At 39.5% G+C, this 57,234-nt stretch overlaps 1 long non-coding RNA gene across 1 annotated transcript; it reads left to right on the top strand.

Moving 5' to 3' along the window:
• Positions 1-40,058: 40,058 nt before the first annotated feature.
• Positions 40,059-46,031, top strand: LOC143857838 (uncharacterized). The gene is made up of 2 exons (XR_013238770.1): positions 40,059-40,142; positions 45,678-46,031. It is a non-coding gene; the product is annotated as an uncharacterized LOC143857838 (long non-coding RNA).
• Positions 46,032-57,234: the final 11,203 nt, after the last annotated feature.

The raw sequence follows: 57,234 nt of genomic DNA, 5'->3' as shown, positions 1-57,234 counted from the left end.
ATACAGAGCAGAACAGAGTTCAGAAGGATGGTACTCAGACCATTCAAAGTATTGGCAGCTGACAAAGAGAGAAGAAAATTATCAGATTCAGTCTGTTATATATAAAAAGATTTGTAACTTCAAAAATTCAGGAAATGAAACCCCTTTTACCATTTTCCCTGTGTTTGCGTACTAGGGGCATCTTTTATAACCTGTTCAGGTCATAAAAGATATCAAGTGAACTCTGATAATTGAGATAGTTATTTTCAATAAATGAAGATAAGAAGAGCTTCAGTAGAGCTTTAGTCAAATTCCTCTGAGAGTCTTTCTTATCGTCTTATTGAAAACCTATCTCATAATCCCCAGTGGAGTTTCTATCCACAAAATATAAATAAACCAAGCATTCAAATTAAATCATCTGCATCTGTGCATAAACCCTCTAGCCTCCGAGCTAAAAATCAAGCTTTTATGCATAAATTCCTTACCTCTGAGCATAATTCCCTGCCTCCGAGCATAAAACCCTGCCTCCGAGCATAAAATCCTGCCTCTGAGCATAAAAACTCTGCCTCCGAGCATAAACCCATTGCCTTCGAGCATAAAACCTTGCCTCCGAGCATAATTCCCTGCCTCCGAGCATAAATTCCTTGCCTCCGAGCATAAAACCTTGCCTCCGAGCATAAATCCTTGCCTCTGAGCATAAATCCTTGCCTCCGAGCATAAAACCCTGCCTCCGAGCATAAATCATTGCCTCCGAGCATAAAACCCTGCCTCTGAACATAAATTCCTTGCCTCCGAGCATAAAACCCTGCCTCCGAGCATAAAATCCTTGCCTCCGAGCATAAATCATTGCCTCTGAGCATAAAACCTTGCTTCCAAGCATAAATCCTCGCCTCTGAGCATAAAACCATGATTTTGAGCATAGAAACAAGCCTCTGTGCAAAAACTCAGGCCTCCGAGCTAAAATTCCCTAGCATCTAAGCTAAAACCTTTCAACCTCCGTGCATAAACCATTTGCCTCTGAGCATAAAACCATCTGCCTCTGAGCAGAAAACCAACATTCCTAACAAACCAACCCTCTTATAATCCAACCTTCACCAAGTCATTTTCTCCATCCCGTTCTCTAAATCAATTTTGGGGCTAGTCAAAATGTGACGTCTGTTCAGCTTTGACATTCGCGCGATAAGCACGCTCTGCCAAAGAGGGGCATCTGTAGACACCCCATTTTGACTAAGCCCTAAACCTTCTCGGCTCGTGCCAAATCCATCCGAATCTCAGCATTATGGTCCCAAACTTCACCCTAGGCTGGATGAGGGTCTCTTCTAACCCCCTGCAAAATTTCATCGAGATCGGAGCTCGTTTGCCTAGTAAATGGACCGAAATAGTGTGTGTAGTGCAAATGAGGGGGTGGCCCACTAGGTTTTTTATTTTACCCCAAAATCCGTGTATTTGAAGGAAAATTCCAGTCATCCAAAGACCCTAAGTGCCCATGAATACATTTTTAGAAGCCTTAAAGCCCTAGAAATGTCCCGGCAAAATTCCAGAAAAATCCGACAAAAAAATTCACAAAAGACAAGCTGAGTTTGTGTAGTTATCAAAACAAGGGGGTGATTTAGCCAGTCAGATTCGCGCATTTGTGCGCTTATCAAATAGGGTGCGGATATCGGTTCGCAAAAATGCCTATAAATAGCACCTTAACCCTCATTTATTAAAAAAAAAAATCGCTAAGATCCGACAGAGAAAACCTTTTCTCAAAAATCCAAACCCTCTTTTTCTCAGCCTACTTTCGTCTTCTCCGGTCGATCATCGGTCGGACTCTGGCCAAGCTCCAACCGATCAACTCCTCTTCTTCTTCTTTTTCTTCTATGATCTCCATTCTCCGGCAGATCTGAGCTCCAGCCAATTTATTTTTCTCCGATCTTCTTCTCCTATTGTCTTCGGCTAAAACTCCGGCAATATTCTGTTCATACTCCGGCAAGTTTCGATTGATGTATTTTTTGTTATCTTCTCTGCAAAACTGTTATTTCCCCTTTTGTTTCTTCATTTCAAACCCTAAAACTAAGATCTAGATTTTTTCCTATTTTCTAAAGAGAGAAGGTTTGAGAAATTTAAAGAGAGAGAGATCCAAAACCGTAACCTTAACTTCTTCCCTCTTTCTTCTCCGATCATTTTTTCCAATGGATGCTCCAGCTGGATTTTCTTCTCTGATCTTGATATTTTCTTAAGTAGAAACCTTAACTCATTTTGAAGCCTTAAATTTGTCATTTTTCTGCTTTAGAACTCTAGATCTACCATCTCAAATCCTAGATCTATTATCTCTTGCCTCTAAACCCTAGATCCAAACCGCATAACTGTTTCGAGCTCTAGATCAGATCTTGAATCCTTCAGATTCAACTCATTTGTTGAAGAAAGCTTAGCATCAGCAAAGAAAATCTTCTCAGCTCTCAGAAGTCTATTATTTCAATAGAGCTTTACAGCAAATCGCAGTATGGCAGAGATCAAGCATTTTATTGTGGAAACTCTCATTTCTTTGCAATATCAATGAAAATGGAAAGCTAAAAAGAGGAAGGCGAATTTTATTTCAGGTTAGTAGATTTTTGTTATAATTGTTGTAATATAGATAGCTCCATGATTGTTCTTGATGTGCTTTTGAAGTTTAGATATGTGGATATGTTTTTGAAGTTCAGATATGTAGAAACTCTTTAAGTCTTGTTCACTTTCTTGAGAGAAATGACATAGTTGTTTTAGAAACTGTTATTTTGTTTAAAATTTAGAAGAAATCTCATTAAAATATCCTTCATGATTGCTGATCCATGAACTCATGTTCACTTATGTGTTTTAGCTTTAACTCTAATCAATGAAATAATTTTTAACAGAAAAGAATTTGTTTGTTTTATGAATTTTGAGTTGTAATAAGATGTAAATAATACATGTGTAAAAAAAAAAGATGAAAAGCAGATATATAAGGATTGGATTGAAGGAAAATAGCTATTGAGATTTTGTTAACTGATTTTTAAAATTCTGAGGCATGTGTTGCTGAATCTTTATGCCTTGTGAGTTTCAGCCCTTCAAGTGATCATATTTAAATACCTGTTTTAATAATGAAATTCATTGTTTCAATGATGTTCAGTATCTTGCCCTGGAGCGTTTTTTTTTTGTTGATTTCTTTTAAATTACCTATTAAAGGATTTGAAGTTGTTTATTGATTTATTCTTGGCTCATATTGTTGCTCATATTGTTGGAAGAATTCTATTTGTTAAAATAATGCAAATCTTATCCTGAAAAGAATAAAAAACAGTGTATGAACATGTCACTTGGATTCGGCTTTAGCCTTGTGTTCTTTAGGGGTCTGCACACATCATATGATAGCAGCCATTATCCCATACAAATCAGATCATAAGACCTATTCTCCCATAACAGGCTTAGATAGATGAGTTCTTCTCAAATCTTTGAATTGTCTGCGTATGGTATAAGTATGGAGGTTCAAGTTCTTCTTTGTTGATGCTTCAGGTCATATATGCTTCAGTGAAGTGAGAAAGTTTGATTTAGAATTTTATTCTTTTGAGCTTGTGACACATTACGTCAATGATTTTTACCCAAGCATGATTTGCATTCATTTGTTATGAACATGATCAGATTGGATAATGTTCTCTTTACTTGTATTCCCTATGATGTAGTTAGTTGATTGAATTATTCATATAGTATGGAAACTAGTAAAGGTTTTTTTTTTTTTTTAGCAGTGAATTAGCCCCTATTTTCTACAGCCCCTGTTTCAGCCCCTATTTTCTACAGTCACTGCTGTCCCATAAGTTCATATATTTTATAGTTGTAATTTTAAATTTGGTCAAAAGCCCATTATTAGAGGACTTACATAGTCTGAATAGCGCTCCCCTTTTCATTTTTAGGCTTATCCAGCCTTTAGTAAGTCTTAGAATTTTCCCTCTCACACCTTAATAGTGGTAGCCATTTCCATTTTGATATTAACATCCTTATTTCACCCTGACAATAGCAAATATCATATTTTTAGATTTAGTTATACTTCGCTGCTTACATATATTAAATAAATGCCTCTTTTAATTTATACTTTGTATAGATTAGAAATATCATTGGAAAAATTTGTATAAAATATTGAGAATTTATTACTTTTCTTTTTATCTTAAGTTTTGAGTTAGATTATGAAGATAAATGAATTGTTCAGGTGAGATTATCTCAAAGCTTATTATACTCATTTCTTTTTATTTAAATAAATTTTTTAATAGGAAGAAGGAGATCAGATGACTACTCTATTCGATATTATCGACATGAGTACTGTCTGATTTCAAGGCGGGATATAGAAATATTATCATGTGTATTTGATATCAGATGATTACTTTAGCATCATCTGATTTCATCCCCATATTGGGGTGGTGTTTGTGGTTGGGCATAGAAGTGTTTGATATTGTTTTCTTTTACTTTATTAGTCTATCCAGCGGCTGGTCTGGACTAATTAATGTTGTTTATCATTTTATGATTGCTATAGATTGTGTATTTTTTTATTATTTTTTTTTTGAAAATTCTTCTTTGCTTAGCACTTGATTTATTTTTATAAGAATAGAATGGAATTTGCGATTATCTGGTAACATTTTCTTCTCTCTTTGATAGACTAACACAGTCTTATAGATTTCTGTTAAATTTCTTTAGATACTAGAATCCCCTCTCATTGCAAGGGCGATGAAGGCGATAGCCCAAGCCCATCTTAAAAGGGAGAATTACTAAGTCTCAGTAATACCCTCTCCCTTCTCTTTCTTTCTATAGAGACTTCTTAGCCCTTTTCTTGTAGGGCGATGAAAGTGATAGCCCAAGCCCATCTCTAGGAGGACTTGCACAGTCCAAATAGCATTCCATTTTCTCAAAAGACTTGCCTAGTCTTTTAGATCCAAATCTTTGGAGACAGGCATTGTCTCATTAATGAATCAACCTGAGTCAACTCCTAGGAGACTACCTCTAGTCTCACAGGTCTTAAACTCTCTTCTAGTCGAAGACCAACTTGGTCTGTCAGTTATCTCATTTTATTATCATTGTTTAGGCAATGATAAGGTTACTTGGAGCCCATCCTTGTGCTTAGGAGACTTGCCCAGTCTTGCTAGCATTTTTCTCTATCCTACCTCTGTGTCTAAGAGACTTACCCAGTCTCATTCTCTTGCTAAACCTCCTATTTGTGTGTCGTTTAGTTTTGGGAGAACACCTTACTCGGCTTGGCAACATACCCCTACCCTTATGGGTATTGGGTTGCACATTTGTTGCACCCTAGGGCTAGGTAGCTGTCCGGCCCGGCTGAGTGTTTTACCTTTACCAAATATGCACAAGGTCTCTTTTTCCTTATTACTTGTGAGCTTTATCTTAGTTTGATAGTCTACTAGCATAGGAATCCGTCCTTAGTCTAGAGAGTCAGTCCTCTTGTTCAGAAATCAAATTCTATCATCATAGGGGTTAGGATTTTATCCAACCTTTCATCAGATCATGTTCTTCTTTCCGCTCTTGCAAGGTATAGGATGCTGTCCAACCCTTGCAGAGTCGTGTTTCTGTTTTTTTCCCCCGCAAAGCATAGGATGCTGTCCAACCTTTGCGGGATATCGGGAGCCTGTCCTCCCCTTATGATGATAGGGATTTGTCCTCTTGTGTCAAAAACTCAAAAACATTCAAAGATTTCAAAAACACTTGAAAATTCAAAAAAACATCTAAAAACCAAAAATCCTCAAAAATCTGAGTCTTTTTAAGAGTAGTTAGGAAATCATTTCCGAACTACGTTGGCTTGATCCCTTTACACAGGGTACGTAGTGCAGCTTGGGATCCATATCCCAAGTCCAGTCAAACCTTTAAAAATAAACATCTCAAACCTTCCAAAAATACAAAAATTCTTCAAAACATTTTCAAAAAGATCTTCCTCTAGAGTTAGGAGTCTGTCCTAGCTGTTTGAGTGCTTTAGAGTTAGGAGTCTGTCCTGATTTGTATTGATATGGTGTGTCCCGTCGTGTGAGTGTCCCCAGAGTTAGGAGGCCTCAAGTTGATTTGTTAGACACTTAGTCGAACCGATGGCTAGACTAGGAAGCATATAGTCAGCCCAGGGTTTTCTTTAGGATGCACAGCCTAGTTACGCATAGGATATAGGGCCCACCTGTATTAGCTTAAGGATAATCAACTTGCATTAGTTAGGGCATATAGAGAGTCCTGAAAATTACAATTCACCTGAACTTAAGCAATCGTACAAAAAAGCTTTAAAAAATCAGTCGAGTCTAGTGGATCGAGTATAGGATAGTGGTTCTAGATGGTTAGGCATAGTAGTTTAGAATAAGGCATCGAACTACGTTGACTCCGATTCTTCCCGAGGCCGGGATACGTAGAGCAGCTGGGATGGACGGCCATCTTGGTCCGAGTCAGGTCGCATTAGAGTTAGGACTCATTTTGTCCAGTCATGTATAGAATTGAATTGTGTTGTGTGTTTTACTGTGTTTTCTTCCTTTCATGTACAGATCCTATACCTTTAGCTGTAGCATGCATTTGTTTGCACACCAGAACTCAGACACCAATTAGGTATGACACTCATAACCTAGTTATTCTTAGGCGACACTTCTTTCATTTCTTTTTTATGTTTGCTTATTTTTCATCTCCGAGACATGCATGATCAGATAGACGTCTTCTCGGAGATATTTGTTCCTATTTCATATGACTTTCGCCCAAAACTCTTCAAAATCAATAATAAATGGCATTAGAGACCAGGTGTTTGCACTTGGGCGGATGAGGTGCTCCTTAGACCTTCCGAATTCGTAACCAGGCACGAACCTTCTTTTATATCTATGGTTATCCGTTGCAACAGAGCATAGTATGGGATCCTTGGCCCACTTCCTTGGATGGCGACTCTTCTTTGTTTAAGGCACGCCTCGAATCTGGGCTAGTCCCCGAATCGAGAGGTATCTCACCTTTGTATCACCACTCATGCTGTGAGAGGCACTTCTTTTGAGAGTTCCTTGGTAGAGCTCTCCATTCACGTGGATGATCCTGAAACTGTTCGTGTGGGGGCCCGTCCCCCGCCCCTCTCTTGGATCGGGGTCCACAGCGATCCACATCGCCCACTGATGACTAGAATAGGATGCGCTAATCCTCCCTTTGTTTTCCTTAGGAAACACAGCCTAGTTACACGTAGGTTGTAGGAACCACCAGCATTAGCTTAGGGCGAACCTGCATTTAGTTAGGGCATATAGAGTGTCCTAAAATCCACAATTCATTGGAATTTAAATAATCGCACAAGAAGCTTTAATAATTAGTCCGGTCTTTTAGATCAAGTCTAGGATAGAGGTCTAGGTGTCTTAGGCATCATAGCTTAGAATAGGCACGAAGAACTACGTTGCTCTGATTCTCGTGGAAGCAGGGATACGTAGGCTTCTTTGGATGAACATCAAACCATCCAAGGACTCGGGCTAAATCGTTTAGAGTCTTAGGATTTGTTGTGTTGTCATTGTTATGTATTTTGTTGTGTTTTCTTACTTTCATGTGCAGATTTTATACCTTTAGCTGTAGTATGCATGTGCTTGTCCACCAGAACTTAGACATCAGTTAGGAATGTCACTCATAACCTAGCTGTGATTAGGTGACACTTCTTTCATTTGTGTTGTGTTTGCTTATTATTTCATCCCCGACTCATACATGATTAGTTAGACGTCCACTCGGGGATATTTGTTCCCATTTTACATGGTTTTCGCCCAAAACTCTTCAAGGTTAATGATAAATGGCATAAGAGACCAAGTGCTTTCACTCGGATGAATTGGGGGTGCTCTTCGGACCTTCTCCATTCGTAATCAGGCACGAACCCATATATATTTCTGGTTATCCATGGTATACAGAGCATATTTATTTTTGGGGTTCCATGGCCTATCCATGGATGGTGACTCTGAGTTTATTTTAGGTATGTCTTGGTTTCGAGCCTTGGCTCCGGATCAAGACGTATCTCTTTCTTTTTATATCGCCACTCGTACTGTGCTATGAGGGTGGCATCCGTTTCGAGAGTTCCTTGGCAGAGCTCTCTTTCATTGTGGAGATCTTTGAGGATGTAGGAACTCGTTTCCTCATCATCCTTAGATCGGGGTCCACAGTACCCTGATGTGGACTTTCTTGTATCCACATCACCAACCAAATCTGCATCTGTAAAACTTTCTAATACAGGTTTACCTTCACCAAAACATAACTGAGTGTTGGACGTACCTCTAAGATACCTGAGTATCCATTTGACTGCTACCCAATGTTCCTTACCAGGATTTGAGAGGAACCTGCTAACAACTCCAACAGCATGACAGGTCTTGTGCATACAATGGCGTACATTAAACTGCCAACTGCCGATGCATAAGGCACTTTATCCATTTCTTATTTTTCCATCTCACTTGAAGGACACTATTTCATACTGAGCTTAAAGTGGCTTGCAAGTGGAGAACAAACTTGTTTAGCTTTGCTCATGTTGAACCTTTAGAGAACTGTTTCAACATACCGTTCTTGAGATAGCTAGATTTTGTGGTTTTGTCTGTCTCGGGAGATCCTCATCCCAAGAATCTTCTTCGCCGGTCCTAAGTCCTTAATGCAAAGGACTTGCTCAACTCTTCCTTCAGCTTGCTAATTTTGGTGGTATCATGACCACTAATTAGCATGTCATCAACGTAAATCAAGAGGATAATGAAATCACCGTTTGGAAATTTCTTGACAAACGCACAGTGATTTGCAGTGGTTTTGTTGTAGTTGTGCTTCTCCATGAATCAGTCAAACTTCTTCTACCACTGTCTCGGTGCCTGCTGTAGACACCCCATTTTGATCGTGCCCTAAACCTTCCTTATTTGTTCAAACCCCCTTTAAATGAGTGAATTAGGGTCCCAGACTACACCCCAAGGTAGGTTAGGGTCCCACCAATATCCCTGCAAAATTTCGTCCAAATCCGAGCTCGTTTGCCTAGCGAACAAGCTGAGATAGCGCCCGTAGTGTAAACCAGAAAGGGGGTGAATGTATCCTGAAAGAGGGGCGATTTTATCCTGGAAGGCTCGCAACCTGGGGCAGAAAGGACACGATTCGGGTGTGCGCTCATCAACTTTTCGCGCAAATCCGCGCGCCTCATCCACTTGGAGTGTCAATATCAATTTCCAAAATGCCTATAAATACCCATTTAACCCTCATTTGTAAAAACAAAAGAGGTTTTCTAAGCTAATTCTAGAGAGATAAACTCTGAGAATTTAAGAGAGAGAAAGTAGATCTGATCATTTTCTCCGATCAAATTCCAGCGGGATTAAGAGCTTCGGTGGGCCAAATTCTCTTGTTGTTCTTGTTTTTCTCCTTTTAAATTCATCTTCTACACTAATTGTGAGCCAAAGGTTCGTTGTTAACAGAGATCTGAATTTTTCTTCATCTGAAACCTTTCTTTCTCTTCTCTGATCAATTGCCGGCAAGATTCTAGCTGGATTTTTGCCATTTTTGCCGTTGATTAGCTTCTCTCTATCTCATTTTCTTCTTGTTCTTCTTTTGTACTCTATTTCTTTAACCTCAAACCCTAGATTTTCTAACGCAAGTTTGAAACCCTAACCTTTGGTTCTTCAGTTTTCTGATCTGATTTTGTTTTCTCCGGTGAATCCTACCGGATTTCGGCCAACAACTCCGGCCAATACCTCAAATGCAAGCTATCCTCAACCTCAAATCATCAAGATCTAGTTTAAAATTTGATCACCTCTGGTTTAGCTTTGATACTTCAAATCAGGATTGGAGGAATTATGAGAAGATCTTCAGAAGCAATAAGAGGATCAGAGCTTTAGCAATATTCCTTTAATAGAGAGAGCATCCAGAATTTTAGCTTCATTTCTGCTGGTTATACAGAAATTAGCATTTGCTCAAGATCTCAGATCTCGTTTTGATCTCTCTGGAGATATTTTGGTAAAAAAAAAAAAACTGAATTACTAGCTGTGCAATAATCTAAGGTATGAAACTGTTCTTCATGATCAGTTAACCATTATATTGTTTCTCTTATTGTATTACCTGTTTTATATACTCTAATTTGCTTTTATGCGACTGGTAGTTAGAATTATTGATGTGTTGAAGAAGTGTTAATATTGATCTTAATATTTGCTATCCAGTTTTTTTGTGCGGTGTGGATTTGTGACCGATTTTTATATAGCATATACACTACTTGCTATGTCATCTAAAATTCCTCCAACACAACTATTATATCAATCTCATTCCTATTAAGCAAAGGTTCTGTTTGTTACTAGCTCACTTATCAATGGACCTTTGGCAGACCAAGAGTTCATTGCCTTCAAATGCGCGCTTCAAATTGGTGGTGTTGATTAGAAATAAATTGTAAATTAGATTTGGTGCATTAGTTGAGATGGAAGACATTTTAATTAGAGTGGGAAACATATATATATATATATATATATATATATATATATATATATATTCTTTTGGACTAGTAAAGCTACCCAAGAAGCACATAGTGTATCTCTTCCTTCGATCCATATGCATCTCTCTAAGAGCAGTGTGTTCTTCTTGGTTCAATCCAATAGTCATTGTTAGAAATATCATTGGTTATGACAAGGTGGTGTCTACATTTCCATAACAACTACAGTTGTGGTAAAGTGTTGATCACATGTTTGTAGTGGTCCCTTCTATTTCAATGTATTGTCTGCACATCCGAAGTAATTTCTTTCCATTGAATGTTCTTCGTGGATTGCATGTGAATGCACTTCAAGAATAATCTTTTGTCTATCATGTATAAGAGCATTTGAAATACAAATAAAATAACTTAGCATCAGCAAGGTGTATTGATCGAATAAGTTTTGGCTTCGCCTCGGATACAACCATTTGATAATGGCAGCCCTCTTTTCATTTTGATCTTGGCAGCCCTTATGGCCTTGTAATGGCAGCCCTTATGGCCTTGTATTGGCAGCCAACTCCTCCAATTTAGGTAAGCCTTTTACCCCCTGTTCTATATTTCAACCTGAATTTTATGTTAATGGTGTGGTGTGATGGTTGTGCTTTATTGTTTGTGATTTAAAAATAAAGATCAAGTAATGATTTGAGGAAAGCAATTGCATTATTGCTAAAAATTTGATCGTTATACATGTCAGTTGATGTTACTCTGAGTTTATTTTCGAGAAAACTTGAATGAAATTTGTGTAGAGTATTGAAGTTAGAAAAGTCTGTATGTTTTAACAAGTATTATGGAAATACAGATTCTAATTGTTTGGAATGGAAAAATAGAGAACATTAATGAGAACACGAGAATGCATGCATTGTTTCATATTTTTTATGCTATAATGCCATGAGTAGATAACCAGATGATTGAACTGTAACTGAAATGCTATTATGATGGCATTAGTCGGAGTCTAGTAGCACTCCCCTCTTTCGTTAGAAGGCTTCTCTAGTATTTTAGACATAAACCTTGAATCATAAAATCCCTTCGTCATTTGTAAGGGCGATGAAGGCGCTAGCCCAAGCCCATCATTAGGGGATTTGCTCAATCCAAATAACTCTCCCCTCTTTTTGTTATAAGACTAACCTAGTCTTTTAGACAAGAACCTTGAATATTAGAAGCCCATTCATTGCAAGGGCGATGAAAGAGTCATCTAGAGCCCTCTTTTAAGAGACAAGCTATGTCTAGGTAGAAAATCAAACCTTTTGGACATAAGCTCTGTCTCATTAGTGAGTCGCATATTAGGAGACTGCCCAAGTCTCACTAGCACCTTCTTCTCTCCTCTTCTTCAAGAAGACATGCTTTGTCTAAATAGCACCCTCTCATATAGTTACCAGTTTAGAAAGTCTTGTCCTTAGCTAGAGAGTCAGTCATTCTTTCAGGAGTCCTATCATCATAGGGGTTAGGATTCTGTCCAACCTCTCGTCATGTCATGTGATTTTTTATCCACTCTTGCAAGGTATAGGATGCTGTCCAACCCTTGTAGAGTCGTGATTCTGTTCAATTCCCCCGCAGAGCATAACATGTTGTCCAACCTCTGCGGGATATCAGGAGTCTGTCCTACCCTTATGATGATAGGATTCTGTCCTCTTGTGTCAAAAACTCAAAACACTTGAAAAACCAAAAAATCATCCAAAAATCTCAAAAATCTCGAGTCATTAGGAGTAGTTAGGAAATTCTGTTCCGAACTACGTTGGCTTCATCCCTTTCCACAGGTTACGTAGTACAGCTTGTGATCCATATCCCAAGTCCAGCGAAACCTTTAAAAATAAACTTGTCAAACCTTCCAAAAATTTAAAACTTCTTCAAAACCTTTTCAAAAAGATCTTCCCCTAGAGTTAGGAGTCTGTCCTAGCTGTTTGGGGGTCTTTTAGAGTTAGGAGTCTGTCTTGTTTGTATTGATATGGTGTGTCCTGTCGTGTGAGTGTCCCTAGAGTTAGGAGGCTTCAAGTTGATCGGTTAGACATTTAGTCGAACTGATGGCCAAACTATGAAGCATATAGTCAGCCCATGGTTTTCATTAGGTTGCACAGCCTAGATACACATAGGATATAGGGCCCACCTGCATTAGCTTAAGGCTAATCAACTTGCATTAGTTAAGGGCTGGTGCCCCTGGTTAGGATATATATGTATATGTGTATTTATTGATTATTAGATTAGGGCCTTCTTATTTAGTGGAGATTCCCTATCTAATCCAATCAATTATATCAATTCATCTTTCCGATATAAATCTGGTCTATAGCTCTTACTCGTCATCATTATGGCTATAGTCTATCCTTTGACTCCTTTTACTATACATTTGACTCGTATCTTGTATCATTGATCTATATCCTATACATTGATATTTAGATTAGGGCCTACCTCTTAATTAGGTTCTCCTTCGTAATATAATCAATTCTTTCTATTTATCTATTCTGTGGATTATCATTAGATTATTGGTTCTTTATCCATAATCTATTCCTTGATCTATTGGTCTTAAAATTGATCCGTGTTTTTCATTGTTAGATTAGGGTTTACCTCTTAGTTAGGTTTTCCTTCCTAATCTAATCAATTATCCCCATCTATTCATTCTTTTAGATTATGATAAGATCGGTGGCTTCTAATCACCATTCTTATGGTCACAATCTATCCTTCGATCTTTTGGTTGCAAATTCAACCCATCTCTAAATGTCGTCATTCATGGTCAGTCCCTCACATCCCTCTGATGACCATATTCTGTTTTTCACTCATGAGCCTATCTTGCCACCATCATTTGAGTGCAAGTATCCTTGTTGGGAGTCCTGTACTACCGAGTTTATCCATATACCCTTATGATGACTTGTGGGGTCCCTTTGTGTGGCCGTCATGCTGCTGAATTTTACCCAACACATTTTCAGTGTGATTGCTATCGTTTAGGGTTATTGATAAATCATATGTTTATCTTACCATAACCCTTCTTACAATTGTTATGCTGCTAGTTCTTACCCAAAGGAGAGATGTGTTTGTAGTATCTCTTGTTTCAACTTGTGTATAACATTTTCATGAGATTGCCTCATACTAAAATTGGTGTTTGTCATTTCTATGACAGGAGTCTTAGCCATTCGCTTGCAGTTCACACCAAAAGAGCCTTATTTTTTAACCTATTGGATCTTGTTAACCTTTGAGGATAAGTCACCACTTTACTTCATTTGTTTCCCCTCAACCTAGATGGTCGAGCTAACTTCGAACAATAAGCTATCCGTGGCTGAAATGTGGGAAATAATACATTCTTGGAATAAAGAAATAACTCCTAGGAAAGACGACGCTAAGGAGAAACCTATAACTTCTGAGGACTCTGTAGCCCAAAATCATCCTCCTGTGACCCTTGATCCTATCAAGGCCATGATAACACATATTGGTGATTCTGAAGAAGAACTTACTGAAGAGAAGTGTTTTACACCTCCTACTGTCGTAGGAAAGGAGAAAGAATTTGCTGACGAGGTTGAGAAGCTGTCTCCTATGATCCCTATTCCTGTCTCGGTCCCGGTATCACATATTGATAATTCCAAGGGCAAGCAACATGTCGAAGAGAAGTGTCTCCCATCTCTCATTTCAGTAGGAAAGGTGAAGGAGCGTGTTAAAGAAATTGAAGAATTGACCATTGATCACCAAAGCGTGAAGAATCCAAGGAACGATAGCAAATCAATTGCTGATTCTAAGAAGATCAACATTATTGAGTCGTCCCATCAAACATCTCAACCAGTCATGCAGAAGTCTGGTCAAGGATATGAGAACCCAGCACAGAAGCCTAAGAAGAAGTTCACTCCATTACCGAAACCTCCAGTGGTCATTCTCCGAAAACTTGTTAAGGATGGGCAGTTGAAACTCATGGCTCAGAAGCCACCTCCTAAGGTTCTACAACAAGGATGAATACTGTGAATATCACCAAGGCCCTGGTCACATCACCAATCGTTGTCGCTCCCTCAGATTTGCAATCCAGTACCTCATAGATAGGGACCGTTCCATTTGGCCTGGGTTTAATGTTAATCAGAATCCTTCACCTAGACGTGTTGATATTCCTCTAACTATTGCTCAAGCTAACTCGATGGTTGAGCCTTTTAAAGATCCAATTATCATCACCCGTCCCAGTTTTGAGTCAGGGAATTCTTCATCTTCAAACTTGGGAGTGTTAGAGCTTGAAAGGTCAGGAGGTGGTTATATGCCAAGAAAAATATCGTCGATGCCAGTTATTGAAGATCAACTGAAGCTAGGTCAACAGGACCTATACCAGGGTTGAACCCCTAGTTATGGACATCATGGAGGAAGGAGTGCCACCCATAACCTTTCAATGCCAGTTCATTTACCATCGAAGAAGTGTCATGTGATGTTTGTCTTTCGTTGAGTATACACCAACTTTCTTCTCTTAGAGTTGGTAAGTCTTATTGTGTCGATGTCAAAAAAAAATAAAAATTTGTGTGTGTCATGTTTGTCAGTCGTGTTCATTCATAGTCAGTTGTTTCCGTCCTTTGTCAAGTCCAATGTAGAGCCCATTGAGGCACGTTGAAAAAAAAAAGGAGTTACTAATGTACTTAAGAGTCTTCAATTCAATAAAGTTGTTCACTTTCTAGGTTTGATGTTCTATGATTCACTCTTAGATCTAATGTTTAAACTAAAACTAAAGACACCCTTCTCGGATGAGAATGCAGACAAAATTTCCCTCGAGATCTGAAAGATGGTCAAACGAGAGGAAGAGCGTCGAGCATAGCCACTCAAAGAAGAAATCGAAGCTATTGATAGTGGTATCGAAATCTGAAACTCGGGAAAAATGGATTGGCAAAACTTTATCTCCCTAGGAGCGCAAACAATTGATAAACCTATTTATAGGGGGTTCGAGGTAGTCTTGCTTGATCCTATAAGGATAAATCAGGTGAAAGCCCTACCGTTGTGCAAAGCAAGACTCCTTCCGCTTTAGACACTCAGTCGAAAAGCAAGAATTTGAGAGAGATGACATCAGACATCCAGTGGAGCTGATGAGAAATTGAGAGAAGACTTTCCAGAAAATGAAGTCATAGAATGAGCCTTAAAAGAACACTTGGGTTGCACATCTTTGACGAGATTCCAAGTTGGAATATTTCATGATTACGGACAATTCTTATGTCCAAAAGAAACAAGAGCATGAAAAGATAAGAATGAGAAGGGAATGTGTCCCTAAGACAACTCCTTAGAAAAATCAAAGAACCAAGTGATGGAGTCTATGGGATAGATTGAATATCAGAATTGTCTCCAACATTTGGAGACTATCGAGAGCTGTATAACCATGAGCATAACCTTGTTTCTTATGTCCAAAAGAAACAAGAGCATGAAAAGATAAGAAGGAGAAGGGAATGTGTCCCTAAGACAACTCCTTAGAAAAATCAAAGAACCAAGTGATGGAGTCTATGGGATAGATTGAATATCAGAATTGTCTCCAACATTTGGAGACTATCGAGAGCTGTATAACCATGAGCATAAATTCAAGATATTCGAGAAGCGCACAAGTTCAAATGGTGCACCGTGGCTGAAGTCTTGCTTGCAAAAATCGCCAGACTCCTCGACAAAAACATTCAAAGCCGTTGAACCTTATTTTTCAAAAGGCTTGTATGTCAAAACACCAGGAGGCCATCCTTGGTCGTTTGAACCTTTATAGCCAAAATCCTAACGTCAGAAAAATCGCTTGCAAAATTTTGAAGCCAAAAGTTAAGCCAAATATTTCTTCCAACCACATTATAAACTAGGGGCATATATGCACCCGAACTACGCAGACCTGATCCCCAACTCTTCAGGGGTACGTAGGCAACCTAATCAATTCAGGTTCAGTCAAACCTTGGGGATAAAAGCTAAATCATCCCCCTTTCAAAATTTTGAAGCTAAAAAGCTAGACCATTATTTGTTAAACCCCAAAGCGAACTACGCGAATCTGATCCTCCATTTTTGGGGTACGTAGGTAGTCTGGCAAGACCAGATTCGGTCCAAATCGTTTGAACTTTTGATATCTAACCCTTTTGAACCCGAGCCTACCTATAAAGTTCTTCTGGTGAAACGAGCAAAGGTTCAAGGCAATTGAAAATAAAAACAGAAAGAAATGAAAAGAACGAGAGTCTGAAGACCCACTAGGTTGGAAACCCTAAAGAGCAGCCTAGAGTCATGCGTTTGCTAAGTCGATAACCAAATGAGCTGGCTTATGCAAAATGAGGGTAGCGATCTACTGGATTGAAAAATTGAAAAGGCAATCCAGTCAGGGGCAAAGAATTTCCAAAAGTGAGCTGATAATGCATGAAAGGAATTCCTCAATTATGGAGAACTCTGAAATTTGAGTAGTATGAGAATTCCAGGCAAAAGCTGAGGCAAATGGTTTGCTAGACTAGAAACCTGGAATGCAATAATCATGAGTTCCTACCATAGGAGATTCAAAGAGATGGAGAAATAATAACTACACAGGGCAGGATCTAGGAATCCAAGTAGTGTCAGTGAGATTTACTTTAACTCCTTTCTAAACTAGGGGCATTAAAACTTAGCAATCCAAAGGGGGTAATATAACCATGACAGAAATCCTGATGGAGGAAATTAGAACTTCTTGACATGGTTTTCAAAATTATTTTGAGAGTGGCTAACTTTACTGTAAAAAAAACACATTAGGTTTAAGGGTGAATCAAAAGTGAGTCGAGTCCCTCGAATAATGTACGTCTTTTTTTATAGAGTCTTTGAAAGTCTGTTCCTCATTCATATTCATTTTCCTTCAATGTCCAAGTCGTCTGGCACTGGAAGAATGGGTGTATACTTTTTGAAGTGATAAAAAAATGAATAGACCCTGGTTTAGGTATCAGAGAAAGGCAAGAAATATCATGTTCTGACATGATAAAGATGACAAATTTCAAGTAGTAGGCGGTGGAAAGAGTGAACCTCAAATAATGGTCAATGGAATAAGAAATTGTTCTGACTCAGCCATCATTCTATCTTTATTCCAAAGAAAGAACCCATGCAAACCCAAATTTTCCTACTTACCCTGTTCTACTTTCCATGAGACTCTTGTAATGGAAGTACAATACACTAGGGGCATCTTTTATGACTTGCGTCATAAAAGATATCAAGCACACAAAGGCAATCAGTGCCAATGTTTACAACAAATTGAGATAAAAGAGAGATGCGAGCACATCTCAAGCCAAATCTCTAAACTCCTCAAATGAACCCTCTTTCTAAAAGAGTCAACTTCCAAAGAAAATCAACTTCCCTAGCGGAGTCTAGAATTTGCTCCCACAACCTTCAAACCTCAGCAGAATATTTTTCACCTGTCAAAGAAGGGTCAGTACCCGAAAACCCTCGTTACGTTGCCCGAGTCCAGTTCTCAGCAAGGAACTCATACTTCCAATTTTCTAGGCAAGGGAAAGCTAATCCCAGAATTCCTCAAAATTTAAAAATCTAAAAATCGGTTCTTCAATCAACAAATAAGTCCTCCATGTAAGGCTTGTACATTCAAGGCTCTTCATGGTCTACCATTCAGGTACACTATGGACCCTTGCTTCCTGAGTGGCTCTTCATGATATGTTTTTTTGAGTTGTATCATAGACCCACTATCCTTATCCATTTAAGGCTCTTCATGGTCTACCATTCAGGTACACTATGGACCCTTGCCTCCTTGGTGGCTCTTCGTGATGTGTCCTTTCAAATATATCATGACCCACTATTCAAAATCATTCCATTCGTATCTTTTACATGTCATTATTTCTGCTTGTTGGGCTCTTTGTGGCTTATTGCCATGGACCCCAGTTTCAATGCTGGGCTCTTTGTGGCTTATTGCCATGGACCCCAGGTTCAATGCTTGACTCTTCAGGGGTACTGTCGTGGACCCTTGATTCTTTTCTGATGGGCTCTTCATGGTTTATTACCATGGACCCTAGATTCATTGTGTGGCTCTACACGGTTTGTCACCGTGGACCCTCAATTCCCGCTTGCTTGGCTCTTCGTGGCTTATCGCCATGGACCCTTGATCAAAATTTTCATTCAATGTTGTTCTTTCTTGTCTAATTTGGTGAAAAGCTGGACCACAGCTCTATCTAGTTATTTTGTTGTTATTAATGAAAAGTCAAGTCATGGTCCATTGTTTCACAGTGTGCCGTCACCCAAGTGCGGAGTCAGGAATACCTGTGTGATCGATGTGTTATTCGAGTTATATGTCTGGTGGGAGGCTATCTCACCAATATGCTTTGAATGCTGAGTTATGTGTCCAGCGTTTCACCAGATTAATTTTAAGTCATGTTGAATGTGAAATTTTAAAACCAAATGCTTCCTGAGAGCATCCACCCCGAGCGCAGAAATCTGAGAAGTACCAAAGCCTATTCCATTTCAAGACCCCTGAGGCACCCACTCCATTTCCAAACCCCTGAGGTATCCCCTTCGTTCAAGACCCTTGAGGCACCACTTCCTTCCAAATATTCGATCTTTCCAAAATCACTTTCTTTATTCTTCATTCTTTTCTTCAATCTTGGGCCAGTCAAAATATGTTGTATGTTCAGCTTTGACATTCGCGCGACAAGCACGCTCTGCCAAAGAGGGCATCTGTAGACACCTTATTTTGACCGTGCCCTAAACCTTCCTTATTTGTTCAAACCCCCTTTAAATGAGTGAATTAGGGTCCCAAACTTCACCCCAAGGTAGGTTAGGCTCCCACCAAGATCCCTGCAAAATTTCGTCAAAATCCGAGCTCGTTTGCCTAGCGAACGAGCTGATATAGCGCCCGTAATGTATCCTGAAAGAGGGGCGATTTTATCCTGGAAGGCTCGCGGCCTGGAGCAGAAAGGACACGATTCGGGCGTGCGCTCATCAACTTTTCACGCAAATCCGCGCGCCTCATCAACTTGGAGTGTCAATATCAATTTCCAAAATGCCTATAAATACCCATTTAACCCTCATTTGTAAAAAAAAGGAGGTTTTCTAAGCTAATTCTAGAGAAATAAACTCTGAGAATTTAAGAGAGAGAAAGTAGATCTGATCATTTTCTCCGATCGAATTCCGGCGAGATTAAGAGCTCCAGGTGGCCAAATTCTCTTGCTGTTCTTGTTTTTCTCCTTTTAAATTCATCTTCTACACTAATTGTGAGCCAAAGGTTAGTTGTTAACAGAGATCTGAATCTTTCTTCATCTGAAACCTTTCTTTCTCTTCTCTGATCAATTGCCGGCAAGATTCTAGCCGGATTTCTGCCATTTTTGCCGTTGATTAGCTTCTCTCTATCTCATTTTCATCTTGTTCTTCTTTTGTACTCTATTTCTTTAACCTCAAACCCTAGATTTTCTAACGCAAGTTTGAAACCCTAACCTTTGGTTCTTCAGTTTTCTGATCTGATTTTGTTTTCTCTGGCGAGTCTTACCGAATTTTGGCCAACAACTCCGGCCAATACCTCAAATGCAAGCTATCCTCAACCTCAAATCATCAAGATCTAGTTTATTTTGGTAAAATTTGATCACCTCTGGTCTAGCTTTAATACTTCAAATCAAGCTTGGAGGAATTTTGAGAAGATCTTCAGAAGCAATAAGAGGATCAGAGCTTTAGAAATATTCCTTTAATAGAGAGAGCATCCAGAATTTTAGCTTCATTTCTGCTGGTTATACAGAAATTAGCATTTGCTCAAGATCTCAGATCTCGTTTTGATCTCTCTGGAGATATTTTGGTAAAAATAAAAAAACTAAATTACTAGCTGTGCAATAATCTAAGGTATGAAACACTTCTTCATGATCAGTTAACCATTATATTCTTTCTCTTATTGTATTACCTGTTTTATATACTCTAATTTGCTTTTATACGATTGGTAGTTAGAATTATTGATGTGCTGAAGAAGTGTTAATATTGATCTTAATATTTGCTATCCAGTTTTTTTGTGCGGTGTGGATTTGTGATGGATTTTTGTATAGCATATACACTACTTGCTATGTAATCTAAAATTCCTCCAACACAACTGTTATATCAATCTCATTCCTATTAAGCAAAGGTTCTGTTTGTTACTAGCTCACTTATCAATGGACCTTTGGCAGACCAAGAGTTCATTGGCTTCAAATGCGCGCTTCAAATTGGTGGTGTTGATTAGAAATAAATTGTAAATTAGATTTGGTGCATTAGTTGAGATGGAAGACATTTTAATTAGAGTGGGAAACATATATATATATATATATATATATATATATATATATATATATATATATATATATATATATATTCTTTTGGACTAGTAAAGCTACCCAAGAAGCACATAGTGTATCTCTTCCTTCGATCCATATGCATCTCTCTAAGAGCAATGTGTTCTTATTGGTTCAATCCAATAGTCATTGTTAGAAATAACATTGGTTATGATAAGGTGGTGTCTACATTTCCATAACAACTACAGTTGTGGTAAAGTGTTGATCACATGTTTGTAGTGGTCCCTTCTATTTCAATGTATTGTCTGCACATCCGAAGTAATTTCCTTCCATTGAATGTTCTTCGTGGATTGCATGTGAATGCACCTCAAGAATAATCTTTTGTCTATCATGTATAAGAGCATTTGAAATACAAGTAAAATAACTTAGCATCAGCAAGGTGTATTGATCGAATCAGTTTTGGCTTCGCCTTGGATACAACCATTTGATAATGGCAGCCCTCTTTTCATTTTGATCTTGGCAGCCCTTATGGCCTTGTAATGGCAGCCCTTATGGCCTTGTATTGGCAGCCATCTCCTCCAATTTAGGTAAGCCTTTTACCCCCTGTTCTATACATCAACCTGAATTTTACGTTAATGGTGTGGTGTGATGGTTGTGCTTTATTGTTTGTGATTTAAAAATAAATATCAAGTAATGATTTGAGGAAAGCAATTGCATTATTGCTAAAAATTTGATCGTTATACATGTCAGTTGATGTTACTCTAAGTTTATTTTCGAGAAAACTTGAATGAAATTTGTGTAGAGTATTGAAGTTAGAAAAGTCTGTATGTTTTAACAAGTATTATGGAAATACAGATTCTAATTGTTTGGAATGGAAAAATAGAGAACATTAATGAGAACACAAGAATGCATGCATTGTTTCATATTTTTTATGCTATAATGCCATGAGTAGATAACCAGATGATTGAAGTGTAACTGGAATGCTATTATGATGGCATTAGTCGGAGTCTAGTAGCACTCCCCTCTTTCGTTAGAAGGCTTCTCTAGTATTTTAGACATAAACCTTGAATCATAAAATTCCTTCGTCATTTGCAAGGGTGATGAAAGCGCTAGCCCAAGCCCATCATTAGGGGACTTGCTCAGTCCAAATAACTCTCCCCTCTTTTTGTTATAAGACTAACCTAGTCTTTTAGACAAGAACCTTGGATATTAGAAGCCCATTCATTGCAAGGGCGATGAAAGAGTCATCTAGAGCCCTCTTTTAGGAGACAAGCCATGTCTCGGCAGAAAATCAAACCTTTTGGAGATAAGCTCTGTCTCATTAGTGAGTCGCATATTAGGAGACTGCCCGGGTCTCACTAGCACCTTCTTCTCTCCTCTTCTTCAAGAAGACATGCTTTGTCTAAATAGCACCCTCTCATATACTTACCAGTTTAGAAAGTCTTGTCCTTAGCTAGAGAGTCAGTCATTCTTTCAGGAGTCAGTCCTATCATCATAGGGATTAGGATTCTGTCCAACCTCTCGTCATGTCATGTGATTTTTTATCCACTCTTGCAAGGTATAGGATGTTGTCCAACGCTTGCAGAGTCGTGATTCTGTTCAATTCCCCCGCAGAGCATAGGATGCTGTCCAACCTCTGCGGGGTATCAGGAGTCTGTCCCTGTCATCTTGTGTCAAAAACTCAAAAACACTTGAAAAACCAGAAAATCATCCAAAAATCTCAAAAATCTCGAGTCATTAGGAGTAGTTAGGAAATTCTGTTCCGAACTACGTTGGCTTGATCTCTTTCCACAGGGTACGTAGTGCAGCTTGTGATCCATATCCCAAGTCCAGCCAAACCTTTAAAAATAAACTTGTCAAACCTTCCAAAAATTTAAAACTTCTTCAAAACCTTTTCAAAAAGATCTTTCCCTAGAGTTAGGAGTCTATCCTAGCTGTTTGGGGGTATTTAAGAGTTAGGAGTCTGTCTTGTTTGTATTGATATGGTGTGTCCTGTCGTGTGAGTGTCCCTAGAGTTAGGAGGCCTCAAGTTGATCGGTTAGACATTTAGTCCAACTGATGGCCAGACTAGGAAGCATATAGTCAGCCCATGGTTTTTATTAGGTTGCACAGCCTAGATACACATAGGATATAGGGCCCACCTGCATTAGCTTAAGCCTAATCAACTTGCATTAGTTAAGGCATATAGAGAGTCATAAAAATTACAATTCACTTGAATTTAAGCAATCGTACAAAAAGCTTTAAAAATCAGTCGAGTCTAGTGGATCGAGTCTAGGATAGCGGTTCTAGATGGTTAGGCATCGTAGTTTAGAATAGGTCATCGAACTACGTTGATTCTGATTCTTCCCGAGGCCGGGATACGTAGAGCAGCCAGGGTGGATGGTCATTCTGGTCCGAGTCAAGTATTGCATTAGAGTTTTAGGATTCGTCTTGTTGAGTCGTGTATAGAGTTGATTTGTGTTGTGTGTTTTGTTGTGTTTTCTTACTTTCATGTACAGATCCTATACTTTTAGCTGTAGCATGCATGTGTTTGCACACCAGAACTTAGACACCAATTAGGTATGACATTCATAACCTAGTTATTCTCAGGTGACACTTATTTCATTTCTTTTATGTGTGCTTACTTTTCTTCTTCGAGACATGCATGATTAGGTAGACGTCTTCTCGGTGATATGTGTTCCAATTTCACATGACTTTCGCCCAAAACTCTTCAAAATCAATAAGTAAATGGCATAAGAGACCAAGTGTTTGTACATGGGCGGATGAGGTGCTCTTCGGACCTTCCAAATTCGTAACCAGGCACGAACCTTCTTTTATATCTCTGGTTATCCGTTGCAACAGAGCATAGTATGGGATCCAGGGCCCACTCCCTTGGATGGCGACTCTTCTTTGTTTAAGGTACGACTCGAATCTGGGCTAGTCCCCGAATCGAGAGGTATCTCACCTTTTATCGCCACTCATCCTGTGAGAGGTACTTCTTTCTAGAGTTCCCTGGTAGAGCTCTCAATTCACGTGGATGATCTGTAGAGAGATACTTCTTCGTGGGGGCTTGTCCCCCGCCTCTCTCGGATCAGGGTCCACACCTGCTTGAGCCCGTATAAACTCTTCTTTACACGAGAAGTCCGTACCTTCTGAAATGGATATAAAAAATGATTGATTGGAAAATTCTGTACAAACGGAAATGTCATTCGTTACTTGGGCCTGTGGAAAAAATAGTATCTTTTACATTTCCGATAAGAGAACGCTAGCCCCACTGTGTAGTCGTGCTTCGTCTTCAGTGATGATTTCATATACAATGGATGAATAATGAAGCTGAATGAAACCTGCAACGCGTGAGCACAGGTTTTCAAGGACATCGAGGTTCAAAGCTGATGCAGGAGCATCACCCTAGATTTTCTACATTGGTCTAGTTCTCCTTAGATTAGGATTTTCTTTATTTCCTTGGTGGTAGTTAGTCATTTTAGTGCTTTCTCATGTACTTTTGTATCCTGTCATGCTAGTAGGGGTAGTTTGGGCATTATATGTTCATTAGCGGTATTTTAAACCTTGTATGTTGTATTAGGGGGCTGCCTATATAAAGCCTCTTCCCTCTCATTTGTAATTAGCTGTTGATTGATTTGAGTTGTATAGAGATTCTCTTCATGAGATAAATTAGAGAGAGATTTTTCTCTTCTCTTTTATCTTTGTGATTTCTTCTTGGAAGTGGAAATTTAGATTAGGATTTTCTAATCTTTTCTCATTTCTTTCATTTTTCATCTTGTCTAATGCAAGATTAAAATCGAATTAGGGTTCCTTGCATCTCCTTGCAAGAATCGAGATTTTCCACCGGAGATTCGATCATTTCCGGCGAATCCGACCGAAATTTTGGATTGTGGTGAGGACCAAAACCCGAAACGTTCCGAAACCAAAATTGTCTGGCGAAATTTTTTATAAAATATTAATTTTGTATTCCTTTACAGAATTTCAGCCAAAATTACCAAAATTTTAGTAATTTCGGCCCAAAAAAATGATATTTCGAGTGCCTTTACCTAAAATTTGGGATTTCGGCTAAAATTTCAGTTTCGGTGAGGACCAAAACTACCCTCGAAACCGAAATTTAAAACCTTGGTTGCAATGACTGTTATGTAACTTCATCCTTATCCACTACAAGAAAAATAGTATTCACCGGCGTTCATGACCGTTGATGTACATAAGATAAAACGCCGGTTTTGTTTCACCAACGTTTGAGGGAAATGCCGGTAATTGCAGCGATCCTAAAAGGGTTTACCAACATTCAAAGAAAACTGCGTTGAAATTATTACACCGACGTTTACAAACGTTCCAAAAAAAAAAAATTTAACCCCGCAGTTAAAATATACACCGGCATTTAGAGAAAGTGTCGGTGTATAGATATAAACACCGGTGGTCTAATAAGCATTGGTGAAACCTTTGATATTCTCCGACGTTCAGGATCGTCGGAAATGGTGCTACCATGTGCCGGTGTGAAATAGTCACCGACGGTTTATGAACGTCGATGAATACTATGTTCAGCAGCGTTTCATATGGAAATCCCATGTATATATAATTTTTTTTTAATTTTCATTTATGAATATCCCCAAGTAGAGTACATTAACTTGGTAATATTGTAATACATTTAATACCTGCTCTACTATCACATTCACATTCACATTCGTGTTGTAACAAATAATTTGCATGCCACTTGATAAAGGTGAAAATATGTACATATCATAATGATTGTGTATACAAACTAGATGTTTACAAAAAATTAATTCAGCCCATGTAGAGGTTCTACACCATGTAGGTTCGAATGGAATTTGCCAAGTTTACAATGAGGCAACCACCGCGTGGTTTCCCCATGTTTGATAATCAGCTTTGGTACATTGAGTGCAGCTTGGTGTCGGTTAGTTTCATTTGAGACTTTAGTTCACAACAACTCTCACCCGTAGGCAACCCATCTCCTTCAAGATGTACATTTTAAAATCTTATTCGCAAAATATCAATGTGGGGAAAATGACAAGCTTTGAGGTAAATGTCTAAATGAGACATACTACTTGTGGTGTGACCATCCCAAGCATTATATGTGCCTGCACAGCCACATCGAGAAAAGAAAAGTCCAGGTTACATTTTTGTACAACCATGTTATAAATGAAACAAATAAAAATGGCTGTGCACAAACACATAAAGCAAAAGATCTGGAAGCAGCAACATGTTATCAAAAAAGAAGCTAACCTGAAAAAGATATTTGGGTAATTGTGTACCCGCAAACAATAATTGTTCCTTGAGCCATTACCTGCGATCAAAATGTCACACATTTAAAGCCTAAAGAATTGGGTGTGTTCAATCACCAAGACAACAAAAGAGAAATATCCTACCTTCATCTCTGACATGATTGCATATAACTGGCCCCTTGGAAATTTTAGCCGGATAGTGAGTTAAAGGATCATTGCCTAGACCAGCCTACTGGCTTTGGAACCCATTCAAGTTTGAAGAGATACTACTAGTGTGTACGTTTTGAACACCAGGATCAAAAAAAGGTTTTGTTGAGAAAATCCGTCTGGCAAATCCGATCCGATCACGCACAAATTAAACGGAAAGAAAAATAAATCAAGCCACAAGATGAACACCGAGATTTTACGTGGTTCGGCCAAGCCTACTCCACGGGCGAGAAACACGGTCTTCCACTATGAGAAAACAATATACAAGGAATACAATGGATTAATCTCAAACCCACAAACCCGCAACCCTTTTCTTGCTCCTCAAACTCAAGATCGTACGCCGAGAGACACCCGAGAGAAAACCCCAAGAGAAACCAGAGAGAATAACCCAAGAAGAAAACCCTCTATTCTTCTTCTTCTTCTTCTTCTTCTTCTTCTTCTTCTCTCTCTCTCTCTCTCTCTCTCTCTCTCTCTTCCTTTGGCAGCCGCCGACACACCAAAGAGTCCTCACTCTAGCAAGAGAGTGAAACTTTCTTCTTTATACTTAGGTTTCAGAAAAACCTAAAAAACAACACAACTTTCTATTGCCTTATTCCCACCATTGCCGCAAACCACCATTGGCCTTCCAAAGTACCAGCTACACACCCTCGAATCACTTTGGTTCTGACTCCTCCCAATTCGATCAACACGGCCAATGCACATGTGTAGCTGCCAACCAGTTGACTCACCCAGTCAACCTTGGAGAGGGAAATCGATCCATCCTCCCCAACGCAGGTATTGTCATCCTCTCACCATCGTCTGCAACCTGGAAACTAGTCTCTCCTCTCACCATCGTCTGCAACCAGGAAACTAGCCTCTGCACCAACTGTGAAAGAGACCCTTCGTGTGCGCACACAATTACCTTATTTCCAACTAGCCATCGAGATCTTAGGAACACTAGTTACCGTGTCCCTGACCAGACGATATAACTCTCCACACTTCTCTCCTTTCATCAGAACCATACAACCACGTGTAATTTTCATGGCTCCATCTGCAGCTGAAATCCTGCAACCCCTGGAGTCCAACCGGCTAAGAGATACTAGATTCCTTTGCATCTTTGGGACATACGCTACACCACCCAAAGTACGAACCACTCCATTGAACATCTTGATCTTCACCGTCCCAACTCCCGTGACGTCACAAGTAGACCCGTCACCCAAGGACACTACACCCAACCTTGTCTCCTGGAACGTATCAAAATATTCTCTCCTGGAGCATACATGAACAGAGCAATCTGAATCTAAAATCCACTCATCATGATGAGAAGTGTGATTACCTGTGGAGACTGTGAGAACATCTCCAAACTCTTCGCTTTGTTCATCCGTTATCGCCACCACCATATTCATAGCACCATTGTCTGTCTGGTCAGCTCGCTTTGGACAATCCCGCTTGATGTGGCCATATTCCTTGCAACGGTAACATTGCGCGCCCTTTCCGCCGACCCTGGATCTTGACCTGCCTTTTCCAGATCCCCTGTCAGACGACCTTCCTCTTTGATTCCCGCCATGAACAATCAACTCATGCTCTTCATCTCCACCAAGAACAGGTTTCTTTCGCATCTCATTCGACAAGAGCGACGCCGTGCCTTTCTCTAACTTTATTGTATCCTTACCATACAACAAAGTCGTCAGTAGGTTGTCATAAGAATCAGGAAATGAAGTAAGAAGTAAAAGGGCTTTGTCTTCTTCCTTCAACTTTTCATCAACCTTGTGGAGTTGATCCACAGGCCCGTTGAACATCGTGATGTGTTCCAGAAGATTCCCGCCTTCCTGCATCTTCAGCCCATACAATTGTCACTTCAAATACAACCGGTTGGCCAAGCTTTTTGACATATAAAGCTTTTCCAGCTTCTCACATAATTTAGGCGCATCTTCCTCTTCCATAACGTTAAACATAACGCTATCTGCCAGACATAGTCGAATCGTGCTGACCGCCTACGACTCTATGTCTTCCCACTCGGCACCCGTCATCTTCTCCGCCTTCCCATCATTTTCCCTTCAACGCCTTAGCCAAGCCCTATTGAACTAGGATGTCCTTCACCCTCATTTGCCATAGGGTGAAACTATCATTTCCGTCAAATCTGTCGATGTTGAACTAGGTAGAACTCGATTTTACCGTCATCTCAGATTACTCCGCACTTCACGGTGTAGCGCTCCACCTCGAACGAGAATCTTTCTTAGACAGTCTTTCTACCCCAAAAATCGCTCTAACCGCGATCCAACAACAACACCCACGATCACTCCACCCGGCCTCGACGATCGCTCCGCCTGAGCTTTGATACCACTTGTTGAGAAAATCCGCCGGGCAAATCCGATCCGATCGCGCACAAATTAAACGGAAAGAAAAATAAACCATGCCACAAGATGAACACCAAGATTTTACGTGGTTCGGCCAAGCCTACTCCACGGGCGAGAAACACGATCTTTCACTATGAGAAAATAATATACAAGGATTACAATGGATTAATCTCAAACCCACAAACCCGCAACCCTTTCCTTGCTCCTCAAACCCAAGATCGTACGCTGAGAGAAACCCGAGAGAAAACCGCAAGAGAAACCCAAGAGAATAACCCAAGAAGAAAACCCAAGGAGAAAACCCTCTATTCTTCTTCCTCTTCTTCTTCTCTCTCTCTTCCTTTGGCAGCCGACACACCAAAGAGTCCTCACTCTACCAAGAGAGTGAAACTTTCTTCTTTGTACTTAGGTTTTGGAAAAACCTAAAAAACAACACAACTTTCTATTTGCCTTATTGCCTTCCCATTCACGGTGGGAAATAAGGCAACTTTCCCCCCGTTGCCGTGGGAAACAAGGCAACATTCCCAACAAGTAGTAACTGCAGTTACAAGATTGCAAAGACATGTGCGATAAAAGTTTACAAATGATATTCAGCATGCTACTAACTGTGGACCCCGATCCGAGGACGGTGAGGGAACGAGTCCTTGACATCCTCTGGATCTCCACAAAGTGAAGGAGAGCTCTACCAAGGAACTCTCGAAACAGGTGCCACCCTCACAGCATAGCATGAGTGGCGATATAAAAAGAAAGAGATATATCCTGATCTGGAGCCAGGGCTCGAAACCAAGATATATCTAAAAATAACTCAGAGTCGCCATCCATGGATGAACCATGGAACCAAAACAAATGCTCTGTTTGTAATGGATAACCAGAGATACAAAAGGTTCGTGCCTGATTACGAATGGGGAAGGTCCGAAGAGCACCCCCAATTAGTCCGAGTGCGAACACTTGGTCTCTTATGCCATTTATTATTAACCTCGAAGAATTTCAGGCGAAAATCATATGAAATGGGAACAATCCTCATGAGTCGTCTACCTAAACATGCATTTCCTGAGGATAAAGTAATAAGCATGCATAAAACAAAATGAAAGATGTGCCACCTAAGCATAGCTAGGTTATGAGTGACATACCTAACTGGTGTCTAAGTTCTAGTGAACAAACGCATACATGCTACAGCTAAAGGTATAGGTCTGCACAAGAAAGTAAGAAAACATAGCAAAACACAACATAACAAAACAACAACTCCTAAGACTCTAAACGATTTAGCCCGAGTCCTCGGATGATCTGATATTCATCCAAAGAAGCCTATGTATCCCCGCCTCCACGAGAATCAAGGCAACGTAGTTCTCCGCGCCTATTCTAAGCTATGATGCCTAAGACACCTAGACCTCTATCCTAAACTCGATCTAAAAGATCGGACTAGTTATTAAAGTTTCTTGTGCGATTATTTAAATTCCAGTAAATTGTAGATTTTAGGACACCCTATATGCCCTAAATAAATGCAAGTTAGCCTTAAGCTAATGCAGGTGGTTCCTACAACCTATGTGTAACTAGGTTGTGCGTCCTAAGAAAAACAATTGGATCACTAACGCATCTTAGACCGAGTCATCAGTCGGCGATGTGAATCGCCAATTGACCGAACGGAGGCGCTCCTATAACTCTAGGACAAACCCCTAACTCTAAAACAAACACAAACAAGCACAGAACAAATCAAAGACAAACTCCTAACTCTAAAACTCTCTATCTAGGACAAACTCCTAACTCTAGAGGAAGAGCTTTTGAAATCAAGGCTGCAAAGTTGTTTATTCAAAAAGGTTTAAAATGCTATTTACAAAAGTTTGGCTGGACTTGGGATATGGATCCCAAGCTGCACTACGTACCTCGTGGAAGAGGATCAAGCCAACGTAGTTCGAAAATCGAACTCTCCTAATACGCTAAAAACTCAACACTTTAGATTTTTTTTAAAGGTTTTTGATATTTTCAAATGTTTTTCTAGTGCTTTTATATTTTTGACGATTAAAAGGTGTGTTAACACCACTTCAGCTAAAGGGGATCCGATAGAAGAGCCTCTATACCCACCATATCGCGGTAGAGTATTACAGAGGAAAACGGGATCCTTAAAGCCTAAGGGGAAAGAAATCAAAATAGGGGAGACTAAAATCTCAAAGAAAAGAACAATCTCGAAGAGACGAAAATAAAACTAACGAGCCCTAATCAATCTCCAAATGAGACGATATCTAACCCGCGAGGGAAAACCCTAAATAAACGAGAGATGAAAAGCTTCTAACCCTAAGGGTAAAATTCTAAACAAAAGGAACAGACAAAACCATATAAAAAGAACTACTAAATTGATAGAATCCCGAAACTTGAAAAGGATCCCGATGAACGTGCAAAGAATATATCCCGAAGAACTAAAATAGGCCTCGAAAGATAGGGATGACCTTGGAAATTCTGAGGAACCATAAGAAAATGAAGACCATAGAAATCCTACAAAGATCCCGAACGCTAGAGCGAAATCTGAAGGAGAGACGAAAGAGGCCTGGTGAAACACTTGAATAAATCCCAGCATTACACATCAAGAATCAGGGGCCATGATAAAATATGACCTAGAGGGCAGCTAGGAGGGATTTCATGAAAGGGAGGGCCCTTATTTAATTGCCTATCATGAACCTTATTAAAGTATTATCCTTTTCAACTTCTTTCGGAATTGAAATCTAAAAACAATCATCTGATGAAGACAGACTACATCCATGAAGAAAGCGAATATCGAGATGCTTAACAGCCAAAAATCCAGTAAATGGGTCTGCAATTCTAAGAAATGAGACACAATCAAGAGGCACTTCAAGGAAGAATTAAAGTCCAAGGATGAGTCTAATTGAATTCCTTCCTTTGCGTCAACAAGGGTACCCATCAGATGAATTGATTCGGAACTAAGAAATTGCATTTGATATGAAAATCCAAGGATTTGATTCATGCATTCATAAGGCCAATACAAACGGATGAGAGAATAAAAATATGGTTGCCAATTAAGCAGGTTTATCCAATGAAGACTCTTATAGACATACACATGACTTGCATCGTGATTAAAACGAAGAGAGTAAACTTCTAGGCCAAATGCTGCTTCGATCACAAGAAATTATACTTACAACTATGCCTGAGAGTTTCCAAAAATAAATTGTAAGTGCATGAAAGATTTAGATCAAGCAAATTTGTAGAATGCCAAAACATATTGGATGGTGATTCTCACAAGAATTAATAAGAGGGTTACAAAGGAGTAAAAGGATCTTAATAATCCAAATACAGCCTACACTTCTAGATACTCTTGAGTACAAAAGCAAGATTAGAAAATCAGTTCTTATGATTGCATAGTTCAGGGATGCATTTTGTACAAGAAATTGAAATGGGACTAAATTTGAGGTTGAATATTTAGTTGGCATGGCTCAGGAACACAAAACAGAAATTGAAATGAGATTTAGAGCAAGAGAATCAGTAAAATGTCATTCCTGCACTTTGTCTTATGAATTGAAGAGATTAATAAAGAGAGGGGGACTGTAGACACCCCATTTTGCTCTACCTTAATCGATAAAGAAATTAGGGTTTGTTTTCCGTCGGTTTTCCAATGTCTTTCTTTCCCGCATCCGTTTGTTACATTTCTAAATATTTTTGGTCATTTCCGTCGTGTTTCGCATTTTCCCGCTAAATGTTGAGAAGGATTATTCAGAAAAATCTAAACTAGGGAGAATTTGTACCCGTTTGTGTGGGACCCGCTGGTGTGGGACCTGCTAGTGTGGGACCTGCTAGTGTGGGACCCGTTTGTGTGGGACCCGCTGATGTGGGACCCGTTTGTGTGGGACCCGCTGATGTGGGACCCGCTTGTGTAGGGCCCGCTGATGTGGGACCCGCTTGTGCGGAACCCGCTGATGTGGGACTCACCATTAGCATGACTTAACTTTCTCTACCATTTCCACTAACTTCATTTTTCCCTTTAAAATAACACCATTATCTCCATTACCATTATATATTCCATTATCCCCACCACCATTCCCACCATTACCATTATATATTCCATTATCCCCACCACCATTCCCACCATTACCATTATATATTCCATTATTCCCACCACCATTCCCACCATTACCATTATATATTCCATTATTCCCACCACCATTCCCACCATTACCATTATATATTCCATTATTCCCACCACCATTCCCACAATTACCATTGTTTATTTCCATTATTCTCCACCACACCCACCATTCACATTATATATTCCATTATTCCCCACCACAATTCCCACCATTACCATTATATATTCCATTATTCTCCACCACACCCACCATTCTCATTGTTTATTTCCATTATTCTCCACCACACCCACCATTCTCATTGTTTATTTCCACCTCTCCACTAAGTTTTTCACTATATAAAGAGAGGTGATGAGAGGAGGAAAAAAAAAAAAAGAACACATTGTTTTTGGATAGTTTTCTCTTTCTCTCCCTCAATATCTCTCACTCTCTCACTCTCACACTATCATTATCTACTTTCTCTCCTTATTTGTTTCTCCCCATCTCTCTCCCTTGTTCCATATAAAAAAAAATATAAAAGAAAATAAAACAAAGAAAAAGAGAAAGAAAGCGGAAGCGGATCAAGCGGCGGTGCGAATTTCGAATTTTTCGGCTCTCGGATTCGGCGAGGATTTCGATCACAGGTAGGTACTTAATTTTTAGATTTTTCTAGAATTATTTGGTATATTTGCATGATTTTTAGTATTTAATTGGATTTAGTTGAAAATTAAATATGTATGCTCAAAATCATGATCTCCATGAGTGTTTCGAAAATAAAATATATACTAAATGAATTCCAAAATTAATGAAATTTCGTGGGAAACTAATATGATACCAGTACATTCTACCATGAAATTTTGAGAATTTTGAGAATTTGTTTGGTATATTATTTTATGCTTTCTTTGAAATTTACCAGCTTTTGGAGGAATTGTTACTGACATCAGATCACAACTAAAATTCTTAAAATTTTTACAGTAGTCTTCAATCTCACATTTCTAGTTACTGTAAAAGTTTCAAGTGATTGGGATCTGTTTTCATATGGGATGTAGGGTTAATTCATAATCTGGTCTGAAAATTAAAAAATCTGAAACTGATAGTAAATGGTTTCCAAAATTCATGAAAATTTCTCAGTATGTTATTTTTACTTATATCTTATTACTGTAGAAATTTCATTGAATTTAGATTCATATTTCTAGTGGTTTCTGTGTTATTTGTGCAATCTGGTCAATCAATTGTTAAATCGAAATTAAATATGAGCTTAATGTAAAAATCTGTAAAACTCTTTCCGTAAGCTACATTTCATCATATCTTGCTGCTGTAGAAATTTCAACTCATTTCGAATTCGTTTGCTACAATTTCACTTGTAAAATCACTCATATGTTTAAAATTGATAAAATTCATTGAAAATCCGAAATTAATTGAAAATCATCTGAATATTTCTAAAGAACCTTAAATCTCTGTCACACATTAACTCCTTAATCCATTGAAACAGAAATCTTAGGATCATTAGAATTCCCTGGAAAAATGGTCAGTGCATCCATAATCGTATCCCAATTGCAACCGATCTTTGACAATTTGAATACTTAAGCTATAGCATGTTGTTGGCTCCGAGGTTACTGTCCACGGAAATCCTGAGATATGCCAGGCAATAAGATGTTATAACCTAAGTATTAAATTGCGCAAGGAAAGAACGCACGATTCCCTTCCTTGGATGCTATTCTGGGCCGAAATTGGTGAACCCTAGAACCATTGGTAATCCTCAAGTGTCCATAAATCGAAAATCCATGAAATCTGAAATTAATTAACTTCAAGAATTTGAATTGATTTGTCTCGAGTCTTCCGGAACCATTGGATTATGGTTTCCAATCTAAGAACCATTAGAGCCCAATTTAGGAACACTAGTGTTGTGTCGTGTCCTAAGTTTTAGGGAGTCCTAGAGTTAGGAGTCCAGCCTCATCACGGACGTTTGTTATGTATAACAACCGTGCCATAGGTCTAGTCACACTAGTCACCCAATCTTTCCTTAAGACGAGCCTAGTAACCTAGGATGTAGGCAAACCTGCATTAGTCTAAGGAACAATTTGCATTTAGATAAGAATCATATAGCATCTCAGATGAAATCCTAAGATAATAAAATCCTCAACTTGAATTAAATAACTTCTCTCAAAACTGTTGAAACAGTCAATTCTGTCTAGGTCGGTGTCCTAGTTGAGTTAGGCATAAGTAGCTTGGCTTAGGTGCACCGAACTACGTCGACTCTGATCCCAGTGAGGCTTGGGTACGTAGGCAGCTTGGATGTCTGACGGCATACCACCCGCGAGTCGGCACCACAACAAATTGTGGTGTTTTGGATATTAATTTTCTTGTAAATGCTTAATCAAATCATTTAGGGCTTTCCATGAAATTAGAATTCTAGGAGAACTTTCACTTAGAATGAATCCAGACAAATTAATAAATCAAGATACACATCTAGGATTCACATTGAAATTAGATTCTAGGATGCATGTCACTTAGTTCGCACATTAACATAGAGTTGAATGAGCCATTTAAAATAAATTTAAAAGAGTTAGCTTTTGGAATCGAAGACCGATTATCGGACAAGAATGGTGCATGTGGTGGATAACTCCCCATACCTTCCATTCTCGTAACCAGGTAGCGAGTCTAGATTTCTGGTTAATTATGGGTCCTAGATCCCACATCTAGGTGGCGACTCTGTCAGTCTCTTTCGTGTGGAATTCGGATTGCCTTAGTGATCCCAAGTCCACAGGAAAGACGAATTCAAATCAATATTAAAATGCACACGCCAATCGCGTGGGAACGAGAGACCAAAGAGAGAGCGCGCGGCGGCTCGCGCCCCCCGCCCCTCTCGCGGGATCATGTCCCACAGGGACAAATTGCAGGGATTACAACACACATTCTCTTACCAGACCCAACGAAGAGACAATTCAAAAAGTAACTCCTTCATTCTTATAATGTCATCAAAGCCCCAAATAGACAAAAAGAAATGCAAACCAAAACAAGTGATTGAAGCCCCTTTTAATCAAACGAGATAATGCAAAGTGCCCAAATAATAAAAATCAAATCGAGAGAAGCGACCAATTCAATTCCAACTTGAAACAGAACACATAGAAAAAAGTAAAAAAATAAAAATAAATCAACGTATTCTCACAGGGACGGTAATGAGAAGCAATCGGCAGCTATAGAAACGACGGTGTACGCTCGTGGTTGTAAAGGTGGGGACAACCCTTCGTCCGCTCAACAAACAATGAAATATTCTCAAACCTTCTTCTTCTTCCTCTTCTTCTGTTTCTAGACCCAACTCCTTTAGAAACCCTCTTCTCTGCCCCTTCTTCAACTATTAAAACCCCTGCTACAAACTCCAAATTAGGAAATCCCCAAATCGATCCTATACTCTTCTTCTCTTCCAACTTTTTCGAAACCCAAATCCTAACTACTTAGCAGCTCAAACATCTAAGAAACCATAGAGGGAGATAGAGATGAGAGAGATTTGAGAATGATGGTGTAGAGGGTGACGAGATGCAGAGGAGGTGGTTTTGACCGGATTGAAGAGGGTTTAGGGTGGAGATGAGAAATTGAGATGGTGGAGGTGAGAAATGAGAAGGGAAATGAGGTCTGAAATGGTGGAGCTCAGATTTTGGTGGTCGGAGAATCAAAGCTCATTGCCGGATTTAATGGAGGTGATGGGGTTTTGGTTTTTTTGGATTTTTGCAGAGGATAAGGGGAAAAATGAAAGAGAAGATGGATATGATGGTGTTGGTCGGTGAGGGTGGAAAAATGAAATGGGTTTGGGCTGAGAAAGAGATGGTGATGGTGGGTTTGGGTTTTGGGAGGTGGAGGTGATGGCGGCTCCGATGGCTTCACCGGATTCCGGCTAGCCCACCGGAGAAGATGGGTAGGTGGAGGTGATGGCGGTGGTGCTGGGATTCTCTCCTCCTTTTCCTCTCCTCTCTCTCTCTCTGCTCTGTTCAAAAAATCTGAGCCTATCCTTTTCTAGAAAAAGAAAATGAGGCGCCTCTGCTTTCTGCTTCACGAAGAAAATGGAGATCTCTTTCTTGAAACCCTAATCGGTTGGGTTTTAATAAGCAAAGTGATAAATTTTGCCCCCCTTTTTCCTCTAGGACAGCCGCTTGCAAGTGCTTTTACAATAATTTTTATACTAGTAGGGGGGGGGGCAAGTAGAAAAACAAGGCACATTTTCTCTTCTTTTCTGGATTGATATGGGCACCTTCCTGAATGGACAATCCACTCCCCTTCTGCCTTTGCACTATGCATACTGCACTACGCTCGTTTGCTAGGCAAACCCTGACAGTTTTCGACGAAATTTGGCGGACACATTATTGAGGTTCTAAACCAGGTTAGGGCATATTTGGGAGCACTAATTCACTTATTTAGAGGAACCTTATTCAGAATGACAATTTGGGGTTCGGTCAAAATGGGGTGTCTTTGATTTGGAATGAGTGGATTTTAATTTTTCTCAATTAAAATCTCCATGCGATTATTTCCCTGGAAATAGAAATATATTTACTTGGGTTTTTTAAGTGAAGGTCCCACAAATTTGATTGTATTCAGTTTCTTTGTTTTCTTTAATATATTTCTTTTAGGGAAATGATATTTACGCCCCTTTTATCACCAGGACACCCATTTGCCAGTGTACTTTGCAATCAAAGCCTTGGATTTTTCTGACATAAAGTACATGAGCCCCCTTTTTACCATTGATACACTGATCGTGGGCCCAACCATATCAAATTATAAGTGTACAATGGTGGGTTCCAAACATGCTGTGCATGGGTGAAATGATGGGTATCTTTGATTTGGAATGAGTGGTTTCTGACTATTGGTTGGAAAAAATGGGATGAATAATGAATGACAACCATTTTATTAATGATCATTCCTAGAAATTTTCTCCCACCATTTTATTAATGATCATTCTTAGAAAATTTCTCCCGAAAATAGTAGGCTTGCCACTCCACCCACTCTCACCTATGTCTCTTGGAGCACTATTGTATGTGTAATGCATATGTATTTTCCTAGAGATATAAATAGAAATAGAAAGTGATTCACTTGGTTATTTTTCACATGGTTGATGATGCTAAAATCTGGTTTCCAAGATCATTGGTTGGTAGAGCTCCAATCTGTGATTGATCTGCACTCACAGAAAACATGTTAAGGGTCCCGGAGTTGTGACTCCGGAAGACCACTCCGACTAGGGCTCTAACAGGGTCGGGTTTTTCAAAACCCTAGCCCAACCCTGGATCCCATTATCTCGGCCCTGACCCACCCTGACCCTGAGTCAGGACCGAAAAACCTCAACCCATTGCCCGCCCTACAGGGCTCAGTGCTGGCCCTGGCCCGTCCTGATTGGGCAGGGCAGGGCCTAATTGACCCTAATGCAAATACCTGTTAAGAGTGCCAAAAATAAAGCAACCACTTATCATATAGAACAAAATGATCAATAAACAGAGAAAGGAAACAAAATAAGACAACATGAATTCAACAACATGACGGGCAACAAAGACAATTAATAATAATAATCTAAAGAAACATCAATCCAAGATAATAGAAAACATTAGCAAAAGAAACATGCACAGATAGTTCAATTCTATAATAGAAAACTTAGGGTCGGGCCGGGTCAGGGTACCCGAGGCATTAACCCAGAACCCGACCCGACCTGAGTCAGGGTCTAAAAAAATGAACCCTGACCCGCCCTGACCCTGTTCGGGCTCAGGGCGGGTCAGGGCGTACAGGGCCAAACTTGCACCCCTAACTCCGACGATCAAGACATAAATCGACACAACAGGAGAAAACCAAGCAATAAGAGAACTAGAGAGTAATTCTTGCTAGTGATTCAAGATACTGAAGATGCATACCTTTGAGCGTGGAGATCCTTTTTTAGAGAAGAAGTTCACAACAGTTTAGGAGACTTGGCTTGATAGGAGTCTTTCCTTATTGGATGATTTCCTTTGGAGATAAACACCGAGTTTCCTCATGGGAACTGGTTTCTATATGGGTTCACCGACCTTATGGAGAAGTAGCTATTCTTCACAGGGACTTTCCCTTTGGAATGCTTTCCTCTTTGGAGACGTTGCTAAGTTGGAGAGACAGAGTATCCTTCTCGTACTTAAGTTATAGAAGATGAGTTCGGTTTCCTCATTTAGGCTCAACGCCACATGTCATCAATCTAAAGGAGAAGCGCATATTACCCCCCCCCCCCCCCCCCCGCCCCCAACTTCCTCGGCTCATTTATGGCACGGGGAAGTAGACTTCGAAAGTTAAGGATGATCTTTTACTTTTAGGGCCGAACCAATATTTTTTGTATGAACGTATGGCTTATACACTGGCGATGAGTCCGTGAATTGTCAAGCTCGGATGGCATGGAGGCACCTTCTGGGGATTGCCCGATCCTTTGCGCTGCTGGAGATGTATAAACCAATCTTCAAGCTTGGCCTTTACTGATGAGGTTCGGCCATCCCTTTGAAGATTCGGTGGGAAATTCGATGCTTAATGCTTTGTAATTCTGAGCATGGCAAGAGCTTTCTTTGTCCAAACTGATAGTTCAACTTTTACTTCAAGTTCGGACCAACCTTATTACCTTGGTGGGAAACTTAAGCATCACAAGGCGGGGAGGCGGAAATTCGTGCATTTCTAAAACCAAAACAACGCTTCTTGGCATTCATGGCAATTGTTAAGGAAGTGTCACCGCAATGATGGGTGCTAAACCCATCACCCATCCCTTGATTGCCACATGGATAGGGGCTCTTATTTCCCAATCGAAGGGACTTTTCAAGCGAGTGGCCATACGAATCCTATATAAAGGGTTTTCCCTTTCATTTGTCTTCACTTTGGCCACTCGATAGTATACCAATTTCTTCCGGTGGATTTTTCCTTTTCTGGTCACCTCTAGTTTCCTATCATCAACTTGATGAATTAGTTTCATGATATAGGACTTTCCTATTATAACAGGTTGTAGACACCCCATTTTGACCTACCCCAAATTTCCCAAATCGAATAAATTCCCGAGATCGAATAAAATTCCGATTCCCAAATATCCCGAAACTCGAGTCTTAAAGTCAACTTCAGAATCTCCCGGAAGCCAAGTTTCAAATTTTGAAATCCGCAAAGAATCAAACCCAAATGCGAAGGAACCCCAAAATTTTACTGACCCACAGTGTTCACTAATTGATACAAATTTTCCCAGGATGGTTAACCTCTCCGAGAGTGTCCCGACAAATTTTGGAAGAATTGGACAAGAAATGGAAGAAAAAACAAACAAGTTACTCCAACTATCAAAGCATGGTAGTGTTGATGCTATCTCCCTTTATTGCAGAAGAGGGGGGTGAACTAGCATAACAAAGGTACCCATTGATAGGAAGAAAAGGCAAGTAGAGCCTAATGGTAGGAGGGTGTAAAATCACCTTGTCCTAGGGGTATTTTAATAAAATGAGTGTTATTTCCTTTGCAAGCAATAAACATGGGCCATTAGATCAAAAGGGTGCGGTGTAAGGCTGGATTGGATTAGAACACTCTAGATCCTTAGGATTTCTAAGATGGCTTTAGGGAAAAAGAAGCAGCCAAAAGAGGGGTTTGAGAGTTTGAACCTAAGAAGATAAGAAGAGGTAGGATTTTAAAGAGGGGGAGAAGAAGGAGAAGGAGCCCGATTGACAGAGCTTCTCTGGAAATCAGCAAACATTTGGTGATTGCAATTGTCCACCATCCAAGTAGGTAATCTCAGTCGTTGCTAATATTTTGGGTTTCTTTGTTTTTGGATTTCATTTGTGATGATATATGGTCATGGATTTATGATTATTTTTTTGTGTTGCTTAGAATCCCCAAATCAATCTACTGTCCCTACATATTGATTTTTGGGTCTGTTATTCATCTCTAAATCCATAGCATTGTCTACCAAGCACGTTTAGCAAATCGAATTGAAGCTATGTCATTATTTCTGTCCTTGTAGTTAATGTAGAGTGATTTAAGGGGTTGCTGGTATGTGGATAATTGTTGAGATACTCGGACCCTTGTTCATTTCTCCACCTACCAAATTGAGTTGGAGCATGGGGTTTTATGAGCCTATCGCTTACATGGGATTTCAGCTTCTTACAATCAGAATAAAAAATCATGGGGAATAGGATAACTAAAAAATCATGGGGAATAGGATAACTAAAAAATCATGGGATATAGGATAACTGGCTGCAATGAAGAAGTGCGATTGTAATGTTATGACCTTAGATTTTAGGGGACTATTATTCACGATATCATATTGTTCTCTCTGCATTGCTAATTTGCTATCTATCCTTATTATCTACTTGAGTTGTTGACCTTGGTGGTACCTTATCTCAATGAGTGTAGTAAATTGATTTGTTTCGTCTCGAATGCTCATAATCTATATGCTTTGTCCTCATCAATTAGATTTGTGATTTGTACATGTCTCGGTTTACACATTTAGATACATCAGCACTTCTCTTTTAGGGTTTGGGGTTATCCTTTTCCTTCCTTATCCTTGTTCAGGATCATTTTTCACATGTTCTTCGGGATTCTCTTCGCATTTCAGGATCCCATCGGTTAAGGCGATGACGGAATGCTTCTTGAGCCAACCCCTTGCCCTTCACATCCATTTTCCCTCCATAGAATTCTTACAGGGTATATGGGTTTCCCTTCTTTTCGAGGTCATCATTTCCTATAGGGTTCAGGGTTTCAACCTCGTCTTCTTCTTCGGGTTCACTCTCCTCACGTTCCTCGAGGTCTTTCTCATGCTTCGGGATTCCATCATGAGAACACTTCTCTCGGGTTTAAGGCGACGACGGATGGAAACCTCCTGAGCCAAAACCCCCTTTCAATCAAAAGGGATAAAAACAACAAAAATCTAAAAACAATCCAAAACACCAAAAACTTTTTCGAACTACGTTGGCTTGATCCCTTTCCACAGTGTACGTAGGTAGCTTGGGTCCACCCAAGTACAGTCAAACCTTTCAAAACAAAAACAAAAATGGGCAAGGATAGTGATTGCCAGGTCACTCGGAGTCCCCTTTTCATTCCATTTTCGATTTTGATCGTGGTTTTCCGGTTTTCATCGGTTTTCCGACGTTTTATCGAGTTTTGGGACGGGCGATGACGTAGCGCGACCCCTTCACAGGGATTGTCCTCGCTGAGCTCAACGATAGGTCATGACGATCGCGAGACTTGTCCGATCTTCAGCAGATTAGGATCACTGGGCTTGATTCCATTCGAATCGCCCTCTGAGCCTATCGTGTATTCCATTTTCTTTCCCCTAGCATTTTTGGTCATCGTATACCTTTGATTTTCTGATTCCTTTATTTTCTTACATCTTGTTAGCTCACTGTGGGTTTGTCTTTGGTTTATTATGAATTACTTTTTTAGTTTGTTTACTGTTCTAGCATGTGATTGATTGCCATTTTCTTAGCCTTATCTCTTGCATAGCCTCGCATGCTAGTGTGTTTACTTTACTACTTTGGTTGCTTAGCTATAGTGTTTATTCATTCGTCTTATCTTGATTATCTGTCTAGCTATAGCTCTTTACTGCTTTCCTTATCTCATTATATCTGTCATTATCTGTTTAGTTGTAGCAATGCATGCGATTGTTTACTGCTTTCTTAGATGTGATGAGTTAGGATTAGATGCGATGAGCAAGGATTTGCTCGCTTTCTTTGCCTATCCCCGAGTCATGCATGCGTAGATAGACGTTTTCTCGGGGATGATTGTTCCCATTTCACATGATTTTTGCCCAAAACTCTTCAAAGTTAATTAGAACTGGCATAAGAGACCATGTGCTTGCACTTGGGCGAATTGGGGGTGCTCTTCGGATCTTCCTCATTCGTCACCAGGCACGGACCTTTTGTATCTCTGGTTATCTGTTGCAACAGAGTATTTCATGGGATCTAGGGCCCATTTCCTTGGATGGCGACTCTGAATGATTTTTAGGTGCGTCTTGGTTTCGAGGCTCCTGTCTCCTGATCAAGAGGTATCTCATACATATCAATCGCCACCCATGCTATGAGTGGCATCATTTCTAGAGTTCCTTGGTAGAGCTCTCTTTCACATTGTGGAGATCTTAGAGGATTGACGGGGATCACGCATCCCTCGCTCACCGTCCTCGGGATCGGGGTCCACAGGTTGGCGACTCTGCTGAGGAGTTCTTGAAACATTACCTAACTCTATAAACATATCGTTTTTACTAATTTTAAAGAAATTTGGGCCAAAATCAAGTTAAATGGGAACTTTTTCGCTTAGAATCCAAGGGCACCAGATAAGTGCGTAAATAAAATGAGAAAATCACACACTGCACAACATGTATTATCATATTCTTTATTTCTTTTATTGATTTTTATTATCATTGGTTCAATGGGATAGATACAATGCGTGCCCGACTGGGATGTCATTACCCTGATGGTGCTGTTGAATCTATTTTCAAGCTATGCGCTGGTGCTGCAGTCGTAAACATTACCTAACTCTATTTCCAAGATATTCTGTCGATCACCCCAAGCAAGTCCCTAGTGGGCGGCAGCCATTGGAGGGTTGTTTTCCCTTCCTTATTTGTGTGTTGAATCTCAAGAAAAAGAAATGATTAAAAAAAGGAATAAGGAAGAGGAAGCTAGACGGATCAAGACCCCTAGGGCTTTGATACTATGTTGTTTGAGAGAGAGAGAGAGAGAGAGAGAGAGAGAGAGGGAGATGATGATGATGCTTGAGAAATGGGGAAAGAGAAATCATCTCATTAGGGTATGAGGTTAGCATATATATATATATATATATATATATATATATATATATATATATGCTAACCCTAAGGCCCTGTTCATTTAGGATTATGACGACCGATTGCCACCCCCAATCCGATTATTTGACCCCAAATTACATTAACTTTGGGTCCAGTAATTCGATTGGAGGGTGACAACGGTTGCCACAATCTCAAACGAGCAGGGCCTAATTATAATCGGAATGAACAAAATACCCTCTCACCAGTGCTTTTATTATTACTTCTAAAAAAACTTTTATTAAACATTTAGGGTTTCTTGCCATCCCGTGCGATGCACCATGTGTATGTCAGTAAAATCAATCAATAGTATTATTAAACGATAACAACAGACTGTTCCTAACAATACAAGAGGTGCAGTATTACATCCCATGCACATTATATAAACGAATGTCATTAAAAGTAACTTAATACATATTAGGATCCATCCTAACAAATAAAACTTCTAAAGTTGACTTATTACACACTCAATTACGACCATACTATTAACTTATTCTAAGAAGCAAAGCTACATCTCTAATTGCAATTTAGGACTTAAATCTTCTGGAAGACAACTTGGGCTCCATGTAGAGGCTGTAAGGTAAGCAAGTCAGTGGGAGCATGAACATAAGTTGGCGAGACAATGAAAGAAAAGTGTTGGAGGATCATCACCAATGCAATTTTTGCCTCCACTAACCCCAGATTCTGACCCACACAAATCCTCGGCCCTAATCCGAACGGAAAATGTGCAACTAGATGATGCCTTTCCGTTTTGGAAAATCTCAACGGATTAAATTTACCTGCATCCTCTCCCCATATTTCAACACTGTGATGAATGGCAATCAAAGGAATGTAGAGTTGTGTGCCCGCGGGAAGATAGAGCTCCCCTATCTGAATGTCCTTAAGTACTTGCCTCAGAAGCGAGGGAACTGGGTGATATAGACGGAGAGTTTCATCAACTATCATGCCTACCTGCAGAGACAAACGATCACATGAACAAAATCTTACAAGGTTAGCTAGTAGAGTATTTATTGGATGTACAGATTTTGGCCTCATTGGTTTTACTTCCATGCCAACTAGACACCACTTTAATAATATTGAGACATACCAAAAACCAACATTTTAGCTTCTCTTGGCAAGTCCCTGAACTGGGTCTAATAGATTGAAATACCCGAGAAATTTTTATTTTTGGAAATTGACTACTAGTGAATAGTATTTCGGTCTAATTGTGTTAGGTTAAGAAACTTTAACCTAAACTATAAATACAAATATTGGTCACGTTCTCTCCACAAGAAAACCCAGAGAGGAGAGACGGCCGAGGAGAGCTTAGGTATCAGAAATTCTATTCCGAGGTAAGATGCTGATCGTTTCATTTTAATCATCTTTTTTTCAATAGAATAGATTCATCTTGATAAAGGGTCTTGTCTGGGTAGAATAGCCTTATCCTCATTCCTTGTCCACAGTCTATTCTGAAATAAATGATCCCGTTCAGTGCGTGAACCATTAACTGCACCCATGATTCCTGCTTATGGTCCACTACCCCAGTGACCGAGACAAGAAACCCCAATCCGTGTATGGAGGGAAGGCTTGATGCTAGTTGTGTACAAGAAAAGATGTCTAGGCTCAACCCCAACCTGGAACATTTTAGGTCTGCAAAGAGCTGCAATATCATATCACCCTGCCTCTTAGAATCTGTGGGCATGATATTCCTATTTTGCTGCCTAAAGACAAACATCTATCAATATAAAAGCATGTCACAAACATTTCTTTCAAGTTAAACCATAGATGTTGTGAATTCCATTGATAAATTAAACTTCAATACAATAATGACTAGATTTTAGGGCATACACTTTAACATTCCGTTGCCCGGGCACAGTCGACCATGAACTTGTACGATCGACCGTCCAAGGCCTTGTTTGCCTATGTTCGGCCAACCGTTGTAGGCCGGTCAACCAACCAAGAAGCTTTGTTTACGGCCGGATTTCTTTTAGAGTGTGGTTTTTTACATTTGTAACCGTCCATATGTGCACTCTTATGTATGTTCTTGATTTTTTGGGTGATAGGTGATTGGATCCGGGTCCTCGAGGAAATTGTGGTTCCGTAAGTAAGTAATATGGTACCCTTAGTGTTTTCTTCCTTAAACTAACCCTAGTGATTTTAAAATTGTTGGTATTGTGATTTGTAACGCATATTTGAGAACTCTATTAAATATCTTAGCATTTTGCCAAACCTTGTTCAGTAACCCCGTAATTGACATAGTAGGGTCTAGCATGCCTTGTTTGACAAACTTTCAATCACATGTATATTAGATTTTCAAATACTTGAAAAGACTGGTTTTTCGAACTGGCTATTTTACTTGTGATAAGTTTCAAACCATGCTTTGCATATTATTATTCATTATGGGACTAATTACCGATTTAGGCTCAACTATTTTCAGAAATAGTTTGTATATGTCTTGTGATCATGACTGAAAAAACATTTTTTTTTTATATGGATACTCTAGCATATATCATGGCGGCTAAGGTCTGATTTTGATCCCGCTGATGGAGGTTAAACGTTGGCCCTGTCTGACTTGTAATCTGAGGAGTGACTCCGGCACCAACGAGCATCAATGACCTGCAATAACTCAGTCTGTGGTACTTCAGAACCTTCTGTTATGTTCTGGTACTTCGGTACACCTGTCATTTGGTACTACGTACCCATGACCTCTGATTGTGTGATATAACCTAAGCCGTGCACATGAGATTATTGAAATCTGCAGCATTCTGCCTAGCTCTGCTCTGGTTTATCTGACCTGTTTTGATGCCCAACTATTTCTTAATCTGATTTTATCTTATTAACATGTTTATATTTCTAATTTTGGCATGTTAGACCCAACTACGATAGTATTTAATTACTTGCGGGCGTTCGAGCTTACATGTGGTTATATTTCTATTGTTAGATCCTGAATTTTGAATCTGTGTGAGTATCGGTAGTGCAGATTAGCTTAGCTATCTGGAGGCTTTAGTCGTTGAATCTTCATTTTGCCAAGAGTGAACAATTGTTTGTCTTAAGCAATTTGAAGGAATTGTAATGGTTTGGACAGCATGATGGGATTGAGAATAGTGATGGGAACAGTTGGTTATATAATTATTTATGGAAACTTTAGTAGCTCTGATTATGACCCGGGTATGATGTGGATGGATTGTTAGATATTTGTCTTGTGGATCATGAGAGGCCTTGTGTGCTTACAAGGGCTACTATTTCATTCATCTCGTGCTTGTCACGCCTTCGGGTCAGGGACGTGGCATAGATCGGGGGCTAACATATCAAAAATCATGGGAAGGACAACGACAATGTGTCACTAGTTGTTGGATCGTGTGGCTATATGCTTTCAATTGGATAGCTGGGACGAATGGGTAGATAACCTTCACCGTACCATAAATTCTCAGCACTAGTTGCACACACATTACATGCATTATTTCATTTATATGTCTTTTTACTTTATTATAAAGCCTTAGTCAGACAATTTACCACATGCATGATCATGTGAATTAATGGGACTAATATCTAATAGATATCTTTCTTCTATCTACTGAATTCAAAAGGCGAACGGGGCGGCTATCTATCTTCAAAAGGCGAAGTTAGGATCTTTGGCAAGCAATAAGCACTTAAATAATACAATTCGAGTGTACCATCTTCTTTCTCATTTCGAGGAAAAGGTTCGAGAGGAAAAGGAAACAACGGAGGGATCCGACTTACTAAAACAAGAGATATATCTTATTAAGGTTTTTTTTTTCCATTGACTTATGAATGTCATAGCATGAGAGTTATATAAACTCTCTCTAGGCTTACAATAGAACAATCAAGCAAGAGCAAAAGTCCTAAAGAGGCAAAAAAAAATTCCTACCATTGTTGCCCAAAATAGATTTTTATTTGGAAGAAATAAGAAAGCCTTCTCCCACACTTCTTCCCATTTTACCATGATCTAAAAAGCCATTATTTTGATTTTTCTTTATTTAAAATCTTCTCTGTGATCTAAACATATACCAGTAATGTCCAAAAGACATGTGGGGGCCAAAAAGTTTATGCTTAAGAAAGAACCTAACAGTGATTGTCTTTTTCACACTTTTCTTCTAACTAATCTACTTTAGGGAGAATTTGGGTGTACATTAAAATTGCAATCTGGCCCCCTTTTCGATTGCCATTGTACACAAACAAAAATCCTAAGAGGCCCAAATTGCAATTTGGGTGTACATCCATCAAAACATCTCCCTTATTTTGATAATGGCACTCCATTTTGTTACACAAAAAAATAATTGAAAATGGAACTCACAAGCTTGAGTTGATTCAAGGTATTTGCAGCAGGAATTTCATGGCGGCCATAGAGGTTAAGGACTTCTTCGCGGGCTTTGCTTTGCCACTCTTGGTGCAACCCTAGGATAAGAAGCATCCATGATAGAAGATTTGCAGTCGTTTCCTTTCCAGCAAAGTAAAATGTCTTACACTCACCTATGATTTCTTCCACCCCAATTCTCTCTTCTTTTTCTTGCTTCTTTGCAAAGATCATCGAACCAAGTAGATTCTTTGTATTTTCGCTCACTTCCCCATTGTTTTCTATCAGCTTTCTAAATGAACTGTCGAATTTCCCAATCCAATCTCCATATCTTAATGTTTTCCTTTGTAGGCACAAACCTATAAAACAATCAATTATATTTATTGTGAGTTTGTCGAGAACATGTTATATTGCAGGAATATTAGAAAAATGAAATTTGTACTCCATGTTTGATAATGAAACTCAAAGTTTCAACTAGAAGGTTTTCTAATTAGCTACTAAAAGGTTGTTACAATTTCACAAAAAGTAATCGATACCCAATCAGAAGAGTGCTTAAAAAGTGTGCCAATATTAAAATATTGGAGTGCAGATAAAAAGTAATTACGGACATAATATTTTACTCTCCCAAGTAAGAGAACGGGGTCAATATATCACTTCCCTTCTAATTAGAAATTAAAGGCTACTACAATTCACAAAGTACTTGTTTAGGTGCTGGGAATGGAAGGTGCCATGAAAAAAATGATGTGCCCGACATGTGAAGGAAAAGTAATGGAATGGAACATTTTCAGATTCCAATGATTGTTTGTTTTTCGTAACTAAAAAGGGAAAAGATAATTTCTCTTTGACTCTCTATTTCTCAATTGAAAATATGTTAGAATATGTAGGATCTAACAGTTGGATTGGGTTAAGATCTCACCGTTGGATATCTTGGAGGTAGATTGGGTAAGTTGGCTAAATGAGGCAACTAGATAAATTATGCAAGTGGATTAGAAGAGGCAAGCAAGAGAGATTAGGAAAGTATATTTGACTAGGTAGATTTGATTAGGATTTCCTTCCATAATTATCTTGATTTCCATTCTAAATTTATCATGTGAGTGGTCTATATAAGCACACAATGATTATCTTGTAAATGAATCCAAGATTAGTATAAATTCTCTAATTTTATCATGGTATCAGAGCTTTGGGTTGGCTTGTGCATCAAATGCAACGTCACATCATCTTCTTCCTCGTAAAGTTTCAACAGACGATAAATGTGCGAGGAGGGGTTTGAAGAACCAAGGCTATTCCCAAGCAAGGAAGGGGCCGGGGAAGCCTCGCTCGACCGACACTCAAGCATATGATGGACTTGCCCCTACAAGACGGCTCTCCATAACATAGGTGACACATTAGCTCCACGAAATAGAGAAGGTAATAAAAAAATAAGGAAAAAATGGAAGCAGTGCCGTCCGCCGGAGAACAACGATTCTAAAGTCGTGCTCAGTGCGCAGTCCGATCGACCCACTCTGTAGTGTATCCAAGCAAGAGTGAAATTTCGGGTTTCAATAACGAAACCGAAATCAATTAAACCTGAAATTCTTGTTTATTTCGGCCGAAATTTCGTATCCTGAAATTTCATCCAAAATTTTTAGGGATTCCACCCAAAAAAATCTGGATTTTTTATAATTATTTAATATTATCCTGAAATTACCACAATTTTCAGAAAAAAGGAGTGAAAATAGCCGTGGAATAGATCTCGTCAAATTTCGGCCGAAATTTCGATTGAAACCTTGGTTGTGGTTAACATTTTCCTAGATATATAAAATAATAAAAGCAAAAGTGACTTATGTTCTACAGCCCAAAAGTTGGCCTTTAGCATTTTATGTGAAGTGACTTTATTTGGGGAAGTTATATATTCGCCCCTTCTTCTACTTGGACAGCCCCTGAAGTGTATTTATGAATACTCTTTTACCCTAGTGGGGGCTGTCCCAATTAAAAAAACTAAAGGGGGAATATGTCATTTACCTTTTACTTTTGTCCTACTATAAAATCTAATTGGAATAGGCTAAAAATAATCATATTCCATATTTTTAGCCACTTTGGTCCTGTCTCAATCATGCCCTCTCAAATATCTCTCCTCCTCTCATCACTTGCAGACATTAATTTGTCGTGAAAAAAAAAAATAAAGAGAGGAGCTGCATTATTTAAAGAAGGGAGTGTGGACCGGCTAGTTCAGTTCAATTTTTATAACATGAGAAAATACTCTCACCTGAATCATGGTATGTACGCCCTCTTGAACGCCCGTGAGACAAGTTGTATCTATTCATCTTGCAATTGGAAAATCTTCCTTCCCTCTTCAAAATTCCTCCCAAATGCTGTTCTAGAGATTACATCAGCTGTGAATTCGTTGAGCTCCTTTTGCACCTCTATTTCAAATTCTCCCTTTTCTCCTCCCTCAACCTCCCACTTCTCCAACATTTTCCTTGTGCTAGCAACTATTTTGGGCACCCATTCTTGCAAAAAAAAAAAAAAAAACTGTCATACGAGAAGCAACAGAACATGAAGACCATCAGCTAGGGGTGCAACTCGGGTCAGGTTGGGTCAACCCGACCCGAGGGAGCCTTTTTTCCAACCCGACCCGCCGCAAGTTCAACCCGACCTGACCCGAGTTTTGAAGCTTAAAAAAATTTGATTAAAAATGTCGGGTTTCACTCGGGTCGGGTTGCCCAAACCCTCAACCTGACCCCACCCAATTTCCAATCCAGGTTGGGAAAACTCCGACCCTACTTTTTTTTGGGTTGAACCCGACCCGAGTTGCATCAGCAGAGTCCCACGAAGGAAATGTACGTACAGTCCAGTTTTTTTCAAAAAGTACTGTATAGTTCAATCAGATCCAAACCATCCATTTACTGGCCCACGATTATGTAGGTTTTCCAAAAATCATTTCCATAAGATGATCCCTACCATCAGGTCTATAGATCATCCAAAAAATCAGTCCCTCTATAGATCAGATGATTAGGATCATCCATTGGATCATGGAGTGGCTAAACAAGGCTACATTAGATCATGGGCCTATGGACATTCTATATATGTATCAGACAAAAAACTACAGAAATCAAGTACAATAACACCATATAAAATCTCCACATTCCTAATGGACATTCTATATATGTATCAGACAAAAAACTACAGAAAGGAAACACTAAACAAGGCTACATTAGATCCGTTAAAGATTTTTCAAAATCAAGTGTTTTTGGTCAAAACAATTTTTGGAAAATATTTTCTTTAAGTGTGTTTTGGAAAAGAAAAAACTTTTCTTTGGAAATAGTTGCTTTTTGCAAGAGAAAGAGAATAGTGTAAAGTAGAGGGAAAAGATAGTCCCGTACCGACTCGTAAGAAAGAAAGAGTTGAGCTTATAAAGCTTCACTCTTTCTTCTTATTTGTTTATGTGCACATGGGGTCTTAGCCGTGGGTCGAACCGCGGGACGGTGCAACGCACCGTCCGCGCACGCACGGCGTGGGCAATGGGCTATAGGGCGCTTTATTGGCGCTTTTTTAGGCGCACTTTGCACTTCGCACGCCGCATCGTAGCGAGGAGCGATTGGAGCCTTTAATTTTTCCAGATTTGATCTGGACCGTTGGATCTAGACGATTGTGGATCGGTCTAGTGGGTGGGCCGAATAGTTCATAGGCCCTTCAAGCCCAAGCCCAGTGTCGAATAGTTCGATTGGGTTGGGCTTTGATTCGAGCACAACGGTCGGCCCAGCGGGCCCAGTGCTCCAACGGTCAGTGGGTGAGATCCATTGGGTTGTGTCTCTTCCCCAACGGTCATGGATCTAAGGGGTGCGATCTGTACCATAGATGGATCATCTAACGGTTAGATGGGAGGACGGGAATTTAATTATCCCAACAGTCTCTCTAGGTTTGATCTGGTTCGTTGAATCGCGTATGGGCGCGATCTAACGGCCAGAATTCAAACCGATCTGGAAAGACTCTATACAGGGGTGCTTTTCACACTGAAAAGTCACCAGAGGCTCTATAAAAGTTGCAGAACCCAGCCATTTCAAGGTAGAATCGAATTTACCCATTTCAGGACAAATTCTTAATACTTCCAGTGCATTATACTCTCTTTCTTGCTCCCACCAAAATTCGTTTTACTAAACTATTTTCTTATTGTTTATCTAATTACTGTTATACTGCAGTAACAGAAATTAGACTGATTCTCTCAGGCTTGTAAGATTCTAAGGGCATTTTGGATTTGACTCCGCTTGTGCATAGCGTCGTCAAATTAGTAGGACATTCCTACTGGCTTCATTGTATCTTGGAGGCAGTTCGCGGATCCCCTTTGCACACTTCTAGTGGGGGCGAAATCTGTCTTAAGGAAAGCGATTTCGCGCCTTGAAGCAAACTGGTTACTGCTTTTTTTCTTTCCAACAGATACAGAATTATTTCTCTAACAATCTTAAGACAGATTTTATTCTTTGCTTCAATGGCGTTGTACTCAATCCGTCAAATGTCCCAAGACTTTGTCAAACTTGAGCGATTTGACAAAGGGAATTTCAAGCGATGGCAGAAGAAGTTGCACTTCATCCTTACGTCGCTCAAAGTTGTTCGAGTTCTCACATCCCCAAGGCCGACAACAGTTAAAAATGAGACATTAGCGCAGGCTCGTGCAAGAATGAAATGGGAACAAGACGATTACATCTGCAAAGGGCACATCCTCAATGCTATGTCGGATACTTTGTTCGACATATATCAGGGAATGGGATCGGCAAGTGAGATTTGGAACGCACTCGAAGCGAAGTACATGGCGGAGGATGCTAGCAGCAAAAAATTCTCTGTGAGTCGTTTCCTGAATTATCGCATGGTAGATGATAGACCTGTTATTGATCAACTGCATGAAATCCAACACATGGTGAGTCAAATTCATTTGCAAGGCATTTTACTTGATGATTCCTTTATAATTCCGTCGATTATTGACAAACTTCCGCCAAGTTGGAAAGAATTTAGAAAAAGTCTTAAACACAAGAAAGAGGAGATTTCTCTTGATGACTTGGCTCTATGCCTCAGGATTGAGGAAGAGTCAAGGATTAGAGATCATAAAGAAGATCATGAGAATTCTTCCTCTAAGATACACTTGGTGGAAAATGTCAATAAACCAAACCAACAAGGGAAAGGCAATCGGAAGAGAAACAAACACCCTGACAAGAAGAATAATAAGAATAGGAAAAGGAAGGGTGCTTGTTTCAATTGTGGCAAACCAGGCCACTACAAGAGTGAATGTCGACTTCTTAAAGATAAGAAGTCGGGAACACCAACAGACAACAACAAGTTTGTGGCCATGATTTCAGAAGCAAATATTCTTGAAGATGGCAATGATTGGTGGATTGACTCGGGTGCGACGAGGCATGTCTGCAAAGACAGGAATCTGTTTTCGACCTATGAAACGGTTGAAGATGGAAGTGTCCTTTACATGGGCAATTCGTCGACGGCAGAAGTCAAAGGAAGAGGCAAAGTAGAACTGGAATTTACATCCGGCAAGCGCCTCACTCTTACCGATGTCTTTCATGTACCTGAAGTGCGAAAGAATTTAGTTTCTGGAAGCATTCTTAACAAGAATGGCTTCAAGCTCGTATTTGAATCTGACAAATTCATTCTTTCTAAGGGGGGTACCTTTGTTGGAAAGGGATATATGTATGAAGGGATGTTTAAACTCAATATCAATAAAGTGAATGTCTTTGCTTATGTTGTTGACTCTTTATCTTTATGGCATAATCGTTTAGGACATGTTAATACTAGGAAAATGCATGATATGGTTAAGTTAGATTTAATTCCAAAATGTGAAATTGATTTAGTAGATAAATGCAAAATATGTATGCAAACTAAATTAATAACTAAACCATTTCCCTCAGTAGATAGAACTTCTAATCTGTTAGACCTTGGAGGGCCAGAACCTGAAAGAAATCGATACGTATTAAATGCTAGCCGAAAGAGACAATAATAAAAAATTTCAAAATGAGACTGCAGAGAGAATGATTGAGGCTGGACTCTGATGGTATTAGGAAGGGCAAAGGGTCTTTGTTCCTCCACTCTTCCAAGATTCGTGTGTTTTGAACTAAAGTCTAAAACTACCTGCATAGCGTAGTTGTTTGCAAACATTGCCTGTCTTCCGTAATTTTCATATTTAAAATCCATTACAACATGATTGGCCCGTTAAGGTTAAAGCATTTACAAGCCTGCTGTCATTTTTTCAAAAAACACGTGCAACAATTTTCATGAAATAAAGGGGAACTAAGCTCAAAAGTTGAATCTGACGATTATTACGAGTTCCCTCTCTCAAAGCACGAGCAGTTGTAGAGCAGTTAAAGATGCAAAGCTATATAAAGGGACGACTGCCTCGTAAGAAGTGCTCACCGCACCAACACAAAACATGTCTTAGTATTTATGTTTGGGAAGTGATATATCCACCCCTTTTGATTACTTGGGACACCCAGCAGCATATCATTGACTGCAGAGAGGTTGATGTACTTCACGTCAGAAAGATTCAATGGTTCTAATTGCCACGTACATTGATGCTAGGAGTCCCAAGTAGTCAAAAGGGGTGGATATATCACTTCTCTTGTCTTTTTATCGTTTACTTTTCCTACACTATCATTTACTTTTTGTAGCTATAGCTTGTCCGATCAAATTAATGAACTTGAATCCATATCTTCTCAGGTGAGCATTTCTCTTTAATTGCCCATCCCAAGCACTGGCATTTGTTTGTGCTATTTTATTAGCTAGTTAATCGGATAACCGGCGATCCCTAGAGTCATTTGCATTATACGTGCATCAACAAAGGCATTTGTATTTTGCGGAATAGGCGTTTACTATGGGCCGTTCATAATCTACGTATGTCGACATCACAAATTTGGCATCGCGTCGTTCTGGAAAAAATCCTTTCCATCTATGTAAAGGCATTAAAGCCCAAGGAAGAAGTGGTGTTCCCCTCTTCTTCGTAATCGCCTGAAATCCAAACCCGGTGAACGGAAAACTCTGTCGTCGACCCCTTGAATTGAATTTTGAATTGTCTTCTAAAGACTGGCACGACCGCACATTCACCACTCCACACACATGGTCACATAGCAGTCACGTTAACCAATCACGCCAGCGATCCTCAATAGGCAACATCTTTTGGCATGCCCAGTTGCACCCTACTATGAAGCGGCGTTAAATAGCTCATAATACCAGAAGTGAAAGTGCAAGCATCGGTGGTCTCAGGAACCCTAGTGATTCGTCGAGACCTAAGATCAAATGACTTTCAATAAGGAAAATCTTCTATAAGCGGAGAATCTGAATCTAGTTTCGTCGATTATATATACTTCTCTACAAGGACGAAATGCTGATGCGCCCGTCTCACTTCTAGACATGTGTTAGCCCAAGGGTTCATCCAATCACCTATGTTTTGATGACTAACAAACCCAAATTGATTTTATTTTTTTTTGTGGACCAATGTTGTGTCTTGTGAGTGTATGTGCATTAGATAAGTTCAGTGGACATATCTCATCTTGCACTGCACAGTTGCCAAAAGCTTGAGGAACAACTATGGAAAATATCAAAGAGCTGGACCAAATGGAAGACATTCATCCTTGGAGGATGTCCAAGAGGAAAGCTCAATTGAAGGGATCTCAAGCAAGGCAAGAGTCAAAGGAATCATCTTGAAGATCAAATTATAAGGGAGAGTTTTACTTAGAATTGTACATCCTTCTTTCCTAGATTTTTCTTCAAGTTCATGGCACCAAAATTTTCCCAAAAGGTTTACAAAATATTTTTAAAACCAAGTCCTAAAAGCTCAAAATTAATAAAAAAAAAAAAAGGTTTTAAACAACAAATTTAAAATCCATGTTCCTCAGTCGACCGTGCCTGACAGTCGATCGCAAGCGCATTGGTTTGAAAAAATTAAATGGAACAGAGTCTATCGGGCGGTCTACAGGACCCCGCACGATCAAGCGAGACCCAGTGCTCGACCTCGCCCGATAAACAAAGTTTTTATAAAAGCCCAACGACTAGTTGGGCCGTAGAACGAGAGGTCTACCAAGAGAGCCATTGGGAGCCATAAAACGGCTAGTTTTGGGTTAGAATACTATATATACATTGTTCCTTGCACTTATTTGAGTTCCAATGGTTAACCAACCCATTTAAGCCTTGATTAAACACTTGCAAACTATTTTTGGTTAAAAAATAATCTCTCCAACTCTTGTGCCTTGAATCTTGATTAAACCCTTGAGAACTGGATTAGGCTTACTTGTAATCAACTTTGAGAAGAATCTTCATTATTATTCATCATGCAATTAGCCCTCAAGGAGGCAAAGCTATTATAGTTTCTTCGTACAATGGTACTTAAACATTCATTGCAAAGGTGGTAATGAAATACCCCAAAATACCCCCTAGTGTAAATTTGTCCCTTCTCTAGTGAGGAAGGTATCTTCGTCCAATCCTAATTAAGTAATTAGGGCTTTTCTTAAACTAATATAAATACTAATCTTTGACTAAAACCCCACAGAGAGTTTTCAAAACCTAAAGAAGGGAGGCTTTGGGTGAAAAGAAAAATCGTGCGCGTGGCTTAGGAGGATTGGATTTTGAAGTCGGAGATCTTGATCAAGGTAAGAAATCCTACTAAACCTTGAAAATATGATCTTGGAGTTGTGGAAGTCGGTAGTTTCTTCTGTTTATTGATTGGATCTCATTGTATCTTCTTTCCCGGGTCGTTTTTATCCCACAAACGGTGTTCTTAGGGTCTGTTCATCACAGGGACTTCATAGAACCTAAGATTGATCGTTTACAATGCCCGAGGAGGAAGATGCAATGATTTATTACCCTAAAACCCTTTTTCTACCGATCACCGTCCAACGGATCCAACCGTGATCAATTTGGATGATCAATGTGCAATATATAGCCATTTAAAATTATGAAAATCAGAATACATCGAAGGAATTCGGAAAGACGTGCACATGGCCGACCGTGGGAGACTGTTTGCAGAGTTCCCTGGATGGTCGACCGTGAAAGTTTCTGTCCAAGCGACTTTGTTTCACGGATTTTCCAGTTTTGGTTGGATTTTTAGGGATTTTCCTCATGAGTTCTCTATCCTCGAACTCCTTTAATAATGAGGCAATGTGTATTGATAGGTGATCAACCCTTGGATTCGGACAATTGATGAAACTCTTGTTGAAGTAAATTTTATGTTGGATCTGTGAGAATTCGTACCCTAGAAAAGAACCCGTCGTTATTTCGATTAGTTGTTGGATTGGGAATATGTTTAACTATATCGATCTGTTCGTATTCTCAATGATAATATAGTACTTGAGAACTTGTTAATCTTGTTGATGGTTTTACCCTGAACTTCACAAAATTAGGACCCGGCATGCCAGTTGTATATTCCTCATGTTCTGTTAATGTGTAATCCATGGTTCATACGTGATATACCCTAATTTATCATTCCTTGTCTTGTAATGCATGTTTCTTTTGCACATTTATATACATTAATTTATCTCATGTTCTGTTGTGTGATATATGCATGGCTTGTGTTATAGTTGCATATTCGATACCAGGACGCTTTAGTCGTGCTCTAGTGGCTTGTGCAGTATACCTGATACGTGGGATGCTTTGGTCGGGCTCCAGTGGCTTGTGCAGTATACCTCGTATTTGGATGGTAGTATTCACAGGTTGCTTTGGTCAGACTCTAGTAGCTTGTACAGTATACCTGACATGTGGGTTGCTTTGATCGGGCTCT

Source organism: Tasmannia lanceolata, unplaced genomic scaffold (assembly GCF_043159265.1).
Source record: "Tasmannia lanceolata isolate RefF3 unplaced genomic scaffold, GAP_Taslan_0.1 ptg000025l, whole genome shotgun sequence".
Lineage (NCBI taxonomy): Eukaryota > Viridiplantae > Streptophyta > Magnoliopsida > Canellales > Winteraceae > Tasmannia > Tasmannia lanceolata.
The sequence above is the reverse complement of the archived record's forward strand: the minus strand, read 5'-3'. Positions and strand labels throughout refer to the sequence as shown.